Genomic DNA, 71169 nt, shown 5'->3' with positions numbered 1-71169 from the left:
TATCAGTAAAAATTACTCATTGAACAAGCCATCTCTTGAAAACAAAATATTAACCCTTAAAAATGACATTTTTCTCAAGACCTGTGCTGAGCAAGAATTGTTTTGGAAGCTAGTGCCTAGAGACAAATTTCCCAACTTGAGAAGATGCAGTGAAGCTGTACACTCCTGTTTCGGTTCAACTTATTTGTGTTAATCTGCGTTTTCCCATCTGAAAATGACAAAGAGTACACAACGTTCCAACATGACAGATGAACATCTCCAGGATTCCCTGAGTCTGGCCCTCATGCAATATTCACCCAACTTCAAAAAGCTGCTGGATGAAATGCAGGCTCAGACGTCTCACTAATGAGCAAGAGCGAAATATAAAGATTCTGCAAGATCAGCCTGGATCAATACTCAACCTAAATTTAACACAAATTACTTAATAAAAGTTAAAGAAAGTTATTAACACAGTTAAAGAAAGTTATTACTCAATAAAACTTTAAGAAAAAATGTACTTTCCATTTCCCCTTGCAGTTCTTACTGGATCTTCATCTCTCTGTTTTGTTTTTGCTTAATTTGCTTAACCGCTGATCACATCCAAGTAAATGACAGAAGGTTCATTAAAAATGGGGGGGATCCTCCAACTTCATTGGGTTAAAATTTAATTTGAAACTAATTTGAAACTTAATTTTCATGGTGGAAGATCACCGGCACTTTTGGCTGGAAAAAGTAGATCACGACCTGTTCGAAGATGGACATGCCTGTCATATACCATATACTTAGGCAGAGCCTAAAGATGTATTTGTTTAGATGAACCTTCTGAGTTCAAGGCTTTTTAATTTGGGATTTTATGCTGATGAGATCTATGGGCTTGCCCTTTTTCTTGCTTGTTGCTGGTTTCCTGTTTTTCCTTGTTCTCTGACTTTTAATGAGATTTGTCAGTAGTTCTCACTTTTTAGTACTGGGACCCACTTTTCAAAATGACACTCTATCGGGACCTACCTAGCTTTACAAGACTTTAATAAAGGAGATCTAGAAAGAAATGATATTTATTGATTTTATTTATTTACAATATTTTATTTATTTGCAAAAAAATTCGATCCATTTCCCATAATGAGGCAGCCCTAATGAATAGCCTCAAGGCTTGAGGGGCTTAGTTATGTGACTCAGACTTCACCTGTCCCCACTACCTGTCACTGAAGGATGTGGAAAAAAACACACCACACAAAAGATTCTCATAGACACTTATCGCCCTGTATTTATACCATCTTGCAAACTGCAAGAGCTCAGTTCTTTTTAGGGCAGTTAGCAGCTATCTGCTTTTTGAATAGCCTCGGGGCTTGAGGCAATTAGTTATCTGAGCATGTGCAGAGTATTTTTATTTTCACCTGACTGGAGGCAGCTTTCTTCCATACCTCTAGGGTTAGGAATGAGGGCTCCCCTGACCATTCTCATTTTACCAGGCTAATCTATTTTAAAGAATTGCGTGTTGTAGTTGTCTCCTATTCTGAACAGGAATGAATTTACAGCGTAAATAGGTCTGGTTGTGTTTCTATAACTGTTTGCTGGGATTAGAGATGCATCCTCTCTGGACTGGAACTCTTTGGGGCAATATGTTGAAATACTCACGTACTGCCTCTAGGTGCTGCTATAGTGTTATTTGCTTTCTAACAACACCTCAAGAAGCACGCTACAACTGGAAAAGGTGCGAAAGAGGGCAACCAAAATGAACAGAGATCTGGAGCACCTTTTGTGGGCTACAGTTTTTGGAGTGCTTTAGCTTGGAGAAAAGGCGAGGGAGGGCAAGATTGAGGCTTCTAAAATTATGCACAGTCTGGAGAGATGCTTTTTGCCCTCTCACAATACTCGAACCAGGGATCAGTGCAATGAAATGAAATGGCAGGAAACTTAGGACAGACAAAAGGACATACTTCACACTGCACATAATTAGCTTGCAGAATTTGTTGCCGCAAGCTGTGGTGATGGCCACTAGCTTGGATGGCTTTAAAAGGGGATTGGGCACATTTGGGGAGAACAGGTCAACTCATGGCTACTAGTCATTATGGCCATGCTCTATGAGTAACCAAAGGACAGATGTTACTGATGTTGTGGTCTGTTCCTAGTTATTGCATTTCTCCTTGCTGTTCCACAGGTGCAGCCTCTGGGAAGATCCCAAGGGAAGCCTACATCCTGCCTGAAGTGACCACTGAGAGCCCACCCAAGTGTTTAGCAATTCATGGCCCACCAGGTAAACCCACTACCCTGAACTTTTTGGAGAAAGACGTGGGATACAAATGTGATAAGTGGGCAAGTACATGGACTGGGATGCTTCAACTCCAGCAATAAGTACTGCTATGCTGTTTGATTTCAGGCATCCAAAGGGTCTCAGCTTTCACTATAGACATCAGTCTGTATGGGAGCAACAAAGAAAATCACCCAGAGAGAGAGAGAGGTATTGTCACAATGTTAAGTAGAGGGACATGCTGTAATAGCATGATGGCAACTGAGATTCCATCCATTTGAACAAAGATAAATATTTTGGTGGATTTATTCAGGAGAGGGACGAATGCTTTGTTCCCCTTCCCCCTTTGCCTATCTTCTCCTTATTTTGGCCATTTCTGTAGCCACCCAAAGACACTGATGTAGATGCAAGAGCCATTACCCTGGGAGGCTCCTTGTGGGTTCTTTGCTTGAAATGCCATCTCCCAATATGTTCAACACATGTAAAATGTGAATTGATCTTTCTTCATGTCCGCAGCCTAGACAGCCCTCCTGTTGAGGTTGGCATATGCCCACTGGTGGGGCATCTAAGCCCACCTATCTCAGTAAAGGGGTGGGATAGAATGGCCTGATATTTCTCCTCATACATGGTAACTTCAGTACCTCTTCAAATCGAGGTGATATTATCTCCTGCATGCAACTGGAGAGGTGTGTTTTGCCATATCTGCTGTGGAATCAGCTTGCTGGTTCACAGAAGGCATACCCACTTACTAACCAGTAAGTGCAGAAGACCAACAATCCTGAGACAAAAGAAATAGCTAGCAATAGGGACTGTTAGATGCATTTAGGAAATTAACAGTGCAATCCTATCTTGCGCTGGAACAGTCAGGCCGGGAGGCCTGTACTGTATCCAGTGCAAGATAGGGGCCAAAGTGGCTCAGCTGGAGGTAAGGGAAAACTTTTCCTCTTACCCCCAAGTAAGCCACCGCAGCCCCAATGGGTCTCCTTGGACTTGCACCATCTCAGGAGGTGGCAACAGTCTGAGGGGAGCAGAGTTCCCTGCCACTCCATGCTGCTCAGGGAATGGGGTTGGGATCCAGCAAAACTGCTGGGTCAAAGCCCCGCCTCCTGCTCCATGCCCGTCCCCCTCGGAACGCCTCCCTCCTGCCCACCCTTCCCAGACCCTTGCGTCAGCCAAGCTTGGCCAATGCAACCCTCCCTGCCAGAGTTGGCATGAGCCCAGCTGACTCTTGATGAGGCACAAATGTGCCTTACGGTACGTTTGCAATCTTCCTGGGGCAGTGCAAAGGACTTGCACTGGCCCAAGGCATACTCAGGATTGCACCCTAGTATTGTTTTGCTTGCTGGGTGCTTTTTTTCTTAAGTAAGCTGAGGCAGCCTCACCTACCTCACAGGGTTGTTTTGAGGACAAAAGGAGAGGGGAAGCTATGTATACCACCCTGAACTCCTTAGAGAAAGGGTGATATAAAATGTGAAAAACAAATTAAATAAATAAATACACAAACTCTTTGGCAATAGTTGCCAAATCCTTGAACCTGAGCAAGCAAGGCCTGGATATGGAGGATATCCATATCCTCCATATTGCTTGAATATTGCTTGGATAAACCAAGCAAGGCCTGGATATGGAGGTCAGGAAGCAGCCCCCAAAATGGGTCAAGGGGTGGAGCTTTTTTTTTTTTTTTTTTAATAGTGGATCCAGGGGCAGGACCCAGGGGGTTTAGATAGAGCCAGGGTGCAGAACCCAACAAGTACATTGTCTAAATTGAGCCAGTGGAAGCTTTTTTTCCCAGGGAAAACAACACTTGTTAACATTGTGGATTTGTTGCTGGAGAGGTCTAACTGGTTGAGCAACACAGTTGTTCTGGCTTGTCGGATATTCATTAAAGGGCAGTAAATGTACAGTTTTGCTCCTGCTCCTTTTCATCTTTATCTCTTCTGAGCTGTATATGCTTTTTGGAAGAGATGGTTGAATATAGGGGAAGTTGGGGAAAAGTGTTTTTATTTAGGAAGCAGGTAACAGATGTCATGATTGAGAGAGCTGGTTCAGCCTGGCTTTCGCAGAAAACCTGCAACATCATCGCACTGTACACTGCTTGAACAGTGAAGGAGTTTGGATGTGTAACAAGTTCCCAGAAAAGATTAATCCTGCAGTGAGTGTCATCTGAGTCAATATAACTATGCTTTGGATGTTGACTTTGGAATCTTTGGATTTTGGCTGCTTTTTCATTATACTCTGCCCACTTCCATTCCTCGGACATTCGCTGGCAAAACAGCTGACGTGGGTTCAAGGATAGTCATAATTGATCAGGTGGCAAGTATACAAGGTTTTTACTTACTTCTTGCTGGCCGTCTGATCGCCCCCACTCCCACCATAGCATACAGCGCATGTTCCATAAGTGTGGCTGCATGCTATGGAGTGGCAGGGGTTAGGATTGGGCAGTATTAATGGTTTGCTATAGTCATATGGCACTTTCTGCCAAAGCGCTCAAAGCAGTTTGGCTTTTGTAATAATGGCTTACCATTTAAGAGCAAGGATACAAAAGGAGTGGGAAGAGGAAAGTGAGATAAGCGTAAGCAGGCACCATTTTGTCTGTGTTCGCCCAGCCTTACCCTGCTTCAGTTGCTTCCTTGATGGGCATCCTGAACCTGCCTGGATCCGAACTGATGGTTTGTGCCATGCTGCAGCCCAAGAGCCATGGGTGAGTTCGCTCACTGGCACAAACACCGGGCCCCCTCTGCTTGGCCTTCAAGCTGCCATCCCTGCTTGGGCCCCCATAGCCCCAACACGGACACATTTCTTTCCTAATGTTATGTATGGAGTCATGTAATAGGTGTCTTCAGATGGTATCTATCTAGGGAAACTCATGAAGGGAACAACAGAAGGACGTAGGCGAAGCACAGGGCTCTCCGCACTGAAGTACTCTCCAGGTGCCTCCTTCATTCAGAGTTTGTCTGCAGAGAAAACCTCTAAACATGAGCAAGAACCAAATTGTGGGAGGATGGTTAAATGTTTGCCTCTGTGGAGAACTGCCAAATGTGGGGTGTGGCCTGGCCACATGTCAGTGTGGGGGAAGGCATAGCTAACTGGAGCACTCTTTTTTGTCCCCCTCATGCATTGGAATCCATGGGTAGCATAACTTCTGAACTGGGCTAATGGAATGGAATCATGGAATCTGGGGGAAATTAAGGGCGAAATCCAGAGGCGTAATTGGGCCGACGCAAGTCCCTTGCGCCGGCCCAGGAGGGTTGCAAACGTGCGTAAGGCACATTTGCACCTCCTCAAGAGGAAGCCGGGAAAGCACTCCAAGAAGTGCCAGCCTGTGGAGCGCTGATGCAAGCCTCCTTGCTGGCTTCCTCTTTGACGCAAGGACAAAAGGTAGGCGGGGGGAGGCGGAGAAGAGGTGGGAGGGAGGCATTCCTGGGTGGGGGGAGGGCAGGTGGTGGGCAGTCCCAGGGGTGGGTGGGTGGGAAGCGGGAGGTGGGGCTGGGATCTGGCAGTTATGCTGGATCCCAACCCCCATTCCTGGGGAGAATGGAGCGGCTCCGCTCTCCTCTGACTTGTGCCACCTCAAGAGGTGGCGCAAGTCCGAGGAGACCCATAGGGGCCAGCGGCCCTTACCCAAGGTTAAGGGGAAAAGTTTCCCCTTGCCTTAGGCTGAGCCGCTTAGGGCCACAATCCTGTGCTGGATACAGCGCAAACCTCTTGGCTTGCCTATTCCAGCGCAGGATAGGATTGTGCCCTAAAAGAGACAAGTGGCAGTTCTGGGAAGAGATGAGGCAACTTGTACCTGACCCCAAGTGAGTCAATGGAGGGAGCCTTGTTGTTTCACCTTTTCTTTAGTGATGGTCAGGTGGAATGCCTGCTTAGGGAAGGAAAGAGCCAACTCGATAGATGGTTCCTTGCCAGACTGATGGAGGCAATTTTAGGACTGATTTGGATCATACTGTCCATAAGATCTGCTCACCATGCACATCGCACCCACCCAATATGCTCCTTTGCTCTGAATATGCACAGAGGTGGATTCAATACTACATATTTAAAATATGAGGCTGTTCTGTCAGCCCACCCACTATGTGAGTACAGTAGGTGGGGCAGAGCTTTGTGCCAGAGGATGTGCTTCCCTTCACTATTTATTGCACAGTGAGCAGAGGTGGTTGTCAGTACCAGCCCTAATAGTCTCTAAATGGCATTGTAAAGTTGTAAAGATGTAAATGACTTCTGGTCTTTGAAGGCTATTATCATATTTAATCTAGAAGGATGAACTGTGAGCTACTTGCAGACAGAAATATTTGCATTTATGGAAAGCGCTATAAACGGACCAATGTGGTCCAGACCAAGGGTTTTGGAATTTAAATTGTTTGATTTCATCTTCTGTTACCTCTTGATTTTGAAGTTGCCAATGTTCCTCCTGCATGGTGTGAACTCCAATCCTGATTGGATAGGTATGAATTTTGCTGTTTGACAAGCAAGCAGTGGTGTAAAGTTTGTGCATGTGTTCAACTGTTCATTAATTTTGCTGGCGTTTCAGAATTGTTCACATTGGTCATTAGCAAAAACTGGGATTATGTTTAGACATTCTTCTTTTTTAAAAATGCAATTTGCTAGTAATTTGACTTTTTCTCCCCAAATACATAGCATGCCTGATTAAACTGATCACTGATTTATGATTTTTCTGAATATCTTGAGAGTCCAATTATTTCCTTTTTCTTGGAGGGGACTGTACATGTTGTTGCTGTGAATTAATTAATGGACAGCTTCCAATGTGCTTATTTCTACTGATAATGCTTTTGTGGTGGTTTTGTGTTACTTCTTATTAGCACCTGTTTCACTCATCATCATCCCTCAGGCTTTCATAGTATCCTTGCTGATGTTTTAGAATGAAATTTCTGTGCATATTCTGTCTCCATCCCTTCTTTAACTGTAGGTTATTCACTCCTCAAGTGGAAGGGATTGATTGTGTCTCATATTTGCAGGATGGCTAACACTGGAGAATAGTCTAAGATAATTAGCAAGCCAGTTTTAGAATCAGCAGCTGTCTGAGATCAGCTCACAGAGATGAAAATTAACAGCCCAATCCTTACCAACTTTCCCGTGTCAATGAGGCCACATTGCTTTCCCTTTCTGGAGGAGGCCTTCGTGACTATCCCCCACTACCACCACAGGATGTAGTGTGCAGTCTGTCAGCATGGCTGCATTGGCACTGAAAAGTTGGTTAGGACTGGGCTAAAAGTGTCCTCATTTTGGGGATTCTGGAGGAGGTGTTCAGCCTTTTCTGGATGGGGTTGCACTCCCCTGAAGCAACAAGTTTGCAGTTTAGGAATACTCCTGGATTGCACAGGTAGCAGCACTGGTCACCAACTCCATCTGTCCAACTGGACCTGGGAAGACAGATTGAGGCTGGGAAGGGGGGTGGGATATTGGCAGCACTGCTGCCTCTAATACCGTCTCCTTCCCAGTCTTGATCCATCCTCCTCCCTGCCCTAATTTCCACCCCTTCCTGCCCTTCCTTCCCCAATGCTTGCTTGCAATGGTGTGTCATGCTTTGGACAGCTGTAAAAGGCCTTACACTGCTGGCAGCCTGAGTCTTTAACAGGATTGAGCCGTAGATTAGCATTGCCCAGCAATAAGATCTTCACAGGTATGGAGCTCATCAGTTGAGACGACTGAGGAATGGATGTCCTTCCTGAATATCCCTTCGAGAGGCAGTTGTCCTTTGCCTTTCCAGAATGCATGTGAGATAGCGAAACCAATCAATCGGAATGAAATACGAGAGTCTCCTTGTTTCTTTTTTTCTTACAAGCAAAACAAAGTAACTTTCTTTTTTAACCACACCTTCATTACAATTTGGTAGGGACAAAAGGGCTAGATAAGTTGGGGGCTGTCCTTAGAAGAGAATAGGGCATATGGAGGGCGACATCAGGCATTTAACATCTTGTGCCCTCTCCCTTGAACTGGCACCAGCTGCGTCTTGTAACATCTGGCTGTGTCACACGGCAGCCCACTGGATGTGTTCAGTCCTTCCTTCTGCCTCCCAAACTGGCAGTTGTCTCAACATGTGCCTACCCTATATGTACACTCTGTTCATCTCCTATTGGAAAATTGAAATACTATCCACTAATCTAAATGTACACCTTGTGATTCTCACTGTTATTTATTCATTTTCTTTATTGCTTCCACCTCCTACATCTGGCTCTTTGCTTCTATTGATCTCTTATCTACTCTTTTCCCAGCCACTTCTTTTTTGACCCCCAATTTATGCCATTCTAACCTTCTGCTTCTCTCCCCAAGGCCTTCCTGATAAGTCCTGAAATAGGAGTTCTAGCTTTTCAAACAGTTCTGCATGTCTTATATAGCAGAAGTGTAACCCCTTCATTTCTGTGGCAGAAAAAGAGAACATCAGCCCAATCCTATCCAATTTTCCAGCACCGGTGTAGCCATGCCAACAGGCTGTATGCTGCATCCTGTGGTGGCTGGGCAATCATAGAGGCCTTCTGAAGATAAGGGAATTTTTGTTCCCATATCTCAGGCAGTGGTGGGATTCAGCAGGTTCTCACCTATTCTATAGAACCCCTACCTAATCCAGCTGTTGGTTCTAAGAACCGTTTGCTGGCCAGGGAGCTCGCGCCTTGAAATGTCAGGGCTAACCCTCCTGGGGGCAGCAGCCGTGAAGGGCCAACCCATCCTGGGGGAAAGGGGGTCGCTCCCAGCGGGTGCCGAGGCTGCTGGGGCTGAAGGGGCAAGCCAGACGCAGCCAACTGGAGTCTCGCGTGATGCGGCTGCCGCTCACCAGCCCTTGTGAGCTCGCTTTCGCAGCTCCTGAGAAAGGGCGTGAACGGCCAGCGCACCCGCAGATGCAGCCTGCTGACGAGGGCGAGAGAAGCAGCCCAGCTGCCCTCCCCACGCCTCCCCTCCCTGGCTGAGCTGGCCAACTGGTGAGTAGACTGCTCCTCCGCCTGGAGGCTCCTTGGGCTCAGCTCTCCTGGTGTGTCAGGGGCACAGGCGGGACAAAGAGGAGGGCGCCGGAGCAGCTCCTGCCCAAAGAGTTCAATTGGTCTTACTCCCAGGAAAGTGTGGATAGGATTGCAGCCTTTGACCAGAATCCTATGCATATCTACTCAGAAGTAAATCTCATTATAGCCAATGGGGCTTATTCCCAGGAAAGTGGAAGTAGGATTGCAGCCTTAGGGCACAATCCTATGCATGTCTACTCAGAAGTAAGTCCTATTGTGCTCATTGAGGCTTTCTTCTAGCACCTGTGCAGTCACAATGCAGCCCTGAGGTAAGGGAACAAATGTTCCCTGCCCCCCACCACAGGATGCAGTGCATGCACTATTGGTACAGCTGCACTGGCACTGGAAAATTGGATAGGACTGGGTCCTAAGTCCTCTTAACTGTAACTTTCCAGCACCAAGTCCTGGAGGTCTCCTTGTGACAAGGGAATGTTTGTTCCCTTACCTCGGGACTGCAATGTGGCTGCATTGGCTCTGGAAAGTTGGATAGCCCTTAGGCTGCAATCCTACTCACACCTGGGAAGCAAGCCCAATTGACTATATAATGTGATTTACTCCTGTGTAGGCTTGCATAGGATTGGGCTGCTATTCCCAGGTAAGTGTGCTGAGGATGGTACAGTTAGCATTGCTCCTTCTCTGGCAGAGAAGTTCCTTTAGGTTATTAAACCAGTGCAGCAAGTTGTTTTGTGCAGATGTGAAGGTGCTATGCTGCTGTGGTGTCTCCAGAGGTTGGTAACCTGGAGCCCTAGCAGTTCCCACCTCCTCTTCTTGGTGCCTTCCTGATTTCATTACACAACTGCCTTGAGAATTCAAGAAAAAATGTCCATTTGAAGTGTGCATTTCAGCAGCATTTGGGCTGCTATTCCCAGGTAAGTGTGCTGAGGATGGTACAGTTAGCATTGCTCCTTCTCTAGCAGAAAAGTTCCTTTAGGTTATTCTCTCCCCCCCCCCCCCATGGCAGGCTGACTAGAAATTGAAGATTTTTTGAACAAGTTTGCAAATTGGGTTTAGGTCTTATCACCTAATGAAGAAGAACTGGAGAAGCACTGGGAAGAACTTGTGATCAGGGTGAACCTCAAAACCTGCAAGGCTTGTTACATGTTCATTTTTAGGCTGGGTTGTGGGTGCTTGGGCACCTACACAGCTGCAACACTTTCGAAGGACCGTGGTGGGGAGGTTCTGCCTCACCTGCCTCCCCACTCACTGCAGGCCCCTGCTTTGCACTCCCTGGTCAGTAGCAGCCCTCAAACCTGTGGGAGACTCGCCACTAGAGTAGACCAAAGTGATGGGTATCTGCTGTTGCCTGTCGGAAAGCAACCTAGAAGAACAGTCCCCTCATAGTACTTTTTTGCTCATTAGTGAAACTGTCCTTCAAGGTTGCCATTCTCTCTCAAACCCTGGAAGTCAACAACTCCCCTTGAACTTGTTGGGCTTCTGACTAGACGTGCATTGGATTGCAGAGTTGGAAGTTGGAGGGGGAAGCTTTAGAGTTCACTGGAATTCTTTTTGGGGCTGGGTGGTAAAAGCAATAGAGCAGCATTTCTCAACCAGTAGTACTCATACCACCAGTGGTACTTGAGGTGGTGCCCAGTGGTAGTCATGGCAGGACCCCCCCCCCAGACCTCCACTGCCTGGCAATGAGACCAGCAGTACGATGCAACAAACAGTGGTAGGAGGCTCAGTTCTGCTTTTCTTGCACTCAAAAAAGCCCTCCCATCTACCCTGATAGCCCAATCCTATGTATGTCTACTCAGAAGTAAGTTGCATTATAGTCAATGGGACTTACTACCAGGAAAAAGTGGATAGGATTATAGCCTGAGCCTCTTACCGTGGTTTGTTGCATCATGTCTGGCCTCTTAGTATGGAAATAACTGGTGATAAAGTCATTCCAGTTACTTCCAGTTGTACTTCCCAGAGGTGGGCCATGCAAAATGGTACAGCGGGCGAGAGGCAGATGCTGAGGAATGCTGTAATAGAACAAAAAAGAAGGGGAGATGTAAAGATGTTACTATGCTGTTGTTGCTTTTGGTTGATGGTGAGGTGTCAGACTATGTGCTCAGTGCACTTTTGCTGACCAGATGTTCACCACTAAAAGTGAACCAGATCCTTGAGAGGATTGACTGCTCTGGTAAAAATCACCAAGTTCCCACTGAGAAGGAAGGTGGCCCAGCTCAAAGCCCAGTGCAGCAAGTTGGTTTGTGCAGATGTGAAGGTGCTATGCTGCTGTGGTGTCTCCAGAGGTTGGTAACCTGGAGCCCTGGCAGTTCCCATCTCCTCTTCTTGGTGCCTTCCTGATTTCATTATACAACTGCCTTGAGAATTCAAGAAAAAATGTCCATTTGAAGTGTGCATTTCAGCCGCATGTTTATCCTCCTTGGAAACTAGTGGCCAGAGGCCTGTAAGTATGACTATAGAGGACAGAATTGCAGCCTTGCAATTTGGATTTAAACATTGGGTTAAAGTTACAGTAACTTGGTTAAAGTTACAGTGCAAACCTATGACTGTCTACTCAGAAGTAAGTCCCATTATGTTCAATGGGACTTACTCCCAGGAAGGTGTGTACTGTACAGTATAGGAATGCAGCCATAGAATTTCAATTTCCTTTGTGGCAGATACCGCAAGAGAGAACTTTGCGGCAGATACCGCAAGAGAGATACCACAGAGAGAACTCTTTCTCTCGATACCGAGCTAAACAAACGCATCGGTAAAGCAGCTTTCTCTCGATACCGAGCTAAACAAACGCATCGGTAAAGCAGCTTTCTCTCGATACCGAGCTAAACAAACGCATCGGTAAAGCAGCTACCACGTTTTCCAGACTCACAAAGAGAGTCTGGTCCAACAAGAAGCTGACGGAACATACCAAGATCCAGGTCTACAGAGCTTGCATCCTGAGTACACTTCTGTAATGCAGCGAGTCATGGACTCTTCACTCACAACAGGAGAGGAAACTGAATGCTTTCCACATGCGCTGCCTCCGACGTATTCTCGGCATCACCTGGCAGGACAAAGTTCCAAACAACACAGTCCTGGAACGTGCTGGAATCCCTAGCATGTATGCACTACTGAAACAGAGACGCCTGCGTTGGCTCGGTCATGTTGTGAGAATGGATGATGGCCGGATCCCAAAGGTTCTCCCCTATGGAGAACTCGTGCAAGGTAAGCGCCCTACAGGTAGACCACAGCTGCGATACAAGGACATCTGCAAGAGGGATCTGAAGGCCTTAGGAGTGGACCTCAACAAGTGGGAAACCCTGGCCTCTGAGCGGCCCGCTTGGAGGCAGGCTGTGCAACATGGCCTTTCCCAGTTTGAAGAGACACTTGGCCAACAGTCTGAGGCTAAGAGGCAAAGAAGGAAGGCCCATAGCCAGGGAGACAGACCAGGGACAGACTGCACTTGCTCCCAGTGTGGAAGGGATTGTCACTCCCGAATCGGCCTTTTCAGCCACACTAGATGCTGTTCCAGAACCACCTTTCAGAGTGCGATACCATAGTCTTTCGAGACTGAAGGTTGCCAACTCTTGCGGCAGACAATTGAAGCTGAGTTGCTCATTGCTCATTAGGACATAGAACCTGTTGTTAATTTATTTGAATCCCACCACTGATCTCAGGGCTGCATTGCAGCTGTAATGGTGCTAGAAAGTTGGATAGGATTGGGCTCTATGCCTTGTGGGCCACTCTTGTGGAAAATCTAGCACATTAAAAAAAACAACTCAACCTTTCTTAGCAGCCTGTTTTAAGTCACCAGAAGTGCAAGGACTTGGAAATTTGGAATGTTTGAAAGTGGTAGTTCTTTGCATAAAACCTCTCAGCTTTTGTCATGAAGCCTTATTGTACAAAGATAGATGAAAAAGCAGTTTACATTGACATTGGTGTTTTGCTTAAACTACTAGGTCTAAGTAATGCGGTTCTGCTTTATACAGCAAAAGAACACTCTATTAATCCTTATTGATACTAACTTCCTTTTCTCCTTGCCTCTCATTCACAAACGTACCTTTATTTGGTATCTGATTCACTAAAGCTAGACATAAATGGGTGGTGGGAGTGGAGCAGAAATTAGAACAACATTTAGAGTTATTTGGCCAGGGATGCCTTATAGAAATAAAGAGGCTGTTTTGCTTTAATACTGGGGTGGCCCTTTAAAGGTGGGATGCTTTGGGCATGGGTCTCTCTGCAGCCTCCTGCTCTCTCTCTCTCTCTCTCTCTGCCTTGCTTTTCCCATTTGCCTCCAGCAGAGCTCTGTTCTCCTTTTGACATCAGTGCTGCCCTTCCCATGTCCTTTGGCTGTGGGAAGAGGAGCAGCACGATTCCTGCCTGGACACGCTGTTCTGAATGATAGGGAGAGCCAAGGGCAAAAGACAAGGCTGCACTGAGATGGAGACACAAGCCAACAGGGAATGGAGGAGGCAGTTGAAAAGAGAGAGTGTTAAAGGGGCAGAGTCATGGGATGGGACTGGGGCCAGCTTCCCAGAGCTGAGCAATACAAGCTTGCAACCCAGGGAAAATTTCTGAGTATACACTGTGGCACTTCTGCCAGGAAGGCCACTTGCATTTCTCTCTGCTCTCTCTGCCGTTACTGGGACAGCCCTTGTTTGTTATCTGATCCTGCAGAAGCACGAGGACACTGGTTTACTCTGCAGTGTCCTGTGCTCTGCAGAGAGATGGAGCCGTGGCAGGAGGAGATGCCGACAAAGAAGCTGCAATGGCCCCCAGAAAGAAAAGAGAAGGCAAAGCAGCCCCAGAGGGCAGATGCTGCTGCCAGCATAGATCAACTATGGGAAGCCTCTCCTTTGAGCCACGAAATGGCACAGACAAGGGAAAGTTGTTTCCATGATGAAGGTGAGAGTCCAGGGCATGGGGATGCAGATGCCAAACTACAGCTGCCAAATGGTTTCAGAAGAAAAAGTCCAGCTGAGGAGAAGGACACATCAAAAGGACAAGATGTAAGGCCCACCCTAGGTGATTCAGGTTTAGGCAGAGACGAAAGTCCCATGTCCCCGGGAGAAGAGACAAGCACTTTGAAAAGATCAGTAAAGGAGCCTCTGCAGCCAACTGAAGAGAAGAGGTCTGAGGAGTCTCTGATGGGGGAGCTGTCTGAGATGGTGCAGGCAGTGGTGAAGAGCAGCAGCTGGTGGGAGAGGCACGGCATTGATGACGCCATCATTGCTTTGAACTTTCTCACCCTACCAGTCGGTAAGGAGAATGCCTAGATGTTTGATAACCTTGTGGGGCTCGGAAACTGTCCCTTGGATGCCTGATGGGTTTCTCACTCAGTATTCGGCCTCTTCAGATTTATTAAGCCACTGTGTATTCAGTGTCTTAATCTCAGGTATTGCATTATGGTTGCAGAAAGCAAATATTTGCTGGCCGTGTCCTGCTGGCTCAGCATCTGACAGTTGTATGTTGCTGTGCTTATGCGTTTGGACATCTGCTTGATAACTGAGAGATGGACTAAATCAGTGTACTTCAGCCTGTGGGTCGTGACCCCAACGGGGTATCGAAGCCTCATTGGGAGGGGATTATGGGAGGGGATTGTGGCAACCTTTCAGAACCTGTGCAAGAGGGGGCTTAGAGTCAATATGTTCTTTTACATATTTTGTCCTTTTGGGACAGGGGAGCCATGAATTATTCTGATTTTTCTGTAAACCGCTTTGTGAACTTTTTGTTGAAAAGCAGTATGTACGAATACTGTTGTTAATAATAATAAGAAGAACAAGAACAAGAAGAAATGGGGACACTGCCTTGAACTCAGGGAAATGGCAGGGTGAAAATATGTCAGCAACAATGATGATACCTATAAAGATTGACAGAAATCCCCATCCCTGAGATACTTAAGGAGGCCACCTTGCTGATACTTCTTAGGTGATTGATTTAACCTTTGATGTGTGGGCAAGAGACTTGGTTCTTTCTATCTTATGCAGAGGTTACAGGACTGTACAGCCAAGTGCATTGCTTATAAAAATGGCAATATCATCAAGATCTGCTATGTGCACTTTATTGAAAGCCCCCTTGAGCACAATGGGACTTCCTTCTAAGTAGAAATGCACAAGACTGCACAATTCATCATCTCCAGCTTATGCAAGATGTGTTGCCTATAGCTTGTGAGTCACTGCATATACTTATTCATGGATTATCTCCACTATGTTAGACTGATACTACTTCATGTACCTTACGTTTGACACATAGACCAATGGCCATAAAAAAAAGGGAGAATGGTTGGCATATTGCCTTCTAACCTTGCATAAGAACAAAGGTGGCAGGAGACTGTGTTGCAAACACAGAGATCATATCATGTCTCTTTGCATCACAGACATTGGCTGTGCCTTGGCTGTGAGCAGGTTTGTCTCCAGAGGTGAGCTTGAGAGACAGAAGCATTGTGTGAACTTACTCCTCCTGATCTTAGTTTTATGTGCTGACAGCTCATGCTAAAACAGTCACATCATGTTTCCTAAGAGTTGGAGTCCATGTTTGGTGAAATATTGGCTTGTACATATTTAAATCCCCTTGCTTTGTCCAGGGGTGTCCAAAGTTTTTGGCAAGAGGGCCACATCTGCTCTCTGACATTGTGTCAGGGGCCGGGGGAAAAAAGAATTAATTTACATTTAAAATTGGAATAAATTTACATAAATGAATATATTAAAGACGAACTTATATGAATGAATGAAGGTCTTGCAGTAGCTCAAGGCCTATAAAAGGCCTTGCACAAAGCAAGGCTGGCCTTTCCTTTGCTGCCACTACGGCATCACAGAGTTGAAACAGCAAGAAGTGGAGGGAGCCCTCATCCCACAGCTCATGTGAGAGGTCAAACAGTCGCCCTCACGCTGCGAGCAGTTGAGTCGGGCCAGTGTGGGCTCCAACAAATCTCTGGAGGGCCAGAGGATCATTGGAGTCTGGGGGCTTCCTGAGGGCCGCATTGAGAGGCCACGAGGGCCGCATGTGGCCCCCGGGCTGGGGTTTGGGCACCCCTGCTTTGTTCCTTTGATTGCACTTAGCTATCTGGAAAATGGTCCCGATCGAAATGTTTCCTCTCTATTCTTAGGCTTTGTGCTTCTGCGCTCAGACAGCCTTTTCCCTTTCCTGCTGGGCATCATTGTCTTGGGCATTGCACATCACACGATAACTGTGAAGGGGAGTCACCAGGCCAGTCACAATTCTCTCACGGAGTCCAAGTCGTGGGGGAAATTATGGGCCATATTCTTTATTGAGGTGAGTATTCAGAGGCTCCTGTTGATGATTGTGGGCACTTCCCGGTGGGATGTTAATCTGGGAATGTCACACTTTGTTCACTATGGGGAGTTAATCCATATGTATGAAAAAATGTTCATACTTTTCTTGTGGTTATATTCATGCCATTAGTGGGCAACATCTTTCATAATGAAAACAGCAGCACAGCAGTGCAATGACTGCAGTGTGGACTGTTTGCGCTCCTTGTTTTGAGAGGTGCATGCCCAGATACAGCAGAGGACAGCAGAAACAGGAAGGGTTAAGGGGTAGGGTCAGTCTGCTTCTTCTACAGGGACACTGCAATTCTTTGTGTGCCTGGAAATGGAAAGGCCACTATAGTGGTTGCTATACAAATCAATCTACCAATGCCCAGAAAAAGCAACTGAGTCACAGTTTTGTTGTATGTGTGTATACATGCTTGCGTGCAAGAGTGTGTGCATCTGTGTGGGTTCAACCAGAATGCAGAAAATTCTGCTTATCCTCAAATCACGTAGGGCTGTTTACAGAGTGCCACAGCACAGGGTGATGCAGGGGTGCATTCTTATGTTCTTATGCACAAGAACTCCTCTTTGATCACCGAAACAGAAACATTTTGCAGAACACAGCATACGAATCAAAATTTCCTGAATTCTCCAGTGTAGTGAACTCTGACTTGTGAAAGTTAGATAACATTTATCTCTCTTCTTCGTAGAGGCTGGCAGACTTCCCAACCTGAATTCAGAAATCGTTCTGACAAACCCAGTTATCTGCTCAGACATCTGAACTAGGTCTGTACTAGTTTCAGGTGTCTGAAATAGACTTTTGAATGCCTGCCATATACAGTACCTGCCCTTGGCACCAGGACATGGAGCTCTCAAGCCCTACCACAGACTCCATGATATAAACTGGACTCTTCCTGCCCCTTGTCTCCCGGTTTTATTTACTGAGGATGGAAAGCTGCCCAGGAGAATCAAGAGTAATGTTATGCTGCCATGCCTGTGTAGAATATCCAGGAGAGTAGGGGGCAGAAGTGCTCCATGCATGCATGGGAGCAGCAAAGATTTCCATGAAGCCTGCAGCTTTCATTGTGTGCTCTGCCTTTACAGCTGTACCTCTTGTAAATAGCAGATAGTGGGGAAAGGCCCCAAAACGGGAAAGGCCGAAAGCGTACTGTCCAGATTCTAGTGGGGTCTGAGCTCTGGGAGCCCTGGTACTCAGTCAGGATACTATTTCCAGATGTCAGGGCTATCTCAACCAGTCTCTGATCTGCAGTTGGCCCTTTGCCAGATTTGTAGAGTTCAGCACAAAATCTAGTTGTGCAAAGTGCAAATTCAGCGTCAGTCCTCTGCTCATTTCTTCCTTCCTAGCGCATTGGCCAGCTGAAAGGGTAAGGAGGCTACCTTAGCAATTTAATGACGACGGCTACCAAAAAGTGATATGCTTCTCTCTCCCATCTGCCAAGTCCATTTGTGAGGTTACCTGCCGCACAGGGATGCGGCAGGTATAAGTGTGCATACCTGACTATTCGTGCTGTCAGGTTCTCATATGGAAACCGATCATTGGCTTAAAATGACCCATATTAGTCTGCTGGCTTTGGGTGGATCACACTAATGAAGTATCATGCTAAAGCTTAGATTATTAATAATTATAATTAAAAAAACAACCACAGAATACCTTCACAGACAGACAGGAGAGCAACAGATCAAAAAACTTCAGTGGATAGCCAGGCAGAACTCATTAGGATTCAGAAGATAATGTGTAATGGAAGAGATGGGTGGGTGAACAAATACATGAAGATGTGCACAGCTCCAGCAGTAGAGTAGTAGCAGTATGACTATGGCTAGAATGAGGAAGGATGTGAAAGAGCTCAGGGTCTCTCTCCAACAAGCAAAAGTCAAGTATTAACTTCCATGCTTAAAACCTGGAGTGCTAGTTAGGGCTGTGATGGGGATGAAGAGCAGACTACCTAATTGATATTTTCAGGTGCAAATCATACAAAGCCCAAACTGGTGTGAGGCACACATTTCCCAATCTTCCATGCACAGTGTGGGCAGGGAAGGGGTTTACAACACATTGGGAATTCCTGTTCCCAAATTGCAGTTTTCTGCCAGGATTCGTGCTCTAGCGGGGACACCCAGCTCAGTGATGCCCTCAGTCCAGGGCAATCCACGATCACTAGCAACAGTAAGTTGCAATAATGCCATATTGTTTTCACTGTTTGAGAGTAGTAATTAAATATGGTGTAATGGGTGGTAATAATTGTGTTAGGGCACAATCCTAACATGCGCTGAAACAGGAAAGCCAGGAGGCTTGCACTGTATCCAGCGCAGGACAGGGGCCAAAAGTGGCTCAGCCAGAGGCAAGGCAAAACTTTTCCCCTTACCCCTGCGAAAGGCTCCCTTTCGACGGTCGACGGTGAGGTAAACATGTTTGTATAGGGCACTGAGCCCCACACAAATGCGCCGGATCTGGTGGATCTCTGCCTCCCACCCTCCCTGCTTCCTCCCCCGGCACGCCTCCTGCTTGCCCTCTCCCTGCCTCCCGCCTCCCTGTCATGCCTCCTCCCCACCCTCTCCCCATTCTCCGCCCACCTCCCCCCTCCCCAATACGCCTCTTCCCTCCGCCCCTGCTTTCCTGGCCCTGCTGGCCAGCGCTGGGCTAGCACAGTGCTCGCCTGGCGTTAGGCCTCACAAACGTGCCTTACGGCATGTTTGTGACTGTGCACTCTGGCGATAAGCCACCGCATTGAGCCCAGGATTGGGCTCTTACCCAGGAGTAAGTCCCATTGATTATCATTGTTAAAAGAATATACGTAGTAGTTTGTTAAAAGTATAGGTCTGTAGTATTTCCCCAGATGCAGTCACATACCATGGTAGCATCAAGTCTAACATCTTAAAAACAGAATATTGAAAGAATGGGGACCCACCTGAAATTGGCTCCCGACCCGCAGTTTGAGAAACACTGTCCTAGAAAACAGAGCTTATGATACTTGTACAACAGTAACTGGAGAAGAGAGGAATGTAAAATGTGCACATTACAACCCTGGATGTATAGATTCATTTGGGAAACTCATCAGTTTTTACAGCTCTGGGGTACTTCTTGTATCAAATCTAGGAAAGATACATCAATCAATATTGGCTCCAAAAACTGCAGGAAAAATCTTTTGTGACTGTTGGCCCAATCCTATCCCTTCTCCTACAGGGTTTTAAATGCATATTTGCACAAACATGCAGATGAAATCCCATGGGAGAAAAGGTCATGTGAGAGCAGCCTGAAGCAAGGAAAGAGTTGGCAGCAAAAGTCTTATGCATCCCTCCCTGCCTGCTGCTTCTTTACTCCAGATTACCCCCTTTGGAAGGGTCCTTCCAATAGGGGCCATCAAGCTGCAATTGCACGTGTTTGCACAAGGTATAATTTATCCCTTGTGTAGTACAAATGGACAAACATATGCCTTGGCATGTGTTGGAAGCTTATAGGTGACAATTGTCCAAATACTCATTGCAACATGGTCCTATTTAAACTAGAGAGATGACTCTGAATAAGGTGTGAGGATTTATAGTCCAAAAGAGCTGAGGTTAGTTAACCTACGGATCACAGCTTTAGGCAAAATACAGTACTGTACTGTAATATTTTCATTTCTGTGGCTCCTGCGTACATTTGGAATGTGCATGTGCTATTAATGATTCTTTATTTACAATTTCTTTCTGTCCCAGGTTTGCTCTACATTCACAGCAGAACAAGCGACCTACAACCATGTGAAACTCCACCACGGTTACACAAATGTCATTGGTCTGGGAGATTCTAGTACTTGGAAGCTTCCGTTCCTGAACCGTTACATCTATATGTTCATTGCACCTTTAACTGTACCTATTATCACCCCTATAGTGGCCATTGGTATGCTCTTCTCTGAATCCTGTTATTCATTAACAGTTGTTTACTTAGCTAACATTTGGAGCGATCCTACCCTGCTCTGGAACAGGGGTTGGGATCCAGCATAACCACCTCCTCCCCACCCACCCCAGAGCCTTGTCTCGGCCCAGCTGGACTCAGCCTCCGTGTGCCAGTGCACCTCCGTGTGTTAGTTTGGCTTGCTCACGAGGAGACACAAATGTGCTTTATGGCACGTTGTGACCCTCCTGGGCCAGCGCAAGAGACTTCCGCTGGCCCAAGTTCTTCTCTGGATTGCGCCCATCAACTCCTATCAAGTAGTTTTTAAGCACCCAGTTAGAACAGGGCTATTAATTTCTTCATTCAATAAGGTATATTTTTTGTCTTAGAATAATAAGAAACTGTGTGGAGTATTTATTGGTTAACTCATGGAATAACAGAACTGGAAAGGATCAAAGACAATCCAGTTCAAATGTTTGGCAACCTTCAGTCTTGAAAGACCATGGTATAAGCCTATAGCACCTGGTATTCCTTGGCAGTCTCCCATCCAAGTACTAACCAGGCCTAACCCTGCTTAGCTTCCAAGATCAGGCAAGATCAGGCATATGCAGGGTCAATTTGCTATCAACTCACTGCCATTAGACAAGACAACCTGCCTGCCCATCACTCACCCCTAGATTCACCTTCCCAGTTCATATGCCTCATAGAAGCATGACTTCCCACAACAGCAGGATTTCCCATACTAACAACCTGCCTCTGCAGTAGCAGTTAAGAGACAAACATGACAGTTACTCCATTCACTGATGATTGTTTTCATAGGCTTGCTGAAAAAAGTTGAATGGCAAACAGCCATCCGAACTCTCTGCTGCATGTTTTTCGGCCTCTACTCACATTACTGGCTCCTGCTTAATATCTCAGGGTTCCAGTCTGTGTGGTCTGCTCTCAGCTGCATGATGGTCACTCGATCTCTCCTTGCCCATCCTTTCCTCCATGTTAATATCTTCCAGGTAAGATCTATATACTCTGTCTAGACTTTATTAAGGAATTTGATGATGTGTTCATTCATGGTCTTAGGTCAATGAATGGAATATGGTGCTCTTAAGGTACTTTGTACTGTGAGAGCCAATTATATATGCAAAGTTACTTGCATATATGCTGTTCGGTTGTTGGGAAGTGAAGAAAATTGAAAAGCGGGATTTTGCAGAGCCTGAAAAAGGAAACAGAACAATTAAAAAATGAAAAACAAGAACAGAAATGCCTCTTCAAAAGTGTGTGTTTAAAGTTATGATCCTCCATACACTTGGGATTAAGACCTGGCCTGAATAAAACAATAAAAAATAATTGTGCAGCATTCATATAGACTAGAGCATGTCTATCTGTAGAACTTGTCTGAACTCAGTGGGACTTCCTTGCAAGTAAACATGTATAGGATCGGGTTGCATGATATATGCGACTAGATATCTCTTTTGACCTTTGCGATAGGCAGTGAAACTGGGAGTATTGTTCTCAAAGGTTCTAGATCAGCGTTTCTCAAAGTGTGGGTCGGGACCCACTAGGTGGGTCACGAGCCAATTTCAGGTGGTTTGCCTTTCCTTTCAATATTTTATTTTTAAGATATTAAACTTGATGCTACCATGGTATGTGACTGCATTTGGGGAAATGTGACAGATCTGTCCTTTTAACTGGCTACTATGTATATGCTTTTAACAGTGATATTCAATGGGACTTACTCCTGGGTAAGTGTGGGTAGGATTGCAGTCTAGGATTGTTAAACATTTTCCTGCTTGATGATGTCACTACCAGTCATGGCATCACTTCCAGTGGGTTCTGACAGATTCTCATTCTAAAAAGTGGGTCCCAGTGATCAAAGTTTGAGAACCACTGTTCTAGACTCTTATTGTGATCCTCCCCCTCCAAGGAGTGCGATCCATACAGTTTAATTATTCCGTGGCTGCTTTCTGCAGCAAAGCTTGTCTGTCACCCTTTCTGGTTTTGTGACTTCCCAGTGAGGGATCAGAAGCAGTAACTGTGCGCTTCTTTTTTGTAGCACATTGGCCTTGCAATGTTTTCAGCGGATAAAAAACCAAAGCGAATTTATATGGTGAGCTGTGGGGTGCTGAACCTCCCTCGAAATCCTCTGTTGGACTGGTCCTTTGGGCACGGCCTCATCAGCTGTCATGTGGAGCATCATCTCTTCCCAACACTTTCTGACAACATGTGCCTGAAGGTGCGAGGTGGAGTTGAAGTGGGCTGTTTGGAATGGGGAAGGGGAAGATATTTATTTTTGTTGAATGTGTACAAGGAAGGAGAAGGGCGCATGCTTGGTTAACAAACAGGTGAGTGTATAAGATCCAGAGCATCACATCCTTTGAGATGAAAGGAAGCAACACCCTGGTAAGAAGCTGGTTTTGCTGCTTTGATAAGAAAGTGAGCCAAGCCCTCAAACCTCACCCAACCCCAGATGACTGGCTGCTAGTTAGGTTGCCACAGACACTGCAGCTTCATTCACACCCTTCTTTTCCCTCTGCAGTTGGCAAATGAGGATGCTGGGCTGGATTTGACATGGGGGCTGCTGCCCTAAACTGTGGTACATATTAGCAGTATCATGTTATGCTAATTTTGCCTTTCCCTTTTAGATCAAACCAGTTGTTTCCCAGTACTTGAAAGAGAAGAAATTGCCATATAACGAGGATACTTATCTGTCCCGCTTGAAGCTTTTCCTGCACAAATATGAGGAACTGATGGTTCATGCGCCACCTATTACTGAACTGGTTGGGATTCAGTGACGGCAACTTTGGAACACAAAGGCCACAAGGCAGGACTATTCTTTCTTAGGATCAAGAAATTTAGAACCCAAGTTAGGCTCAAGCTATCCAGGAGAAAGACAACATGTCTTTTATTGTCTTTCAGTTGGATAAGCAGAAATGGATAGAGAGACCAAGAAATTGGATAAAAAAAATACCAGTTCCCTGAAGCTGGGTCAAAGGAGAAATCTAGCGCCAACATGATATGATCAAAAAAGAAAGACACTTGAGCACCTTCTGTTCTCTCTTTTCTCCACTTCATTTTAAGTTCTGTACACTGACATCCTTGGTGCATCTTTTCTGTTCTGCTACTTTACACCCTGGGGAGGAAATTCTAGTGGGTCTTTCGTATGTTTTCCCCCCATAAAAATAACAAAGAATGTCCACATTGGAAAACATTTACGTGCTGCAACATGTATGAAGACAAAAGTTATGTGGGATTATTTTCCACCATGGGTGACTAGTTCACACAGGCAAGGGGAAGTCAAGCTGTGGCCGACCAATTTGTCAAGTCAGGCTGTGGGAAGACTTAGGACCCAGTCCTATTCAGTGCGCACCAGCTCACTGCCTGCGTGCACTGTTGCAAATGTGCCGTAAGGCACATTTGCATCCCTCAGCACTGGTAGAGCACTGGTGGTAGCCCAACACTGGGCTAGCACCAGTGCAGCACTGGAGCTCCATCACTCGGCAGTTACATGGACCACTGGATAGCAGAGAGGTAGGTGGGGGGAGTCGGGGAGGAGGTGTTCTGGTATGGGGGGAGGTGGGAGAGGGTAGGGAGGAGGTGTGCCAGGGGAGGGAGGGAGTGGGACCAGTGGAGCTTTGCTTCACCGGATCCTGAGTCTTCATGTCGGGCCACTCACCTGACATGGAGGCTTTTACTTTTACACCAACCCTTGGGTTGCCATAGAATTGAGTAGCCCCATTGCAGGGCTACTTGCCTTCTCCAGGGGAAGGAGATGAAAGTCCCTTTCTCCTGAGGAAGCAGTGGTGGCTGCCTGGGGCGTGCTGGATGCAGTGGCAGCCATTGTTGGTGCTGCTGCAGTCCCACACGCCTGGCAGGTCAGGATTGGGCTGTTAGACTATGCATAAATTTCCTTACATGAAATTTCCTTACATGAGGATTAACCGTGTGAAAATGAAGTAACATATGAAGCAGCCCCAGCTGAATCCTGCTTTAGGGTGCCAAAGATAACTCAGGACTTCATGGTAGAATAAGCAAGATCACTTTCTTAAGCTGAGCTTGCATTCTAGAATTGCTTTGAGGGATGGTTGGTAGGCTTCAGTCTTTTCCTTGTAGAAAATTTTCCTCTATTATCTATATGGAATAAAATACTTGAATCCATGCCTTGAGGACACTTAAGCATAAGAATCATATCTCTTAGGGAGTGCTTGAACCTGTAGCCTGGTTTTAGTTAAATGATCATGAGCCTCACATCTGCATTACACCAATATGCCAAATTCAGTTTGCTCTCAATATTCATTTCAATTCATGATGCTGATGTGAACTCACTCTTTGGTCTTAATGGAAGCTGAATGAGATATTCTTTGCAGATTAAACATCACTTGAACTACCTAGTACAAATTGACTGAATCTGAGTATCTTTCTGATATTGCTGAAGTATTCAATCTGTGCGTCCCGCCTCCCTAGGGAGGCATGGCTAGCTGACAGGGGCATCTTGAGGGATTTGGGGAGAGAGGTGGCTGTAGCTGTGCTGCTCTGCTCAGCTCAGCTGCATATCTGCCTGCTGACTTACTGCTTTTCCTCCGCTGTGAACAAGGTGGGTGGTGCAGCGTGAGGCTGAGAGGGCGTCTGAAACATGGTGGGGAGAGGTGGGAGAGAAGGCTGGCTGGGCAGCGGCAGAGGTGCTGCATCTCATCAGCTCAGGGCGCACTCCTGGCAGGCTTCAAACTGGGAGGGAAGCCTGACCTAGAGAAAGCAGCGCAGCACTTTCCTCCGATTGGGAAGGAAGGAGCCCAGCCTGCTCTTAGTGGGGGCGGGGGGTGTCCAAATGCCCCAGCCTGCATTCCTTTGTCTTGCCTGGGGGGAATGGGGTGGCATCTGCATGTTGGGTATATGTGTGTGAGCAGCCTCCATCTACTTTGGGGTGAGTTGTAATCTTGCAATCTTGTGGCTGCAATCCTTTCCACACTTTCCTGGGAGTAAGCCCCATTGACTCAAATGGGACTTACTTCTGAGTAGACATACATAGGCTTGGGCTATGTGTCAGCTTAACCAAGGATCCTCACCTTTCTCTTTTTCCTCCCCCTTCTAAAAAGAAAAAAAGCCACTCTTGATGGCTTTGTCTCCAAAAATTGATTAAAAATAAAAATACCTATTCCTTTTCAGCCATCCCCCCTTTTCCTCCTGCCTCCTTTTGGGGGGGGTGTACTCTGTTGGCTGCTATTGTAAGACAAAAGGCACAATCCTAGCTAGGTCTACTCAGAAGTAAGTCCTATTGTGTTCAATGGGACTTACTCCCAGGAAAGTGAGGTTAGGATTGCAGCAAAACAGTCTCTAAGTCTCATTTTGCATCAGTTTGCAATCAGCAGATATATACAAAACAAAGTCTTCCCCTCCCACAGCAAATTCATCACTTCTCCCCCCTCCCTTTCCAAAACTGTCCAGGTGAGCTGCTAACAAACTCAGGGCAAAATCCTAACCAGGTCTACTCAGAAGTAAGTCCTATTTTGTTCACTGGGACTTACTCTTATGTAAGTGTGGTTAGAATTGCAGCCTCAGAGTGCTGGCAGCTGTTTTTTTTTTGTTTTGTTTCTAGTGTATAACACCTTCATCCCCATTTTGGGGGTAACTGAGGTGAGATGCTGTAATGGGGAGCGGTGGCCAATGGCTACAAGGATCAGGGGAAGCGCAGGCCGGAAAAGTTCAAGAACCACTGTGATATTGTAAGATTACAATATCACAGTGGTTCAGGATATAGTGGTTCAGGATATACAGGACTGTATATCTTATATCTGATATAAGATAAAAACTTATAGGTTTTTATTAACAAATGAGCCATTAAAAATGGAATGAATGGCCAAAGAGTGGTCAGGACAACAATATAAATCCTGAATGACTGATATATTGCTTTAGACATCATGTCAAACCATGGTTAAAGAACCTAAACTATGGTCTGAAGCAATGGCTGAATCAGCAAGCCACAGCTACAGTCAGCATTCCACCTCCAGAGGCTGCTGCACCATTGGGCCAGGAGTGACTGTATGAAGCTGGGTATTGACAGAAAATAAAAGGAGAGAGGCAGCTTTAAACCATGGTTTATCTGTTTCACATTGGGAAGCTCAAACCATTTTCCAGCATGGTGTCTGATTTGAGTCAATGTGTGATGTATCACTCACTGAAATGAGAAATGAAATGAAAAATATTCACCAGGATGAGAAGTTCTCACGATAGAATACAAGCCTGAATATTCATATAAATTTTTGGAACCCTGTTATTCAGGGGCTTGAACAAGCACCTTTTCTTTCAACCTCAGTTTTAACTACCATCAACGGAAATTAAGGCTTTATTATTTCAGACCAGAATGTTGCATAGGGAATAACCAGAAACTGGTTGACATTTGTTGGTCATTTCCCATGCATCGCTCTCTATGTATTCTTTCATTAAAAATTTGATTAATTGTGATGATGAATTTCTTCTGTGATTTACAATGTCCACTCTGATTCCCAACAGAAAAGGTGGGGGGCGGGGTAGGATTTAACTAAGCCTTACATAGATACCATTTCTGATTGTGTGAAGAGGTTAATCCCAATGCCACATGCCGCTGACATAATTACAGCTCAGTTCAGAAACAAGCATGTTTGACAAGCTCTTATCCTATGTAGACTAGAAGCTTAACTACCCGGAACATACATACAGCGCTTGCTATTCCAGTAAAATAATACTGACAGCATACTAGTATATTTTTTATGCCCAGTTCGCATAATAGTATCACACCTATACTATTTCAATACCTATAGTAGGCACAATATCTATAGTAAGTACATACAGATTTAACCAATATCTGCTGGTTATAAGAGGTTGGCCCCATGGAGTTTAAAATTAGGGGTTTGCTTTCTCCACTAATTAATTGATAGTGTTGTACAAAATGATGAACAGTGTGGAGAAAGCAGCTAGAGAAGACATTTTTCCGCCTTCTTTTTCATATTAGAATTTAGGGGTCATCCAATGAAACTGACTGGCAATATATTCATGGATGACAGAAGAAAGTACTTCAAAATGCACAATGAACTTCTGAAATTTGACGGTACAAAATATGATGAAAACCGCTAGCTTAGAAGTCTTTCAAATAGAATTAAAGGCATTTATGAAGGACAGACCTATCAATGGCTTTAAAGCTATTATATTTCAGTAGACCCTTCGTGATCAGAAACTGTATACCTATGAATATCTGGTGCTGGGAACAAGCTGGGAAGGATATTATCTTCATGCTCTGCTTGTGAGCACCCAGAGGAGTTCTGCTGGAAAAAGAACGTTGGGCTAGATGGATGGTGGCCTGATCCAAGAAGGCAATGCTTATGTTCTAACATACGCCAAGTCAAAGCTGATTCAAAATACAGCACCCCTCCTTCAATTTAAGGCCAGACCAGAACGAGTGCTAAAACTCATTCTAACATATCCAGAATGAGTGCTAAAAACTTACCACAAAGACTGTTGTTTTGATTCTACTTCACATGGCTAACTTGCAAGCTAATCCAAATTTGCTATATTATGATAGAATTATCAAATGGGATTGAATGGTAGTGCAGTAAATGTAGGTTGAGTTGTGCCATAATGCCATATCTTAGGACCACTTCATGAAGCACCAGATTTCAGCATGGATTCACTCAACCCATATTCTTAACATGTTAGTTTGAATCTTGACATACTTGAAAGACCACCTCCTCCCCATCCTGCATCCACCAGGACGGCGGAAGGAGAGAAAATTTATTTCCATGAGAAAGCAAAACATAGGAGGCGTTGTGCATGAAAGGATGGCTATAAAAGGGCGAAATTACGGTAAATAAGAGCGGAGGCCTTTGAATGTTACAGTTGCAACAAGGACATGTTAAAATGCCATGTTACATACCTTCTAAAACAATAACCTTTGAAGAGCAAACACACCATTGTTTACTTAGCACTTTGCAGATGTATGTTGGGGAAGGGGAGAGAGAGAGAGAGAGAGAGAGCCACAATTAGCTCTGTCTACCCAACATATTTTTCTGTAGTGTTTACTAGGTGGCAAATAAATATACATTGCTGTTCAAAGGTGACAGTTTACTGTTTTTTTTTACATAATATGGATCTGTAATGTTTGCCCACTAAAACCTAATGTGAGTTTATAATTAATATCTATTGAAATAATTATGTATGAAATTAAAAAATTAAAATAATTATGTGTGAGTGTAGCTATGAGGAAAGGTGGAATGAATCTGGTATGCAGATGAGCAACATCAAGGGGATGTATGATGGTATCAAGCAGGCCCTAGGTCCAACACAGAAGAAAATTGCCCCTCTGAAGTCTGCCACAGGCGAGGTCATCCAGGATCGGGCGCAGCAGATGGAACGCTGGGTGCAGCACTACTCTGAGCTATATTCCAGAGAAAATGTAGTCACCGAAGAAGCACTGAACAACATTGAGTGCCTGCCTGTGCTGGAAGAGCTTGACAGTGAACCAACCCTAGAAGAACTTCACGTGGCCCTGGACTCCCTTGCCTTTGGCAAGGCACCTGGAAAAGACAGCATCCCTGCTGAAGTCCTAAAATGCTGCAAAGAGATCATCGTCACTGAGCTGCATGAAATCCTCTGTCTCTGCTGGAGAGAAGGTGGAGTACCTCAAGACATGAGGGATGCAAACATCATCACGCTGTACAAGAACAAAGGTGACAGGGGTGACTGCAACAACTACCGCGGCATCTCTCTCCTTAGCGTTGTAGGAAAGCTGTTTGCCCGAGTTGTACTAAAGAGGCTCCAGGTACTTGCAGAGAGCGTCTATCCAGAATCGCAGTGTGGATTCCGAGCCAACAGGTCCACCACTGATATGGTATTCTCCCTTAGACAACTGCAGGAGAAATGCAGGGAACAACGACAGCCACTCTTTATAGCCTTCATAGATCTCACAAAGGCTTTCGACCTGGTCAGCAGAGACGGCCTCTTCAAGATTCTCCCCAAGATTGGATGTCCACCCAGGCTCCTCAGCATCATCAGATCTTTCCACAAAGACATGAAGGGCACTGTTGTCTTTGATGGCTCCACATCAGACCCTTTTGACATCCGAAGCGGAGTGAAGCAGGGCTGTGTTCTTGTACCAACCTTGTTTGGGATTTTCTTCGCTGTCCTGCTGAAGCAGGCCTTTGGAACTGCAACAGAAGGCATCTATCTCCGGACCAGATCAGACGGAAAGCTCTTCAACCTCTCCAGACTGAGAGCAAAATCCAAAGTCCAGCTGAAATGTCTGCGTGACTTCCTCTTTGCCGATGATGCAGCTGTCACTACCCACTCTGCCAAAGATCTCCAGCAGCTCATGGATCGTTTTAGCAAGGCCTGCCAAGATTTTGGACTGACAATCAGCCTGAAGAAAACACAGGTCATGGTTCAGGATGTGGACTCACCTCCCTGCATTACAATCTCTGAGCATGAACTGGAGGTTGTCCATGACTTTGTGTACCTTGGCTCAACGATCTCCGACACTCATTCTCTCGATACCGAGCTAAACAAGCGCATCGGTAAAGCAGCTACCACGTTTTCCAGACTCACAAAGAGAGTCTGGTCCAACAAGAAGCTGACGGAACATACCAAGATCCAGGTCTACAGAGCTTGCGTCCTAAGTACACTTCTGTACTGCAGCGAGTCATGGACTCTTCGCTCACAACAGGAGAGGAAACTGAGCGCTTTCCACATGCGCTGCCTCCGACGCATCCTCGGCATCACCTGGCAGGACAAAGTTCCAAACAACACAGTCCTGGAACGTGCTGGAATCCCTAGCATGTATTCACTGCTGAAACAGAGACGCCTGCGTTGGCTTGGTCATGTCGTGAGAATGGATGATGGCCGGATCCCAAAGGATCTCCTCTATGGAGAACTCGTGCAAGGAAAGCGCCCTACAGGTAGACCACAGCTGCGATACAAGGACATCTGCAAGAGGGATCTGAAGGCCTTAGGGATGGACCTCAACAAGTGGGAAACCCTGGCCTCTGAGCGGCCCGCTTGGAGGCAGGCTGTGCAGCATGGCCTTTCCCAGTTTGAAGAGACACTTTGCCAACAGTCTGAGGCTAAGAGGCAAAGAAGGAAGGCCCATAGCCAGGGAGACAGACCAGGGACAGACTGCACTTGCTCCCGGTGTGGAAGGGATTGTCACTCCCGGATTGGCCTTTTCAGCCACACTAGACGCTGTGCCAGAACCACCTTTCAGAGCGCGATACCATAGTCTTTCGAGACTGAAGGTTGCCAATATAAAACCTAATGTGAGTTTATAATTAATATCTATTGAAATAATTATGTATGAAATTAAAAAATTAAAATAATTATGTGTGAGTGTAGCTATGAGGAAAGGTGGAATGAATCTGGTATGCAGATGAGGTATGATCTCAAGATCTAGACCGTAGCTCAGTAAACTAGCACTTTTCTGAGGCTGCAATCCCTATTATAGGGAGACAATTCTGAACAACCCAAATACATGAACAGAATAAAGTCCTTCTATCAAACTTTGCATGTGTTGTAATTGGCATCTGTCGTTTGCTCATCCTGTTTGGTGAGGAACTCACGACAGCAGGTCATTCTGCCCTGCCTTTTTAAAATGTCTGTCCATGACTACAACATGGCGACTCTAGTATCAAGACAAGTGCAGGATGGCAAAGTTGTGAATCATCACCATGAAAGGGGCAAGTTCCATGGAGGAAAGTCTTATTGCAAAACATGCAACAGACGCAGCATGCTATTTAGAGCTGCCATGTTCGTGTTCATGAAGCTCTCAGGAGCATACCATTGTGTAATAATTGTTTATTACACAAGTGTTTGTGTAACAAGCAATTATCTGTTACATCAGTTTATTGAGAAATTAAACACATCTTTAAAACACCTTTCATCTTAAACTGCTATTAAAGTTTTGTGGCATAACTGGCTTGTGAGTTGCAACATAAGGAACCTGACTTTGAAATAAAATTGGCCCAAATCCCAACCCACTTTCCAGCACTGGCATAGCTGTGCCAATGGGATGTGTGCTGCATCCTGCAGTTGGGTGGCACTCATGCAGGCCTCCTCAAAGTAAGGGAATGCTCGTTCCCTTACCTTGGAGCTGCATTGCCCTTATGTCAGTGCTGGAAAGTGGCTTAGGATTGTGCCCTAGTTTTTTCACATGTTTCTGTAAAAATGCAAACCAACAGTGTCATGATCCATTGGGCTGGGGTATATTTTCCATGAGGAATGCTGGCAAATATCCACCACAGAAGGTAGAAGGACAGAGATGTTATATTCTCAAAAGATAAGCTTTTCTGGCCTTGTTTTAATCTTTCCATGAGTGGCTTTTATCTAGCTGATATTTAGGAAGTCTATATTCTTGGCCTCAAGGTCTTTAAGATAAAACAATATAAAAATAGCCTTCTGAAGGCAGGGGTCTGGAAAACAGAAGAAGAAAGTGCAGGAAGTGAACAGTTTGCCCATCCTTCAATGGGTTCATGACAGCAGAAAAATTAATGGCTACTTAACAAGCCAAATTTAGGGGTAGAACAATAAGAAGCTAAGCCACCTTGAACATACACATTACCCAATCAAAGTGCTGAGGCAAGACAGAAATGCCACAACCTAAGTAAACTTGCCTAAAGGTAAAGCTACCATCCAGGGCATAAGAGCAAGGAAGTTTTATCTAGAGTTTGGAGGCAGAGTACCTTGAAAAGTTCCAAGATGAACATCCTTTTCCTGTGTTTGTTCCAAGACTAGACTGTTGTATTAAATGTTTTCTTTTTCCTCAAGGCACTGTTTCTCCATATTTCCCATCAACAAACTCCCCCTGGTCTGCTCTAAATGTGCACAACACAACACCAGAGAGATGTCACTCTATGCTGCATGCCATTAGAGTTATGGGCTCTCAATCAGGGGAAAAAAGAAATGCTCAATTTTGCTTGTGACTGATGTCTACATAATAATGGTCACTGCCTGCACTTCTTTCGTCTCACCTGGTGCACCTCTCTCTTTCTCGATTACATTTTCTGCATCTGATAAAGTGGTCTGTAGTTCTTGGTTAGTTAAGGTGATAAAATGATCAGTTTACAATCCTACATTACTGCACCCAATGTAATTTAATTGAAATTTCATACACTAGTTAAGCACAAGAGGTCTAATTTGTTACTAGCAGGTGGAATCATGAACAGGCCCTTTGTGCTGAGGTAGAAGTGGCACTGCTGAAAGGGTGGCTTGCACAATAATTGGCCTCTCCCAGCACCTTGGCAGCATTTCCTTCTCTCAGCCCCACTTAGTCTGCCTCTTATCTCTTAGAGTTCCTTGCCTTCTGAGGCCTCCTTCCATCTCTTCCTCCCAGAGCACTGGCAGAAGCAGCACAACTGGGGGTTAGGGTGGGGTTACAGTCCAGCAACTCCACCCTCTTAATAGCCCTGCATAAGATGCAACACAATAGTTCCTTGGGTAAACAGGAGATCATGCAAATGACTATTAATAATATCAGAATCAGGCCAAAGGCCCATCTAGCCTAGCATCCTATTTTCCACAATGGTCCACCAGCTGCCTCTAGGAAGCCTACAAGCAGAACAGGAAGGTATTCTTCTCTCCCACCATTGCTCTCCTGCGACGTATTCAGAGGCATACTGCTGCTGGAACTGGAGGCAATGCATAGCCATCATGACTAGTAGCCATTGATAAATCTGTCCTTCATGAATTTATCCAATTTCCTTTTAAAGCCATCAATACTTGTGACCATCGCCACATCTTGTTGCAATCAATTCCGCATGCTAACTATGCACTGTGCAAAGAGGGACTTCCTTTTATCCATGCTAAATCTGTCAATCAGTTTCTCTGGATGACCCCTGGCAGCACAATACCTAGCATAGCTGACCAATTTTTAACATCACCCTCTTCCATCATACTCAAATGTGTCTTCTTCCCTGCCCACCTCCATTTCTTCTTAATACACAGCCTGAAGAGCAGCACTGGAGAACCTGCGGTATTTAATATGTTAATTTCATCAGCCTGAAAACTAGCAGCTAATCCTAAAACATTGATTTTTCAATAACTGCAGAGGTGAGGCATCATCACCACCCTTTTTATTGTTCCCAGTTAACAATTCATTTCATGCATTTGGTGCTCTGTGATTTAAGACCTCTTGAGGTAGTCAACAACAACCAGACAAAACATTAGAAACAGCAGTAAAACATATCAGCTAAAACCAGGAATTAAAAGCTTTATGGAGCAGAAGGTTTTTGTACTACAAACAAAATCAGAAAGAAGTTTAAGGAATAACAACAGGAAGGGAATTCCAAAGATGAGGCACCACCACCAAAAAGCCCTGTTCTTGTGTCAAACAAGAGTCCAAGATTACGCCACTTTAAGCTGAAGGCAAAGTGAGGATAGGCTTATGTGGGCAAAAGCAGTCATAAGAGCCCAAGCCTAACCATGCCTCTCTTCAGAAGTCCCAATGTGTTCCATGGGGCTTACTCCCAGGAAAATCTGTACAGGATTGCAGTCTGAGGGCCCAATCCTATTCAACTTTCCAACTCCGCAATGCAACCTCATAGTAAGGGAACACACGTTCCCATATCTTGAGAAGGTCCCAGTGACTGCCTCTCCACCACAGGATGCAGCATACACCCCACTGGCACAACTACAGCAGTGCTGCAAAATTGGATAGGACTGGGCCCTAACTGTGCAATGCTAGGCATGTTTCCTCAAAAGTTAGTTCCACTGTGTTCAATGGGACCTACTCCCAGGAAAGTGTGTACAGGATTGGGCCCTAGTTATCCACTTGTGTGGGGGGGCATTGATGTCAAAGAGCCCTTTTAGCTCTTGCAGACTTCTAGAAAAACAAAACTTCAGAAGAGGAAAGAAGAGCAGAAAGGAATTTCAGCAGGTGCAGCTCTTCTCACCCAGGCTCCCCTTTCTCTTTGCCCACCCTCATTAACCTTCCAGGCCCCTTTTCTGCCCCCCCCCCCAATAAGTTTATCATCCACTCTGGCCTCCCTCAAGCACCCAGTTCCTGGTGCCTTCTCTCCCACTCCTGCTGTCCTCCTCTCCTGCAGTCCTTCTGCCCCCCCCCCTTGCAGGGCTGTTGAGAGCTGGCCTTGGGGCAGGGGGCAAGATGCCTGACTGGAGACCCCCTTCCTAAATTTTCCTACTAGACCACATGGTACTACATCCTTGAGACAAGTTTTTGATTGACAGTTCTAACAACATAAACAAGGCTGAGACCAAATGCAGGCATAGATGTCTATCAGCATGTATTTATTTTGCAGTCAATGTGTTGGGGGGGCATGACTCTTCTCCTGCCTTTCCTACATGCTTTCCTGCCAGTGCATGGAGGATATACCATAGAGTTTGAAAACACTCCCGGCTGCGAACGCTGAGGTCCCTTCTGTCACACGCTTTCTCTATGATCACAGCCTGGACTTCCGGGCTGGGCTACAGAACGCTGTGTGAAGGGCCCCTGAGCTCTTCGCGGCTTAAGGATGGGAATGGGAGATAGTCGACGGCATGTGGGCGGGGATATGCTAATGAGGGCGGCTCTGCGCCCTGTGATTGGCCATGTCGCGTTCTGGGGGAGAAGCACAGCCGAGTGGCGGGGTAGCGGCGGCAGCGTTTGACGCGGCTGCCTCGCTGCTCCCAGGATGAGCCGCAGTGGGGGGATCGTTTGCTGGAAGCGGGTGGCCGCGCTCCGCTTCCTGCTGCCCAAGGGGTCCCCCGCGGGTAAGCCGCCACCTCCGCTCTGGAGCTGTACGGAGCTGCTAGGCAGGTCGGGTCCTGGAAGGGAAGCCGAGAGGCAGGCGTGGTGCTTTGCCCTGTGGGGAGATGGGGCGCTGGAAATGGAGGAGGGACCGCTGTGGGGCTGGAGAAAGGGGTGAAGGAAGGCCAGGGGGCTAGTAAAGCTGAGACTGATGTGAAGGGAGTGGGAGAGAGAGGTCCATTTGAGTAGGGCAGCAGTTCCCAAACTGTGGACCTGGGACCCACCAAGTAGGTCATGACTCAATTTTGGGTGGGTCGTGAAACTGACACAACAGATTATACTATGTGCAAGAAGGGTTAAATCACCCACTGCTTGGGGGGAGCACTGCTGCCTAATCACCATTATAGCCACAGAGGCTTGAGCAGTTGGTGAAGTGAAACTTTTTTTAAGGTGGGTCCTGGTGCTAAAAATTTGGGAACGACTGGATGCCTGTGAAGGCGAGTCATAAGATCATGCAGGGAGGCAAACTCTTTGGAGCAGTGTTTTTCAAACTGTGGGTTGGGACCCACTAGGTGGGTTGCGAGCCAGTTTCAGGTGGGTCCTCATTCATTTCAATATTTTATTTTTAATATATTAGACTTGATGCTACCATGGTATGTGACTGCATTTGGGAAAATGTGACAGATCTGTACTTTGAGCAGGCTACTCTGTGTATGCTTTGAACAATGATAGTCAATGGGACTTACTCCTGGGTAAGTGTGGGTAGGATTACAGCCTAGGATTGTTAAAATTTTTCCTGCTTGGTGATGTCACTTCTGGTCATGACATCACTTCCAATGGGTCCTGACAGATTCTCATTCTAAAAAGTGGGTTTTGGTGCTAAAAGTGTGAGAACCACTACCTTGGAGGGATGAGTTGGAAGAGGTCTATATTATAGGGGAGAATGCAAAAAGGCAGATTACTGAATGAAGAGTTGGGGGGTTGGACTCCTTGGGGAATGATTGGGAGAGAAGAGTGGGTGACACCCAACTTTTTGGAGAAAGTGGCAGGAGTTGAAAAGACTTTTAACAACAGTGCTCTCTTTTTGGTGTCACAGTGGGATGATTTCAAGAATGTCAGACAAGTGAACTCGGGAATGTCTGAACTGAGTGTTTTAGAGGACTGTGTGCCTGCATTGTGCATATCTGGCTCTGCCGTTTGAATGAGTTTCAGTCTGTGTTGATCTTGCCTTTCCATGCTATAGGGAAAGGAGGTACCAATATGCAGGGCCCATGGGGGGGGGGGTAAAATTTGTGCCCAGGCCCAGGGTCAAAAAGGGGGGCCAGGAGCCAAAGAAAGGGTCCCAGAAATTCCCTGGGATCTTATTTTCCTATCTCACCTGGACTAGTTGCCCGCATGGGATACTGGATGCACAGGTGCTGCTGCTGCTGAAAGCCATATGTTCTGGGCCAGGGAATGCATACATGACACTCCTTTACACAGTGTCAAATCTAGGCAGAAACTGGCCTGCTATAGTAGCTCTTTGGTGTGTAGATGCACTTGCCATGAAGGAGTGTTTAGGTGCTCAGGGACACACAGCTGCAGGGTTATAGCTGGTGCAGAAGTATGTTTTGGTGCAAAAAGAACACTTTCCATTCTAGTGCGAGTCTAAATAAGATGATGCTGATTTACTGAAATGATTTTCTAAATTTAAAAGATTTTAGTGAGACTTAGGAGTGCGTTTGGTTTTCCATGTTACTGTATCGAGCTGCCAGTGCTGCATGGGCAGGTAGACCCTGGCTCTGCATTGGGAAGCCCAGTAGACCTGGCTCCAAAGACTTTTCTGGCTGTTGCCATGCTCCTCTTGTCCTGGTTTGCCCCATCTCCACCCTTGTTCTGCCCATCCTTGTCACCACCCTCCTCTCTCTATTTCATCCCCCCCCCCCCCGTTTGGGAAGGGGCCCAAAAGAGGCTTTGTACTCCCTGATAAAATTCCTCTTGGAGGCCCTGCCAATATGGGACTGTTCAGACTGCCCAAAGGGGTTTCTTGTCAGTATGGGAGGGAAAGCTACCAAACAATTACTCATCCTTTTGGATTTGCATTAAAAGGCTGAATCCAATGTGTGGGAAGTTGCTATGCAGATGTTCCTTTATAGATTTTCTTTGTTCTTGTGCCTTTCTGCAACTTGGTGCCTATACAGGATGCACACTAATGTTCACAGAAACTATCTGCATCCTTCCCAAAATGTCTACACTGTAGCCCCAGGGTTAGGCATATTGTTACCATAGTGGGGATGAACAGTCCTAATGATAGAGTGGAAAGTTCCTCATGCTGGCTTCTGGACCACAGTCATCAAGTTTAACTGTTCCTAGGAAGAGCTAAACTTGATGGTTGTGGTGCAGAAGCCTTCAGGAAGAGCTTTTCACTCTATGATTATTCTGGCCACAAAAGCCTTGGTTCCTATAATAGTCCGAATGTCCCCTGCCCTCTTCTGCTTGTTCAGATCATGCAGTTTTTTGTGCTGCGGTTGCACCTCATGGGAATAAGTGAAGCAGACATGCCCATTGACTTGGGGAGAAGGAGGAGTCCAGGACTGAGAGAGCATATGATGTGATAAGTCAAGATGTAATTGAGCAAGGGCATTGAATGGCTATGGCAATGCTTTGTTTCCTTTCAAGTGGCCAAGTGAATAGGTTAAATTTCTGAATGGCTATTAGAAGGCATTAAGGCAGTACTTTTCACAGTATGGCAGGTGATATTTGGCCCCACTGTCATGGTGATTGTGTGGCACTACCAACCTAGCCTGACCCTACTGGGAGGTGGCTGGGGTGGCGGCTCATCAGTGGGCAAAATGTGACTGTGCAGCAGCCTGGCCCTTCTAAAGGAGCCCCAGTTATGGGGCAACCTGCCCACTCCTGTGCACAGCTGCTGTCTCTGGTGGCCGTGGTGGTGCTTGCAAAAGCAGTCCCTTCAAGAGTGGTACTTGTAGGTGGAGAGAGTTAAAAAACGCTGCATTAAACCAAGACTGATTGGTCACAGGATGGAACAGTGGCCAAACAGAAGAGTATTCAATTTCTGGATGGCTGTTGTGATACATAAGTTGAATCCTGTTATGTTGCCTGTGAACTTTGGTGTCTTCATTTAAATTAACTGTCACACAAACCAACTTGGTGAGGGGCTGTACCTCAGTAGTTAAGCGTATGCTTTGCTTGCAGAAGGTCCTGGGTTCAATACCTGGTATGTCCAGATTGAGCTGAGAAATATTCCTATTTCAGACTGTGGAGATGGGCCAGTGGTCTGACTTTACAGCTTCTTATACACTACCCAGTGACCATTGTAGTGCGTGAAAGTGATTTTGGACTTTTCTGTGGAGATGGGGGGGCCTGTAAGTATGCTATGAGCTTGGGGGGGGGGCTTCCTATCTATGTCCATGACTCATTGCAGGGCTCCTGAAGTTTCATAAAAATCACTGTTCAGTCTTCACCAAATATCTCTGTGCATTTCAATAGCCACTGTAGGCCCATGCTTTTCCCTTTTGGACATTTCAGAACCCTATTCAACATTTGGGGCTGTCCCAAAAGCACTGGTGTAGCTAAGGGAGACAAGGGGGGAGTACATTGCCCTTGGTACCAGGCCTTGAGCGGGTGTCAAGGGAGCTTAAAACTAGTGGCCAAAATTGTGGAAACCTTGGTATTTATGAATAATACCATCATGTTATATATCATTTGTTTCATTGAATTCTGCATAAAATTACCTGTCAAACTGTACTGAATTATCTGTATTCTCTCAAACGGTATAACCAAATAACCAGAAAAGGAAAACTGCCTTATGTAACAAAAAGTGGATTTCCTTAACTCGGAACAATCAGTCTCATTGGTCAGTTTTGAGAGTCAGTTAGGTGTTTTGATACAGTATGAAACAAATAAGGTGTTAGTATGAGTCAGTTTTCATTTCCATGTATCATAATCCAGTTACACCTGCTCACTAGGCAGAGAGGCACTTTTTCAAGTGTTGCTCCTCTTATATTTAGTAGGGGGAGAATAACTGTCCCTCTTTATAAAAGAGCATAGTGTCTCTTCTAATGGCTGTTTGCTGGTGCTCTTTTGCATCGTCTTTGTGAGCTCTTTTGGGACAGGGCGCCATTTAGTTAATTGATCTTTGTCTATAAACAGCTTTGTGAACTTTTTTGTTGTAAAGTGCTACATAAATATTCTTAATAATAATTGGAGCTAATTCTAAAGCTAATCCAGTTATGTGAATGTCATTAAGGGCACAATTCTATCCTGCGGTGGAACAGGCAAGCCAAGAGGCTTGCACTGTGTCCAGTGCAGGATAGGGGCCCAAAGTAGCTCAGCCAGAGGTAAGAGGAAACTTTTCCCCTTACCTCTGGGTAAGGCACCCTGGCCCCTATGGGTCTCCTTGGACTTGTGCCACCTCTGGAACCACAAGTTTGAGGAGAGCGGAGCGACTTGAAGCAACTCTGAACTCCCCGGGAATGGGGGTTGGGATCCGGCATAACTGCCAGGTCCTAGCCAGCCTCCCACTCCCCATCCACCTGCCCTGGGGCCTCCCAGCCCAGAACGCCTCCCTTCCACCTCCTCCCCACCCACCCCAGAGTCTTGCATTGGCCAAGCTTGGCTGATACAAGACTTGGAGCTTCCATCGGCGTGTGGACTTTTGTCAGCCTCCGCAGGCTGATGCGCCTCTGCTGACTCACAAGGGGGCACAAACTTGCATTTATTTTCCTCTTATCCAGATTAGCTGCTCCTTCCCATTTACCTGTGTTAGTTAAAAGAGGGGAACTGATCAGGGGTGAACTCTGCCAGAGCCTTCGTTGCTATTTGCATTGGGGGTGGGGGTGGTGTTAGGGCTTTGGCTTTTTTGATTTGGAGAAAGTGACTGAGGTGCATAATGAAATGGAGAAGATCCTTGGGATCAGGATCAATGCCAAACTGCTGCAGCCTGGGTTGGACTCAAGGAGCTCATCTTGAATATCTAGAGCAGGGGTGTCAGACTCGGTTCAAATGGCATTATTTGAGCCCAATAGCATTAATGATGCCTGCTGAGGACCAGAAGGGTTGTCATTCAGCAGGAAGTGACGTCATTCAGCAGGTCATGACCAGAAATAAGCACTCTGTCCTCACTTAGGAATTCATTAGCTGCAAATGACAGAAGAGAAAATACACAAATCTCGATCGTATTTTCAAGATATGGAAGAGCCCAATCATTATGCGGGCTGACCTTTCAGTAGTGGCACCTCAACACAACTCAGAAGTTGAGAGAAGCTGAAGATCATGCTTGGAGAGCCTGGTAAAGCATTTCCATGGGCTGCATCTGGCCGCAGGGCCTTATGTTTGAAACCCCTGATCTAGAGGCTTTTTCATACAGTGTATAGTTTGTGTACTGAGGCAAGTTGCTGCCATCCTCGGTTCGGTTTGCTACCAAACAGGATTAGACAAATGTCTGGAATCTAATAGTTGATAAAAGAAAAAAAAATTACCCTTCCTGTTTTCACAGCATCACTAACTTCTTAATGCCCAGAGTGATGGGGAAATGGATTCTTCCATTACTTTGCTCTGCCCATTCTTTAAGGCATCTATTACTGTATTGGTTCCTGGTAGAAATCAGATACTAGGCTAAATGGGCCATCAATCTAACCCATCAAGTAGTTCTGATACATCTGTTGTAGAACCCAAATAGGTGAAAATATCAGGGATGGTTTAACAAAATGCTGGTCATTTAACATTTAAGGCTTGTTCCCCAGCATGCCACTATCTTTGTGCTTTGCAGTACAAACATTTTCTGTGACTGCCAAGGTCTTGCTGGATGGAAAATGGTCTATCGCTGCTAGGCCTTCATGTCTCTGATTAACTTGAGCATGTTAACCGAGATTATCAATGATCTCTGGCCTCTGGATTGTATTTCTGTCATGAATGAAAGATTTCAGACTAGCATTGCTGCTAAGGTCAAAGTTTAACAAATGGGAATGAGGTTATGGATGTGGTTATTGGCATAGATAGCAAGTAGTCAAGGACGTGCATCTATGATTAATATAGCATGCTGCAGTGATAGCTCCACAATGCAAAGCCATACACAAAAATGACTCTTTCCAGCCCTGATTCAGGCAGAGTCTCTGAAACAAATATTAGGTGGTAGTTGTTATTCAAAGAGCAAGTGCTTAAGGACAAACTAATTTCATACTTATTCTGGCTGGGGGTGGATGGAGGTGGGGTCCTCCCCCAATCCTCCATTCTGTGGATCTTCTAAATTCAAAGGTGTTGGCTCAAAGCTGTGCCCTATAATTGTGAACTGGAAGATTGGCACTAATGGTATTGCTTATAAGATCACTAATAAGATGAAGGGTGCATGGTAATGAGGACAAGTCAACTAACTACTTTATCTATCTGATAGAGCAGGGGTGCCCAAACCCCAACCCAGGGGCCATTTGTGGCCCTTGGGGACCCCTAATCTGGCCCGTGGAGAGCTCCCAGTCTCCAATGAGCCTCTGGTCCTCCAGAGACATGCTAGAGCCTGTGATGGGCTGACGCAACTGCTTTCAATGTGAGAGTGACTGTTCAACCTCTCATATGAGCTGCGGTCTGAGGGCTTCCTCCACTGTTTGCTGTTTTACTCTGTAATGGAGCAGCGGCAGTGAAGGAAATGCCAGTCTTGCTTTGTGCAAGGCCTTTTATAGCCATTGAGCTATCGTAAGGCCATTCATTCAAAAAACTTCCATCTCTAATATATTCATTTAAGTAAATTTATTCAAATTTGAATGTAAATTAATTCTTTTTTCCCAGCCCCCAACACAGTGTCAGAGAGATGATGTGGCCCTCCTGCCAAAACGTTTGAATACCCCTGTGATAGAGCTTAAAAAAATTCATAGGCATCAGAAACCAATTTTAAGGAGCCAAACCTATGCAGAGATTGGGGGTGGACCATCAACCATTTTCACACCTGTGTCAGTTTTGTTTACCAGGCATTCTTTAAGATCTTAGCTCAGTAATTTACAGTTAGCTTTACTTCTGCTAAAAAAAAAAACACCAATCTACCATATCCATCCAGGGTTATGGGAGGAATACTTCCGAGACTTATATAAAGACGCAGATGCAGCCCAGTTGAGATGGAATAGCACACTTGAAGATGTTCCACCATGGCCACCGGTGTCAACTTCCGAAATTCATAGTTTAATAGTCCAGATGAAAATGGGAAAAGCTCCTGGAGAAGATTTGATACCGCCAGAGGCGGTCAAAAATAATTTAGAATTCTGGGCTCCAGTCTTAGCATCGTTATTTACGTATATTGATACAACTGGTAGAATTCCAGAAAACTGGGGATTTGCTATCATAGTCCCCATACTTAAGAAGGGAAATAGAGATGATCCTGCAAACTACCGGCCCATTAGTTTACTTAATATTATTTCTAAACTATATACAGTACCAGGCATTTGTATGAGAAATTTAAAGATTGGCTGGAGGAGGATAAGATACTTGCAGAAGAGCAGGCAGGCTTTAGAGAGGGACGTTCTACCATTGACCATTGTTTGATATTACAATTCCATGTTGAAAAATATGCCTCTGACAAAGCAACTTCACTACATGTAGCTTTTATAGATCTTAAATCAGCCTTTGACTCAATATCAAGGGTCAAATTATGGAGGAAATTAGAGGCTTCTAGTATTGATAGACAGCTCCTTTATCTTATTCAGGCTCTCTATAGAAATACCTCACTTAAGGTAAGATGCAGTGTTCGTGGCCATCTTACAAAAGCCATTCCAACTCAAAAAGGAGTCAGTCTTCTGGCTCCACTTCTGTTTAATTTTTTTATTGACTCTATGGTGGACCAGTTAAAAGATATTAACTTTCATCCTCCAAAAATTGCAGGAAGACATATAACAACACTATTGTATGCTGATGACGCAGCGATCATCTCTAGGACTCCAATTGGGCTTAGAAGAGCATTGCAAAGGTTGTTTCTATACTGTGAGCAAGAAGATCTGACAATTAACTTTCAAAAAACCAAAATCATGTCATTTGCTAAAAGGCCAATAATGCGAACATGGTTGATTAATCAGCATAGAATTGATCAGATCCATCAATTTAAATATTTAGGGGTTGTCTTTCAATCAAATGGCTCTAGGAAAGCGCATGGCGATTATGTTGCTCTAAATGCCCAGAGAAGTTCTGCTGCAGTATTACAATTTATGAGAACGGGGGTGGGGGGGGCATTATATCCCTTCAGCCATAAAACTGTTTCATGCAAAAGCAATAGTTCAATTAATGTATGGCTCCCAATTGGGCCCCTTTCCTAATACTGCAACTCTAGAACGTGTTCAATCAAAGTTCCTGAGAGTAATATTGGGAGTTCCCAGAGATGTTGCCAACGTAAAACTAAGATTAGAAACCGGCCAAATTAAAATCGAGGCCAGGATATGGATTGTAATTCTCATGTACTGGCTAAGAATGCTCTACCTTCCCACTGGTCTTGTACCATTCTGCAATTCTGCATTCTGCAAGATACTTTTAAGTCAAAATGGGCCCAGTTAATTGAGCAAAAAATTGCTTCTTTGGGTCTCTCTAGATCGATTTTGTTAACCATGGGAATGGAACAGGCAAAGAAAATTATTAAGCAGCGTATTGAGGATAATGAGAGACAATATGACTTAAGTAGTGCCCCAGAATTTTTTCTTAGCGAGGATAGATTATATAAGGTTTGACTGGCCGACTTTTCAGATGCACAGAGCAACAATGTATGTATGTATTGTTATCTGATTCCAATCCTATGTTTACATATAGTGTCGCTAAATTTTTTACCGCTGCAGTGGGCATTAGGAAATGGATTTTAAATATGGATGAACCTTTGTAGTTAGAGTATAGTCTGCTAGATATAATGGAACTGTTTTAGGGGAGATGGCTGGAAGTTGCTGCTGGGTATTACAGAACTGTTTTAAATATAATTATAAACTGTTTTATTGTTTTAAATTTAATCATAATATATTGCATATTTTTGTATATCTATATATATGCTTATATATTTTGATATTTTATATGTGACTGGTCTTATGACCGTAATAAAGATTTACTACTACACCAATCTACAGGATTGATCTGCCTGATTCTAGGCTTCTAGTACTTTTTCGTACATTGGGTTATCTTAAATATGAAAGTGGAAACAAATCTTCTTTCAAACATGCGCTTGTATGCAAGATAGATCAGGGAGGGCTATGCAAACCTGGTAGCTTGTTAGTAATTTGTACAGGCAGGTTGTCCTCATAGTTGTCCTCATTTGATAAGTTCAGGACACTGAGAGTGGTGATCAGCAGACTAGTAGATCTGAGATAGTGAGCTATAGGACCTCCCTGTTCAGGAATGTGTCCCATATGTGATTGGTTTTTCTCTCTCTGTTCTGTTTTTGTTTCCTGAGCGGCTACTGGGAAAGCTACCAAGTTAGAACTGGAGGGCAATGGTGTGTGTCTATCACTTTGGCAGACTAGCTGTAGCCCTCTACAGCTAAAGTTAGCTTGAGGACCTCGAGCTGTGGAATCACTGGTTTCGATGATTTAGTGAAGTGATGGTACCGCTTCTCTAAGGTGTCTGTTTTTGTTGCATTTCTGTATCCAGGCACCAAGAAGCTTCTTTCCACAGCTGATGTTGTACCTCAGATATGTATTGTGGGCAGTGGACCTGCTGGATTTTACACAGCACAGCACCTCCTGAAGGTAACTGACATATTTATAAATACAAAAATGTGGGTTCTGATCTCTGCTGTGGTCTCTTATGCTGCATTCCCTGGGTATAACCCCTACTGAATTCAATGGGCTTGATTTTGGAGTAGTCTAGTACTTATTTTGGAGTAGTTCTAGTCTAGTACCTGGAGTAAGCCTAGGATTGCCATGTCAGAGGGTGGAGATGGTATCTTTGATGGACCAGCTTGTTGTTGAATTTGACAAGACAAAGCAAGTTTTGAAGCTTCACATAGCTCTTCTTCAAGCAAGGGCAGTTAGAACAAAACGGGTGGAAATGAGTTGCAGGCGTTTGCATATAGCCGGGTCAGGTAGGTTAATTAGCACATCAGAGGCTCTTGGAGGAATGGAAATCCAGCAAATCTAGCAAAGAGCTGTATGGAAATCTAGCAAAGAGCTGAATGACTGACAAAGCTCAGAAGAGAATGTAATTGGGAATAAAATGGTCTACTGCTTGCATTTGCTAAAAGGATGTGATGCTGTTAAATTAGCATCCTTTTTTTCCTGATCTGTTTTGAGCTTCTGAGCTGTGTCTTGGTTGTCAGTGGTGGGAAATGATATTACTGTCACTACTGCTTGGCAACAAAACTTAACTGTGAAGGATAATCCTGAAAGCCACGGCACACTGATGCAAGGGAAGGAAATGGATGATTTTGCTCTTCTACAAGTTGTTCAAGGATATCGCTCTCTGCTTAGGGCAAGTACTTGATGTCTGGCCAGTGCAGGTGAAATTACAGGTCTATGTGATGGCACATGTTAACCTTCTCAAAGCTGTTTGGTTCAATTTGCCAGTGTTGGAGTCTCCGTTCTGGTAGCATTGGTAAGGGCATGCAAAAGTAATCTTTGGCCTCATACCCTGCAATTGTAGTCTATGATATCCACACACACATGGGTGTTGGGTTCTGCTTTGTCAGAGCTTCACGTCAAGTGGCTGAATTAATCTTGGGAATTCCAGCATTACATCAATGCTGATTTTAAATTTTGCTACCATACCGGTTTCATGGACCCAATTCTGATGCAATAGTGGCCCAGCGAAGGATCCATTTTGAAGTAATTTTGCAGAAGTAACCCATCCAGAATAACTCACCCAAAATTCATATGTAGACGTTCCTGCATGGTGTTCACCGACACCACTGAACAACTGAACCTCCCATTTTCCTTTTCGGAGTTGTCAAACAGTTTACTATCTGTTGTTGTCTGTCTTTTCAACAACTGTGAAACAGTCTCCGTCAATACCACTTCAACCTCGGTTTTTTCTCTTATCTGTTACGCTTGCTAATGAATCAGAACTTCTTTTCCAGCACCACAAGCGGACTCGGGTAGATATTTATGAGAAGTTGCCTGTTCCCTTTGGCCTGGTTCGTTTTGGAGTGGCTCCCGACCATCCAGAAGTCAAGGTTACTACTGGCTTTCCGTGCTGTCTTGGCAGTAAAGAATGGGGGAAGGGCACGGGAGGAAGAGCAGACAGTGGACTCTGGTCTTTGGGTTCTTAGAATGGTGGTGTGTAGCCATTGGGCTCCTTGAGAAATTATTATGGTTTTATTTATATCCTGCACTTCCCCTCTCACTTGGAAGGTGCTCAGAGTGACTAACAAGAGAATTTTAAAAAAAGCAAGAGAACTATGAACAGCAGAATAAAATAGGCAGTACCAGCACACAGTAGGGGACAGCAGTAAATATACTGAGAAGCAACACATGTAAAATAACATATGGTTTGAAGCTTAATTACTTAGGTTTTGGCAGGATAAACCTGATGCCTGCACAAGGTCATCACTATGCTGCCCTCCTGTGGATAAGTGTTCCCAAGTAGAATGGGTGTGATATTTCACTGTTTACCTGGGTGGTAAATAACAACATTGCAAAGCAGGTTAAATGCCCACCACTGGTGACAGAACAAGCAGTTTCTCCCTCATCCTCTAGTTATACACTGAATAGAAACATTTATACAGTATTATTTTAGTAGAGCTAACTGGTCTTGTGGCAAGCCTCTGATAACGGATTTTTACGGACATCTTAAACTGAGATCAGTTCATCAGTTGACAGGTAGTGTCTCAGAAGAAGGTCATTGAGGCCCCTCCCATTGTCCTCTGACCTGCTTTGGTTGCTGTGGGAGGAGCAGAAAGGCTTTTTTACATGAGACTTCTTTTGACCTCTCTCAACAGAACGTGATCAACACATTCACTCAGACAGCACACTCCGATCGCTGTTCCTATTACGGAAACGTGACAGTGGGGAAGGATGTGACTGTAGAGGAGCTACAGAAAGCCTATCATGCAGTGGTTTTGGTGAGTTTGCTTATGACTTATTATAGGGAAGAGAAGGGATAAGAATAGGAGGTGGGAAAATGACAGGTCAGATCCAATACGGTTTATACTCCTCAGAGGAGTTATGAAAGTCAGATTTGTTGAATTGCACATACCGTAGGCTAGGAATGCCAACATCTCAATATTTAGTTATTGAAAGATTTCTGTATGACTGTCTTCAATGCTCAAAGTGGTGTACAACAATAAAATTATATATCCAGGGCTGTTTTCATTTTTTGTTTGGAGAATTGGACCCATGGATACTGCACTGCTCTTTGGTGGTGGGTCCAATTAAAATAAACAGCATCACCAAGTATGCTTTGCTTTTGCCACCCTCTAACTGTTAGGGACTAGAAAGCCCCAAAATTAAATATGTGAAGATGTCTCTGAATCAGGAAATGGACACAGAAGCGCACAGTGCTCTGTACACCTATTTCAGTTGCCTACATATGAGAGTAAAATCTACAACACAGGTCTCTGTAACCTGCTAAACCGAATGGTAGAATAATCTGTCCTTTATTTATCATCTTTACAGGTACATTTAGTTAGCCAGGTAAGGCTGCAATCCTAACCACACTTTCCTGAGAGTAAGTCCCATTGAACAAAATAGGACTTACTTCTAAGCAGACCTGGTTAGGATTGTGCCCTAAATGACTGGGTAATTGCAGATCCATGCAGATTAATTGTTTTGTTTTTTTTTCCTAAACCCTCTCTGTATTTTATGCAAGTCTTTGGTAAACTGTATTGGAATTCCTGTGAGTGAAAATGCCAGTCTTCCTTCACTAAAAGTTCTGGCACTTGGTTGATCTTTCTTGATCTCTTCTCATGGCTGGCAGTTGCTTTTAAGAAGAGTTGTCTGGTTCAGTTGAACCGCAAGGCTTGTCCTGCCATACTATAGGCCCTGAACAGTCACTTTGTAACTTCTTTTCAGTGGTTAGCCTTTTTTGTTTTCTACTGTCCCCTCTTAGCCTGACTTCCTATAGTGATCTTTGCTGATTCCACATATGCTGACACGAATGCTGAAACAGCATTGTACCTGTTATACCTGCCCAGTGACAGAACAAAGACAGTACAAAGTCAGGGAAAAGGAAGAACACTAGTGTATTCTCCATCCAGAGAAGAAACCCCTGTAAATGCAACATCTGCAAAACCCCGCAGATGTTGATTCTCATACCCAAGTAAGAAATTGTAGGAAGATTGTGACAAAGACCTCAGCAGGGAATTAGCAGGGCTGTAAACCCATCAACCCTCACTAAGCCTGACTGGCTTCTGTTTACTTTCCAAATTGCTCTCAACACCAGGAACTCAGACCAGACAACAGGTTAGTTTGCAGCGCCCAAAATAGTCCTTCTCCCAGCCTGAGTCTCCGCTCAGCCTTATAGAGAGAGCAAGACACCAAACTTAACAGAGCAAATTTGGTAGGTCAGAACTGAGTCACTGGATTCAGATTCAAACAGTTCCCCTCTAGTTTACCCAATAATCCACACAGCTGTAAATAGGTAGAGATTATTGTAGGATTGAAGTAAATTAGACAACTAAAGGACAGAGACCTCAAAAATCTTAAATTTAGGAATTTAGAGAGCATACAGCACCCCACAACTTAAAATAATAAAAACGAACTCCTGGCACTAACACTTTCACCAAGTCTTACATCCATAAATCTCAGTTCATCTGCCAGCCCTGCTGCAGTCGGGGTGGTGCATTCTGAAACAGAGTGATCAAAGCTCAGGTCCACAGACCAGAGAAGAATGAAGACAAAGGAACTTTCTTAAAGGTGAGTCTTATACCAAATTTGGACTTGGCAGCCAATCAGAAATAGGAACCAGCCAACCTTTCTAGAAGGCTATGTACTTTCTAACTTCTCACTCATGGTGGAATACCCCCCTCCCAACATGAAACACACAGCTGGAGGGAATCATGCAATCAAGGTGTCCTTGGTCAATTAGCCACTTTCCGGGAACTCACTATCTTTAAAGATGAGGGCTGGCTGCTCCCCCTATCTCCTCGACGCAGGTTCCTCTGGTATACACGAATAAGCAAATTTCTCACACTCCCAGCTGCACCCAGCCAACAACCAACATGGCTTCAGGCAGAGGCCTGCAGTTTGCTTTTTACCCCCTTAGCTTATTCTGTCACACACATTTATTGTATACATTGATTGTATAAACTCAATTGAATGCTTTTTATTATTCCATCTGCACTGTTCTGATGTCATGTGGAGCCACAGTTTATTGAATATAATTATAGTTTGTTTGATCGTCTTAACTGGAACATTCAACTTACTGCAGTTTATTTTAGGTGAACAAACCACAGATTGAACGTGATCTGAACCTGTGGTTTGAAGTTGGTTTGTTATCTAGAGTTTGCCTTAACTATGGTTCCTTCTTATATGTAAACAGAACATTTTACTTAATCCTGGCTTGTTTCATTGGCTCCAACCTAACAGCACTATAGAGGTATTAACTTAGATCAGCAGTAAAACAAGGTGCTCTAGTTTGGGCTCAGAGCTTCTTCCTCTGCCCTCTTTGTCTGCCTAGTAACAACTTTACTCACAGTTTCTCTATTTAAATATATAGGCAGACACTCTTGCTGCATATCCACCCCCCTCTCAAAACAAACTGAAGAGATCATCGGCATCTCTTCAAGAGCCTTATATTTTCAAACAAACACAAATTCAGAAGTGATAAGCAAGTACAACTTGTAAATAAAGTTGTTTAAGAACTCCAGAAAGTCTTCCTTTTAACATTAACATTGGTGCAGTTGTAATGTTTTCATCGTGGGGAATGGCAAAGAAAGGGGGATGCTTTGTACTTCTCTTTCAGTTGTATTGAGAATAGGCAGAAGTGTCCCAAGAAGGCTTAGGATGATCTTTCTTCTCCTAACCAGTGGCAAGCATGCAGGTGATAAGGTGACACCTTGCCAACAGCTGGGAGGAAATGCTGAGTTTGGGATTTTAGCCAGGGACTTCAGGATTTTAGCCAAGATCAGTGGAGGGACATTGCCAAAACAAATGAGGACAGAACAAGCCAGGACTTGGTGATCATCACCAGTACCTTTCCTGGCCCCTTTGTTATGCTGAACTAAAGCTCCACATTATGTCTTAACTGAGCCTCGGTAACTACAGGTTGAGCATACCTATCCATGGATTTTATATCCATGGATCTGGCTCAATGCAGTTCCCCTGGAGCTGCATTGAGCCAGATTTGGCCCAACCTGAAGCCTCTGATGGCAACCAGAGCTGTGCTCCCGTCACCTCCGGAAGCTCCTCTGAGGCCCATGGAGGCCGTGTGCAGCCTCTACAGGTCTCGGAATGACCTCCAGAGGTCCTAGAAGAGCACTTCTGGGTTGTTGTTTTTGTTTGTTTGTTTGTTTGTTTTTTGGCCAAAAACTGGAAGTGCCCTTCTAGGACCTCTGAAGGCCATTCTGAGGCCCATAGACGTAGGTTGCACATGGCTTCTACAGGCCTCTGACCGGCTCCGGACATGACTGGAGCAAGGCTCCAGCTGTGTTTGGAACCCCTGTGAGCTGGAAAACAGTGGATTTCATTATCCCTGGTTTTTACTATCCAAGGGGGTGGTGGTCTGGGAATGGATCCCCCATGGATACAGAAACACCACCTGTATAATGAATTCAGGAAAGGAATTGCACATTACTTACTTCAACAAGTGTTGAAATGAAATGAGGTGAATTTCCAATCTGGTTTAGGAGAGGGAATGTCAAATGCAGTGGTGTTTTTTCCCTAGTTTTGTCATATAAAAGGAATCCTGCTCTAGATATACCATTCAACCTAAAACAGTTTTATATTTTTATGATTTGCTGTCATGCTACGTATCAGACAGTGCGCCTACATTGCTAAGCATTTTCATTGGCAGGGCAAAGTGGACATGAAGTGGGAGAACTATGATTGGATCTCTGCCATTTTTAAAAAAATTAAAAGCAGCTTCAGGGGAGTGATCTGGACTGGAGCTGTGATGCATGTGGAGTGTTAACCCTTTCCCCTCATCATTTCCCTGATGTAGATTGCTCCTCTTCTCTGAAAGTTGCAATTAGCTGCAAAGGAGGAAAAGGGCAGGTTCGCATTTGGGATCTGTCTCCTTCCATAGTCCCATTGTGGCTAATCCAGCCCTGAATCTCTCACTTCATATCTAGATTGGATCCTATATACCAAATACAGATTAGAAAATCAACTCAGAACACTTCTTTTTTCAAAGGTATTTGTACTTATTAGGGATGTTCCATATGTTTGTCTGTGATGGTTTTTCTGCGCTGTTTGCCTGATTTTTGCTCCCACAAATATGTTGCTTTTGGACTCTGAAAAAAAACACTTTTCAGCATGTATTCTCCTGCATGCATTTTTCTGCAGAAGATGCAACTGTTACCCTGCACATGCCTAATCTCGTCTGATCTTGGAAGCTAAGCAGGGTCAGGCCTGGTTAGTACTTGGATGGGAGACTGCCTGGGAATACTGGGTGCTGTAGGCTTATACCATAGTCTTTCGAGACTGAAGGTTGCCAACCATTTTTTTTGTCATGTCAGAAGGATTGGCCGGGCATATATCTGTGTGAGAGACTCTCACCTTGGAAGTATGTGTTTTTTCTGTTTCTCTGCAGAGCTATGGCGCTGAGGACAATCGGACCCTTGGCATTCCAGGGGAGAACCTTGCAGGAGTCTACACAGCCCGAGCATTCGTGGGTTGGTACAATGGTCTGCCTGAGAACAGAGACGTAAGTTCTCTTCCCACCACCAGGCTTTCCACATGTTCAAAGGCAGCCATCCAGCTTCAGATTAGTGGCTGGTTGAAAGGTCTGCAATTGGAAAAGATTAACAGATGTCAAATTAAATCCTCCTCAGATTTACAAATGTGAACAATTTGCACATCCGTAACAGAGGATTAGCTGGCTCCCTCTCTTGGAGGTGCTGTGAGGAAAGCTCGAGGGGAGGCTTCTGCCTTTGGGTTGGGGGAATGGCAAGGCCACTTGAGTCCAGAAGTTCTGCTAAGGCATGTGTAAGGAATAAAAAGTGATGCTGTCATGTGAAAGATCTGTCCAGCAGCTTCCAGACATGTGTACATACCACAAAAGAGAGGCCAGCCTGATTTCTGCATACAGTTTTTTTCTTCCCTTTATTAGTTAAAATTCCACATTTGAGGTAGTACAAAATAAGTATTTATATAGCGATGTAGTGTGTTCACAGAACTTCATGGACCTCAGCATGTTAATTCTTAGAACAATCCTCTGAAGTAGATTGGAATTATCTTTTTAATATTGGGCGTAGGTAGATTGCTGAAATTGGAAATGGTGACTTACCTAAAACCACTTAATATAGGGGAGAATTGAAGTAGCCTTCAGCTGGCCTGTCAATGGGGCAAGTAGTGGTAGGAGGCAGGGAAAGTTCTGAAAGATGTGGGGCCATTTCCAACCATGTTTTCGTCCATCTTCACTGATAAGATAAGAATAAGGGTGTCCATTTTCTGCCCTCTCACTCAGCCCCGTATTCTGCTTTGTATACTCACACGGTGATGGTGGTGGAATATCTGAACTGCCTTTGCTCATATGGTTTAAATGCTGCTTTGAGCAATATAGCTTGATCTTCCTTGACTTTTTGTGGTGCTATAAATAGCTGTAGGGTGGACTTTCTATGTTGTAGAAAGCTTTCTGTGTTATAGAAAGTATTTGTACTGCATTTGCAACGGCTCCAAAATTTGATCTTTTTAGGTGGGCCACAAATCTATGTGCAGTGGATATTGCAGGGGAGGGCTGTGTGAATGATTAAAGGATGCTTCACAATTTCTACATGGAAGTAACTACATTGTAGGAAAATTCATCATAATTGTCAATCGGCAATAATCATCATAATCATGTTATTTAGAATATGTACATATGACTTTTCAGCAAAAGTTCACAGTTTATATAGTAAGATAAGTGAAAGTGTGTTTCCCTGTCTTGAAGGGGTTCCAATCTAAAAACAAGAACCAAGAGAGACACTACTCAACAGCCACTGGGAGACACATTAGGATCAAGAGGGACTGTTGCTCTCCCCTTGCTAAGAGAACCATCACTTAACCCAGGGCTTTTCAAACTGGGGAGTCACGACACCCCAGCCTGAGGGCCCTGGCTTCTGCCCCCTTAAGGGGCGGGGGCAGGGAGGAGGCAGTGATGCAATCCCCAGGATTGTGTCCCTCAGGGGGCTGCAGGGGCTTGGCTGGACTTACCAGAGCCTCCTGCAGCCTCCTGGGGTGCAGGGAGCCCTGCGTGAGCATCTGCAGGACTCCCCAAAGCTTAAGAAGTGAAAGTGGAGTGATCATGCTCCACTTCTGGTTTTGCAGAGGCAGGGTAGGATCGCTCCACTTTCACTTCTTAAGCTTCAGGGAGCCTTGCAGTCTGTAGCGCAGGGCTCCCCGCACCCCTGGGAGGCTGCAGGAGGCTCTGGTAAGTACAGTCAAGCCCCTGCAGCCCCCGAGTGACGCAATCCTGGGAATCGCATCGTTGCCTGTCCCTGCAAGAGAGTGGCTCAAACTCTCCCAGAGTATTTGAAAATCGCTGACTTAACCTATTTTTGCCAGGCCCACCAGTGTACACATTTGGTCCCTGTTGCGTATATGTGATGTTGGGCAGAAATGGCTTAACACCTCTTTACCCAGTTATCAAAGTCAGTGTGCTTTGCAAATGTGTTACATAGGTGCCTATTTCAGGGTGTAAATGTGCAGCAAAACAGAGGTGTGTGCATTTCTCACATTCAGTGAACTATATGCATTTTTCCAATGTGGGAGTGACATTCTCGTTTGTAGAAAATTGTCTGACAGGACCCTGAGTGTTGCCATAACTTTTTACTGCTCCTCCTAGAAGGGATCTCCTGATTTAGGAATGCTTTCCCACTGCTCTGACTGCCTTTACAGAGTCCTGTGTGGTTTAACTGTCTCAACAGAATGTTGCCAAGTCACCTGCCTAAACTGTACAGGCAGGTCCCAAGTCTTTGGAGTCTTGCTAGTAGGCTGCCTTGGTAAAAAGCTTGGGCAGCAAACTGAACATCATTGTTGATATGATAGATAGATGTCTTTCCCTTCATAGCTGAAACCAGACCTGAGCAATGAGACCGCCGTGGTCCTAGGACACGGGAATGTGGCACTGGACGTTGCACGAATTCTCTTATCGCCTCTTGAAGTTCTTCGGGTGAGTTGAGAACAAACTACAGTGTGTTGTCAAGTGCAAGGTAGTAAGGGTTTATGTAAAACTCCCAGAAATCCCCTTTGGATTAATGAAGGGCTCTTGCAGAGAGCTAGAGCTGGACAGAATCTCTAATTAAAAGCAGCTACATGACTGCAGCCAGCTTGTTGGATTCTCGCCTCGCAGATCAGAGCTGTCCTTCTGCTTAGCTCTGTGGGGAAGTTGTAATCCTGCATATGCCACCAGAGGGGTTTGGGGAGGGGGGGAAATAATTGAGGAGTGTGTGTCACTGGGTATGCACAAGATGGGTGACTGCTCTAGAGAGGAGGTGATAAGAAAAGCAATGCCAGCAAATCCACTCTCATATTTCCTTAAGGTGCCAGCTAGGTGTGGAGCATTCTCCTTGATTCCACCAGGACCTGGCCTGACACACTCACTGACAAAATGGAGCATTTTTGCTTTGCATTCTACTGCTTTTTAAATACTAGACTTTGTTTCTTGCCTTATCCACCAGCAGCCCATTAATGTAGGAAGGAATTTTGGCTACTTTCCTCAGCTACTTTCTCTTGAAGTTTTAAGAGGGAAACAAAGTCTGTGTTTGTGGCACTATTGTCTTGTTTTCCTCTCATCTGCCCCCAGTTAGGAATCCTGTCAGCTACAAACAGCTCTTTGCTGTAGAGGCTACCACTATTAACTTCCCTCCTGTAGGAACTGAAGGGAGACCCATTTAAAACCAAAGCAGTAACTGAGAATACATTTCATGAAATGATGTGTATGGTGGCAGGAAGAGCTTTGCTGTCCCACCCTCTAGAGGACTTGTGGTTGTTTGGGAAATGGGAGCAAATCTTGATGTGTTTTTTGGAACCATATTCCATACCTAAACTAAGCACAAGAGGGCGGTATCGGTTTTCTTTCACATGCAGGGGCCAGGAAAGGAACTTCGGAGTTTTTATCTTCTCATCGCACAAGCAGCAGTCTTGCCATCTGCCTTGGCTAAATCTAGCTAGTAGGCCCTGGCAAAATAGGGCCTGCCATGGGTGAGGGGCACCCATGTAACTCTGTTACATCTGGAAAACAATGGTGAGCTCTGTCGGGCTTCTCATAGCAACTGACTTGCAGAGCAGGCAAAGAAGAGACACCATCTTGAGCTAACATGAATTGGGAGTGCTAGAGATGTTCCCTGTTGAGGTTTCTTTTTTTCTTTTCTTTCCCCTGTATCAAATTGTGCTTCTAGCTACGTGCTGACCTTTCATCATGTGTCTGTTTACAAAGCAGATTTCTATTCGAATCTGGCCAAGGCGCATCAGAATGCCTGAGAAGGTCTCTCTTATAAACAGTGCAGCTGTTACTCTGCTCTGAGGAACAGAATAAGTTGTGTGGAATAAGGAATTTACTTGCTATGTTAGTCAGTTCTAACTAGAGTTTTTGGCTTGGACAATGCAGGGGTCAAGGAAGGCCAACAAGGGTGGGTTTTGTGGAGAAGTGAGGAGGGAAAGGGGCAAGAGAGTGATATGAAGCACAAACACTTCAGAGCCTGGAAGAATCTACTTCCTTTCAGTGAATGCACTATTAAAGCGCTTTGTACCACAAGAAGTAGGGTTAGTCACGTGAGCAGGTGGCTGACCTGCTTGGAATGTTACCTGTCCATATCACTGAGCTCTTATTGTTGTTCTTCCCCCAGAAAACTGACATCACTGAAGAGTCCCTGACAGTCTTGGCGCGCAGCAAGGTGAAGCGAGTGTGTCTTATAGGGAGGAGGGGCCCCCTCCAGGTGGCTTTCACCATAAAGGTAAAAAAAAAAAAAAAAAAAGCCCCACAATGTATTGAGTTCCTTGTAGATATAAATATTCCCTTCAACCCAGTGGTACTCAAACTTTTCCGGCCAGTGGCTCCCTTGACCCCCCAGTGGCTGTTGGCCATGACTCCCCATCATGTTCCTGAGGGTTGGAAGTGACATCATTAAACAGGAAGTGGCCAGAAATATTAATTATATTAATATTAATTATATTAATCATATCATTAATTAAATGCAGATCTTAAAAATATACATGCTTTATAAATGATCAGCTGCTGATCACTGTTGGAGACAGGATGCTGGAGTAGGTAGATTTTCTCTGGTCCAGGAAGACTCATTCTTTTAACTTTCTAAGCATACCAATAGAATTGTTTTATCAAATGAACTTTGTGAACAACCAGTCTGACCAACATTACACACACCCACCCCTGTGGACCCCAATCCAACTCATCATTTCTCCCATTCTTGGATAGGATTGAACCCTTTATTAATTAAATTAAATTTTTCCAGCAGCTGATGGGGAAAACAAAAACAGACCATGAAAAAAGATCAGAGCTGATAAGGGTTTGGTTAGGAAGCTGACTTGTTTCCTATACTAGGAGATGCATAGCCCAATCCTCTGCATGCCTACTCAGAAGTAAGTCCCATTAGAGTCAATGGGGCTTACTCCCAGGAAACTGGAAGGATTGGGCTGGCAATCACTTCATCAATGGCTGATAAGTATTCCCTTCAAAGAGCAAGATTCATCACTTTAAAAATACAGCCTCTCCTCTTCAGTTAAACAACAAGATTAATAAATCACTTTAAAAACAATACCCTTTTTCTGCTGGCCAAGTAAAGTGTGTGCTTCTCTCTCTCCCCCCCTTTTGCCAACTGCATGGAAACAACTTTAAGACCCCTGGTGACTGGTAAAATAGGAAGCATTTTATTTGGGGAGGGGGAGGAAAGCGGGAAGGTTTGGAGTGGAAGAGGGAGGGGGTTGAAAAGAGAGGTTTCACTTTGATGAGAAGCAATCCCAGACTGGGAACTAGGAACCAACCAGACAAGGATCAAGGAGGGTTTCTTTCTGACGGTTGGCAAGGACAAGGACTGCAAAATGAGCATGCATGGTACTTGCCAGATGGGGGTTGGAATCAAAGAGCTTTGGAAACAACATGCAGCGAACACAGAAGACGGCAGCCTCGGAGTGGAGGGAGAAGAGGGCGGGGTGGCGGCAGCCACTCTTGCAGTCCCTCTGGAGGGAGCAACTGAGCAACTCCCATTTCTTCTGCTTTAAAAAAAAGTGCAGAAGACGGGCAGAAGGCAGGCTCGTATTCTGCTGCGAGAGGACATCCCATGCCTCCCCTTTGAGTTCCTGGCGCCTCCCTAAGGAGCCGCACCTCACAGTTTGAATAACACTGCCTTCAACCCTTTCACCTGCAGGGCTCCTGTACTGCATTTTGCTGTAAGTTGCTGAAGTCGCAGAGGCTGGAAATGCACATTTTTTAAATAATCTGGTTATTATGCACTATATGAAAAACAGTTGAGCCAACACTTTTGCCTATTATGAGGGTACATACATGTGGCAGTTCTGAAAGGTGAAAGATTGCTGGTGTTGCATGTCCATTCATTAGTTCATCCCTTGTCCAATCTTATATTAACCCCTGCTAAATGGGTAAGAGGCACTTTTTCAAGTGAGTGCTCCTCTTTTTAGCAGGGGGAGAGTAACTGACCCACCTCACCTCAGCAGTGTCTTTTCTAGTAGCTGCCTGCTGGTGTTCTTTTGCATCTTTTTAGGTTGTGAGCCCTTTTGGGACAGGGAGCCATTAGTTATTTGATTTTTCTCTGTAAACCGCTTTGTGAAACTTCTAGTTGAAAAGCGGAATATAAATACTGTTAATAATAATAATAATAATATAATACTGCAGGTAACCCTGTCTGTGAGGCGAGTCTGCACTGTAGAAATAATACACTGAGCCGGTGGCAAATGAACTCCTGTGACTGAAAAGTCCATTCCCAGTTTGCTTGCTGCACTTCTGGTTTAGTGGGCAAGAGTTCCTCTGAGAGTGTCTGAAGTGTGACACCTGGGAGCACCATAGTCTTCAGTGTGTGTGTGTGTGTGTGTGTGCGCGCGTGCGCGCGCGCAGGGGGTGGGGGAAGGGAGGTAGATTTCTCTGATTTTGTTCTTATGTAGACCTGAACCTGAATTCTCCAAGCTGAAACTTTCACACTTGCGCCACATTAGCTTTTCAAATCACAGCCATCTTGCACCTGTTAGTCATATGCATGTACCAAGTAGTGAAGCATTATGTTTTCCTGTCTGAAAACCTCAGGAATTGCGGGAGATGATCAACCTGCCTGGTGTGAGACCTTTCTTAGATCCAGCTGACTTCAAAGGAATTGGAGATGCTATTAAAGGTGAGGATCAGCCAGTGGCTTGTCTCTAAAATGAGGGGTGCCAGGGTTCTGGACTTCTTTGAAGCCATGTCCTAAAAGCATGTCTCCCTAATCCCAGTTGTATAATCCCAGTTGGATGAAGTTACTGAGTCAGGGGGGAAATGCACTTGAAGTACATGTTCCAGGGTCAAAAGTTCATAGATATATAGGTGTGAGTGTTGAGGCTCTAGTGCTAATTGAAACTGGGCTCTCGTATTTGGAGACAAACTTCCCATCCATTGAGTTCATTAATTGAGGAACCAGATGAGGGGTAGCTACCTGAGAAATTGATATTGACACTGAATGGACGGCTGATGGCATTAGTGTTTAGGCTGTTAGTATTTTAGTGGCATTAGTGTTTATGCTGCAAGAAAAAGCAACATTTGACAAGCAACCAAACAATCGGGTTGATGGTAGTGCTGGAGCAGGAGATAGACCAAGCTCTGTATTCCTATGAGGAATATTACAAGCTCTGAAGAGTGTGAGGGTCCGAAGTTCTTTGTGGCTATAAATATGTCCTTGGGCCAATTCATATGTGGGTTACAGTTGGTGTAAGCTTCTGGTGTCACTGGCAGCAGAGGCATATACGTGGTATTGGATGCCCTGCTTATCATGTGAAAGTTAAATACAGGACATGAGGCAATGATGTGAGCATGCAGCAAGCTGTACGGTGTCCCTTTGGTGGTTCTTTCTGATTTTTGCCTCACCTCTATGTCCTGAATGGGCCCATGGGAGTCTGGGGTATGTCACCCATTTAGTTGGCAGAGTATTGTTGATATTTTAATTTTGTTCAGCAGATCAGAGATGTGTAACTTAAGAATGATACCCGATGGCTCAGACCAAATGCCCATCTAATCCTGTTCAGCATTCTGTTTCCCACAGCAGCCCATCAGCTGCCTTGGGGAAGCCAAAGGCATACTTCTCTCCTGCTGTTGCGTCCATGTAACTGGTATGCAGAGTCATACCAGAGTCTCTTGTTGTGTGTTCCCTGAGGCTTCTGGTGGGCCACTGTGAGATACTGGAAGTTGGGCCTTTGGCCTGATCCAGCAGGGCTCTTCTTATGTTCATACTCCTCATGACTAGTAGCCATATTGACAGAGCTGTCTTTCATGAATTTGTCCAGTCTCCTTTTAAAGCTGTCTGAGCTAGTGGCCATCAGCACATCCTGTGAACATAAGAACAGCCCCACTGGATCAGGCCATAGGCCCATCTAGTCCAGCTTCCTGTATCTCACAGCGGCCCACCAAATGCCCCAGGGAGCACACCAGATAACAAGAGACCTCATCCTGGTGCTCTCCCCTACATCTGGCATTCTGACTTAACCCATTCCTAAAATCAGGAGGTTGCGCATACACATCATGGCTTGTACCCCATAATGGATTTTTCCTCCAGAAACTCGTCCAATCCCCTTTTAAAGGCGTCTAGGCTAGACGCCAGCACCACATCCTGTGGCAAGGAGTTCCACAGACCGACCACGCGCTGAGTAAAGAAATATTTTCTTTTGTCTGTCCTAACCCGCCCAACACTCAATTTTAGTGGATGTCCCCTGGTTCTGGTATTATGTGAGAGTGTAAAGAGCATCTCCCTATCCACTCTGTCCATCCCCTGCATAATTTTGTATGTCTCAATCATGTCCCCCCTCAAGCGTCTCTTTTCTAGGCTGAAGAGGCCCAAACGCCGTAGCCTTTCCTCATAAGGAAGGTGCCCCAGCCCCGTAATCATCTTAGTCGCTCTCTTTTGCACCTTTTCCATTTCCACTATGTCTTTTTTGAGATGCGGCGACCAGAACTGGACACAATACTCCAGGTGTGGCCTTACCATCGATTTGTACAACGGCATTATAATACTAACCGTTTTGTTCTCAATACCCTTCCTAATGATCCCAAGCATAGAATTGGCCTTCTTCACTGCTGCTGCACATTGGGTCGACACTTTCATCGACCTGTCCACCACCACCCCAAGATCTCTCTCCTGATCTGTCACAGACAGCTCAGAACCCATCAGCCTATCTCTAAAGTTTTGATTTTTTGCCCCAATGTGCATGACTTTACACTTACTGACATTGAAGCGCATCTGCCATTTTGCTGCCCATTCTGCCAGTCTGGAGAGATCCTTCTGGAGCTCCTCACAATCACTTCTGGTCTTTACCACTCGGAAAAGTTTGGTGTCATCTGCAAACTTAGCCACTTCACTGCTCAACCCTGTCTCCAGGTCATTTATGAAGAGGTTGAAAAGCACCAGTCCCAGGACAGATCCTTGGTGCACACCGCTTTTCACCTCTCTCCATTGTGAAAATTGCCCATTGACACCCACTCTCTGCTTCCTGGCCTCCAACCAGTTCTCAATCCACGAGAGGACCTGTCCTCTAATTCCCTGACTGTGGAGTTTTTTCAGTAGCCTTTGGTGAGGGACCATGTCAAACGCCTTCTGAAAGTCCAGATATATAATGTCCACGGGTTCTCCCGCATCCACATGCCTGTTGACCTTTTCAAAGAATTCTATAAGGTTTGTGAGGCAAGACTTACCCTTACAGAAGCCATGCTGACTCTCCCTCAGCAAGGCCTGTTTGTCTATGTGTTTTGAGATCCTATCTTTGATGAGGCATTCCACCATCTTACCCGGTATAGATGTTAGGCTGACCGGCCTATAGTTTCCCGGGTCCCCCCTCTTTCCCTTTTTAAAAATAGGCGTGACATTTGCTATCCTCCAATCTTCTGGTACCGTGGCCGTTTTGAGGGACAAGTTGCATACCTTAGTCAAGAGATCTGCAACTTCATTCTTCAATTCCTTAATAACCCTTGGGTGTATGCCATCAGGGCCCGGTGACTTATTGATCTTTAATTTATCAATGAGGTCTGAAACATCTTCTCTTTTAACCTCTATCTGACTTAACTCCTCGGTTAGGAGGGGCCGTTCGGGCAGCGGTATCTGCCCGAGGTCTTCTGCCGTGAAGACAGATGCAAAGAACTCATTTAATTTCTCTGCCATCTCTAAGTCTCCTTTTATCTCCCCTTTCCCTCCCTCACCATCCAGAGGGCCAACCGCTTCTCTGGCGGGTTTCCTGCTTCTAACATATTTGAAGAAGCTTTTATTATTCCCCTTAATGTTGCTCCTGTGGCGACCAACTCCACAGACTCAGTGCATGCTTTGTGAAGAAGTACATCCTTTTGTTGTCCTAAATCTCCCACCAGTCCATTTCATTGAATGACCCCTGTTCTAGTGTTATGAGAAAACGAGAAAAACTGACCGAAGTTAGCATATCTTAGTGCATCTAAGGGCGCAATCCTAATCTTGTGTTAGGCTGGCGCAAGTCTCTTAACAAATAAACCAGTTAACAAACTGGTTAAATGAAAGCAGATTTTGACCATTTGAGTCAATTCCCCAAGAATTGCCATAATGGTGAAACCAGTGTATAATTCAGATGTACCTAGATTGGAAGTGATGTGGTTTACTGTGCTGTTAAGAAGCTGAGATGTCTCATACTTTGCCTTTTGCTTCCTGTAGAGAATATCTTACAATAATAAAACTGACTGGCGTGTGTGCTCTGTTGGAATGAACAGCAGTGCTCCACAGGGCAATGAGCTGCAACAACAGCTGTCTAACCTTGAGATGGCTGGGGGCCAGGGACTTGCAGAGGTTCCTTTGTGCAGAAGCTCTAGGGAGTGTGTAGGCGCTTCTTCCTAAGGACTGCTTCTGCATACCCTGATCACACAGTACTGAAGCAACATCACAAAAAAAGAAGAGCAAAGGGGTGTAGGAAGATGGAGCAGCCGTGCTCAGAGGTTGACATGAAGTGCGAAGACTCTGGTGTTACTGATTCAGTAGTGAAAAGAAACACTGCGTTTAGGCAGCCATTTTGCCATGCTATCCTAAACTGTTTTCTTCTAAAGCAGTGTTTCTCAAACTGTGGGTTGGGACCCACTAGGTGGGTTGCAAGCCATTTTCAGGTGGGTCCCCATTCATTTCAATATTTTATTTTTAATCTACTAGACTTGATGCTACCATGGTATATGCATTTGGGGAAATGTGACAGATCTGTACTTTGAACAGGCTACTGTGTATATGCTTTGAACAGTGATAGTCAATTGGGCTTACTCCTGGGTAAGTAGGGGTAGAATTGCAGCATAGGGTGTTAAAAATTTTCTCTGCTTGATGATGTGACTTCTGGTCATTGCATCACTTCTGGTGGGTCCTGATAGATTCTCATTCTAAAAAGTGGGTGCTGGTGCTAAACATTTGAGAACCACTGTTCTAAATCATTAATATTATTGTGTAACATTTTTTGCCTAACTTCAGATTCAAGAAGTGAAATTTAAAGAGGATCCTCTGAAGGCCACATGGTATTATCTTAACTACTTCAACATAAATACTTAAATCCAAGTTTTCCTCTCTTCCTGAAATTGCAAAGAACACAGACCAACACACATTTTGCTGTCTTCGACTTATTCCTGGGTGCTGATTCCAAAAATGGCATCGGTTTTGCCCTATCCTGTCTAGTTTTGGAGATACGGCATAGCCTCGTTCATGTATGGTTCAGGCAGCTTGCTCATGAGGAAGCCTATGCCATGCATGGCGTCCTCATAAGGAAACTGCTTGAACCTTTCACTAACAAGGCTATGTGGTGTCTCCAAAACTAGACATCATAGGGGTAAACTGATACCATTTGTGGAATCAGCATCCCAACTTCTTATAAAACCATAAATTTTGGGGAAAAAAGTTTTTCTGATCCTCAATTTTGCAGGCCTGTATAATTTACCAAATCATAATTTTTCTTCTGTATACTCTCCATCCCAACAAGATGTTGATGTCTAGTCTTGATGGGCCTCTTGCGCTTCTGTTCTTGTCATTTCCAGATGCTCCAAGGCCAAGGAAACGGTTGACTGAGCTGATGGCCAAAACTGCCTTAGAAGACCCTGGAGAGGAGTTGGCTGGCCGTTGGGCTTCAGCGTCCAAAGAATGGAGCCTTAAGTTCTTGCGCAGCCCACTGGAAGTCTTGCCTGGCACTGATGGGAAACGGGTTCGAGCAATCCGAATGGCTGTCACCAGGTTGGAAGTACGAGCTCAGTCATTCTCCCTATGCCAATCTCTTTCCCCCCTCCTTCCATTTGCCCTTCTGTCTGGCTCTCTCAAGCCTACTGCAGTCATTCAGTTTTGGAGATTCCCCCAGGAGCTCTTTAGCATTACACTAAAGGCAGCTTTCTTCTCCCAGTCTAATTAGAGCCACCAGTATAATTGCCTGCTATCTGCAAGCTGAAGTGGCAGATTCTCAGCAAGCTGGCACAATATCTCCCCAAGGATCCATTTTCTACTCAGTGGTATGAAAAGAGTTCTTTTCTATTGGTATTGATAGCCCTGATGGGCAGGTACCCTAAGAACATGGCAAATTAGTACACCCTGCATTTGGGGTTGAGGTTGCTTTTGAGTTGGAGGGGTATGGGACCAAGGTGATGCTGCTTCTTCTGCTGCGGTGATCTAGAACTGGATCTTTCTTGCTTTTCTTTAAGTAAATGCAAGGCAGTTTGCATGGAGCTCCTGGTGGGGGGAGGGTCTCCAATCCCCTTGATTCTACAGTGCTATGGCATAAGGTGACCCCTGACCATTCACTGGCTAAGAAGCTTGTTGACTGTGCTGGCACTGCAGGATATCCTCACTAAGCCCCTGTCCTCCTTGTCTTGTTTCTGTCCTGGATTTCACAGGGCTCTGGAGAGACAGCCAAGGCCGTTCCCACCGGAGAAGTTGAGGAGCTGATGTGTGGGTTGATTCTCAGCAGCATTGGCTACAAGAGCCTCCAGATTGACCCTTCGGTACCCTTTGACTCCAAGCATGGGATTATCCCCAACAGTTTGGGCAGAGTGAGTGGGGCACCAGGTCTGTATAACTACAGCCATACATGTAATAGAGATTAGCACTTGGAGGGGTGGAGGAGGCTAGGCTTCAACAAAATGGCTGATCAATGGCTTGAGGAGAGAGTGGAACTGCAAGTAAATGATCGTGCTAGTTACATCTCTGCTAAGAGGCAGAGCTGTTTGGGAACAACTATATAATGCCTGCCTGTATTGACCTTGGTTGACCACAGCATTTGCCCTCGAGTGATCGTTTGCTGGGATTAGCAGCAGACACTCCAGGGATTATAAGGAGAACTACCAGTTCAATTGCCTTTGCTTGGGTCCAAGGTGAAGAATTGTGTTATGGACATTAGTGGATTTCCTTCTTGCAGCATGATTGGGATTGGATTGGTCAGACTGCCTGATTTGTGTACATCTGCAGGACTCTACTGCAGTGGCTGGGTAAAGCGGGGGCCCACAGGTGTGATCATCACCACTATGAATGATAGCTTTGACACAGCCCAGTCTGTGCTGGAGGACCTGCAGTCTGGAGCATTGGACCTTTCAGACACCAAGAAAGGTGGCGACTTTGTGATGAGCATCCTTCAGTCTCGGGGTGAGTATGTTTGTCTGTATGTCTATAACATTACATCCTACTAGATTACATTGGTTGACTTGTGAGTTTTAAGTACCATTAGTGGAGTTTGACTTCTTGGCAATTGTGACTGATGCCCTCTTGCTTAACAATTCTTGTAGTACCCAAGTATTGTCTGTCTTGGGTGCCTTAAACCAACCATGTCCCAGGCCTCCCAAATCTTGAGTGAGGTTTGGAAACTGAGATTTGTTTTTTAAACTACATGTTATTAGATTGCCAGTCACTAGCAAGGAGTTTGTTCTGATTTGCACAGCACCCAGTGCGATATGAGGCATATGCTTAGCTTGTAGCATGCCAGTGTTATGTGTGTAGAAAATCATTCATAGTTGAAGCCATCCAAATCAGGAGTCCCAGCACGTAAAGCTGTGGGAATGGTGATTTTACAGCTGCTGCTTTTCACAGATTTAAAACTGCAGAAGATCTTACCCAAGGAGAAACCTGGAGTGGGTAGTTTTTCTTAGTGATGTGTGTAATCTGGAAAAGGACTGCATGGATTGGTGCTGTTTTTGTGTAAAGTATTATTGTCGGAATGTGGAGATGATTGAATCTGAATCATCTTTTTAGCGATCCTTCTGCAGTGCACTTGGAAATGCATTAGAAAGCCCAACTGGGTCCATTACTGTCGTTATATTTAAATGCTTTCAATTAGCTTATGCACACATGTTTCCTGCTAAACCAATTCAGGATTTTTAAGTGAACCAAAGGCATTGCATCCCCTAAGATAGAGCTGTGCTATTGTAAGAGCCTTCCAAGTTATACCTAATCTCATTTGACCTGCACTCTCAAGTCTGTTTGATAATTGTTGGGCAAATCAGGCTTTTAATTCCACATTTGATTGTGAAGAGACCTGTGCGTGGAAGGTGTATGGGCTTCTATAGCTTGCATGCACATTTAATTGAGAGCCCATCGATTTGACCTATGCTTTTTCCCATCTGTGATGATTAACAGGGATCCATCCAGTTTTGTTTTCAGATTGGGAGAAGATTGATGCTGCTGAAGTGGCTAGAGGCAAGCTGTCTGGAAGACCTCGGGAGAAGATAGTGGATCCATGGGAAATGCTCAGATTGGTCCAGCCCCTAGATCAGCCCTGAAATGGCCACTTGCACTGTGAGAACTGGCGAGAGGTTATCCATGCTGTGGCCCCACTTCTCTCAAAGCTCTGTTCTCCACAGACTGTCCAGCTGTTGTGCATCAGTCTGCTGATGTTCTGAAGATGGAGAATGTGCCGTGCTGTAGTGAGACATTTTTGATGCTGGATTTCTAAATACAAGCAGTGGTGCATTTGGCCAGTGATCTGTCTCTGGCCTCTTCCGAACTTATCCAGAGTTTGCTCCTGGTTAGAAACGGCAGCCAGAGAGGCAATGGCTCACTTCTCTCATTTCTGAAATTTTGCAGAGAAAGGAGGCCTGTGACTCATTAAGCCATTTCTGCCCAATGTTGCATATATGCAATAGGGATCAAGTGTGTACACCTGTGAGCTGGGCAGAAATGGGTTAAAGCAAGCAAAGATGATTAATTTCTATGCGTTTGTGGACAGGACTAAGTGCCGTACAGGTTCTTACTGTGTCTTTTAGGGCCTTGTGCTTTTGATTTGATTTGATTGAGGGAGGCTGGGGTAGGTGCCCAGTTCACATCTCCACATGCCCCTTTTGGGTATGAACTCCTGTAACTTCGGACAAGCAAGGTGTTTAAAAAACACCCTGCTAACTTTTTGTCATCAGCTGTTCTGACATAACAAAAGCCTTCACCGAGCAACTGCAGTAAAATGTACTAAGCATTTCATTTGAAACCTGTTTCAAACACATTGGACATGGGCATAGAGTCAAGTTTAAAGAACTTCAGAGAAAGGAACTAAACTTGGATGAATAATCATGAGGATGAGCCAGATAAGAAAGGGAGCATTGGGTCACCTTTTCCCTTCAGTCTCCAACTTTGATGTCTTCCCTTCAAATCTGACATTTGTATAATCATTTTAAAATAAAACTCTTTCTGAAACAGAAGGTAAGCCTGGGTCAGTGGCTTAGACTTGGCTTCTTACGTGATGTGTGTTCTTAGCCTTTCATGCAAGCTGGTTCACCTATTGTCGCAATAGTCTGAAAGAGCTGGGCAGTGCAGGACAGCTCTTCACAAACTTAACTGATCCTTGTCAATTCCTAGCACACTTTCACTTTCAATAAATCATGGGAGATGGTTATCTTTCCTTGCCGGAAACTCAAACAGAAGCTGGATTACTGCTGCAGATCAAGTAAAGCACACACACGTGCTTAATTAGCTGGCTTCTGAGGCTTGTCATAATAGAAAGGCCTGAGGGGCATCATCTTTGGCTTTGTGGGTTGTGTATTTTAGAATCCTCTGGGTTCATGAAGCCCTGCTAATAGATGAATCTACTGTATTAAAAAGAAGGTAGCTTTGTTACACTTGATCTCATCCTGCAGGAGTCACGGGCGCTTGGTAATAACACAGCAAAACGTTGAGTAACAGGTGGATGCCCTCAAAACCTGTATACATATTGGGAAGCAATGACTTAATTAGAGCTTCCACGCTAATGTACACAGGTATTGAATGGCATTCATTTATTAGAAGGATTTATTTATATCCTGCCTTGCCATTATAAAATGTCCAGGGTGGCTCACATCACACAGTAAGAACAACACACAAGGCTGTCATTCATGTTTTATATGTTTGTTTCAGGAATTCTGATTCTGTATTGCATTTCTGTAGCTGCAGCAAACATGATTGCCAAGTGGGGGGAAGATGTTTTGGTTTCGTCTGTACCTCTAACTTAACCTTCCTTGTCTACTCTTGGCTGGTGGTTCTCAGATGGAGGAAGCCTTCCAGCATCCTGTCTGCTTCAACATTCCTTGAATCTTTTCCCCCCATCTATGTTTATTTCATAACAAGAGAAGCCTGGGGCAAAACTACATGTGATGGCAGCAGTCTTGTCTGTTTAAACATGAAACTTTGCCAATCAAATGGAAAGAGGGGACAATCTCTTTTTAAAGGCAAAAGACCTGGGTGCGGAAGGAGTACAAAGCCCTCTTTGCACTTGTAGCTTCCCTACTGACAAGTTCTTGCTCTGGGCATTTTTTCCCCAGCAGGGGCTCTGATTTGCAGAGACTCAGGCTGAGAGAAAAGGTTTGGAGGAGAGCTTCAGGGGAAGCTAACCTATGAGAGTTCCTCTTCTTGCATCCATTTTGCTTTTAAGGTCAACTGTCTTCCTCCCCCCTTCTGTTTAACTGGAATAGTTCCACATTAAAAGTAATTCTTGCTGTTGAGCTTACTTTGGCTCTTGGGCAGTTCTCAATTCCGGCTAACTGAGCCAAATGCTGGGGCCGAGCGTGTTTCTTGCTCCCATCCCCATTACTCCAGGCCTTTTCTCTCTTGCCACACACAGAGAACGTGTTGCAAAAGGTAATGTAGGCATAGCTGGCAAGAAGTATGCTACCTCAAGGCATGTCTGGAATGGACTACTCCTGTTTGTGTCTCCCTCCTATTGTGACTGCAGTGGGCTTTCTGTGGATGCCTGCTATTCTCTGATACTTTGTATGGTGTCATTCTTCAGCTAAGGGATGATTTTAGGACCATTCCAAGGCTGTGTGTATTTCACTGTTCAAGCAACCACAGAAGGGCAGCATTGTGTGGTAATGGCTGAAGCATTTTGTGTCTTGAGAATCTCTATTTGAAATTTGTTTGTTTCACAAATATTCTAGGATAGGGGGGAGTCAAACATAAGGCTCTTTAAGAAAAATGGCATGTTTCATCTAGCCAGCAGGACCCATGGTGGGGCAGGGGGTACATTCTGCTGAGTTGCTGTGAGCGAGAGACAGAAGGAGGCCAGGAACGGTAAACGGGAAAGGGCAGACCAAGAGGGGTGAGAAAGGGAGAAGCTGCCAAAGTGCTGGGAGAATCTAATTATCTCAGGCTACCCTTTCAGAAGCACTGCTTCTGCCAAGGTGTCCCTTTGCAGAGAACCTCTCAGCACCTGAGTTACAAAGTGATGCCTCAGCAGAAGCAGCACAGCTGAAAGGGTGGCCCATGTGATAATTGAGTTCTTCCATATCTTGAAAATATCTTGAAAACAAGATTTGCATATTTTGCCTATTTTCTCTTCTGTCATTTGCAGCTGAGTTCCTAAGTAAGAAAAAAGTGCTTAATTCTGGTCCTCACCTTCTTCCTGCTTAATGACGTCACTGCCAGCCCTCAGCAGGCCCTGTGAATGCTGTTCAGCGTGCTGTACAAAACCAATTCGACTCCCCTGTTCTAGACTTTCACAGCTGCAAAGAGAGCTTTTTCACTATAATCCTGAATGTTTTTACTAGGGAGTAAACCTTATTGACCACAATGGAAATAAGTCAACACATGCATAGGATTTATTTTTATCCCATTTTTCATCCCTCACGGAACCCCACATGACGTACACGGGTTCTCAGATGGTCTCACATCCAGGCACTGACCAGTTCCAGACCTCCTTAGCTTTAGGAAAGTGGCTTCAAAATTTATCTTCTGACAACGCCCAGCTATTGCACTGGAAGCTGTGCCTGATGAAATCCCCAACGTGGAAGCTAACTAGGTTGGCAGAAGTGGGGCTTCAGAGTCCTGCATAGTTCTTGCAACTTGCTGAGCCACATGAATGACGAAAGCACCTACAACTGTGCTTAGTTTTAGACAAGCTGACCGCATAAATTTTTGGTAGTTTTTCTTTGAAATGCAGAGTTGTGGAAGCCCTTCAGGGGAAGCTTAGCCAGGGCTGTTGTTGGCAACCTTCAGTCTCAAAAGACTATGGTATCACCAGGGCTGTATCTCTGTATTAAAACTGGCAAGCCCATCACGGAATGTTCCTGGTGGCCTGTGGCCCTTGTCAGCTCAGAAGGTTTTGGTTTGCATTGGCAAATTCAGTACTTTGGGTCCTGTTTCTAGACTAGGAAATTCACAGATGCACACAAACCCTGGAATCTCATTTGCAGCCTCTCATTAGGAAATGGGGGGAAATGCAAGGACTGCTGGAGAGTCAGATGCAAACATGCAATAAAGCCTGCTGAACAGCTGCTTGTGTGATACAGCCCCTTACGGTGCTTGGATGATGCATTTATGGTGTTACTCGCTCTGATCTGGGGATTACATCAACTCTGGATTTAGGAAAGTGATTAAGCTGGTTTTGGCAGCATGCTCTAAGATGTGTTGGAACCTATCTACGTCCCCTGCTCTGGGAGGCTTCAGGGTCCCAGGATAAGCAGGCCCCAGCAATAGTTACCCCTTGAGGCTCCCAAAGTTTCCCTTTTGGTAAGGGTTGCTTCCCCCATCCCAAAAGCCTTTCTACATCCCAGTAGAAGGCCATCTTGTACCCTGAAGCATCTCTACCTCCTTTGGGGACTGCATTGGCCATGTGTGTGTTCTGCACACAAGTGCCCTGGTTAAAAGAAGTGGATTATCTGGACATCACATTTAACCTTGCTGTTTCTGGATGGCTCTCATACTTCCAGCAGCAGCGCTACCCTAAGGTGAGGCAATTCACAGATTTTTGGTATTGTTAGTGCTGGCGAACCAAGAAGAGCCACGGGACTCCACCCATTGGGACATTTTCCTGCATAAACAGCATTGAAAGGGATTAAGATCATGCTTTTGTACTGCTCCTGTTCTCAATGAGTTGTGCAGAAGCATTTCCAAGGAGATAATGCACCATCTTAATAGGGACTTCATTTGGATATGCTGGCTTAGGCACCAAAACAACTGAAGGCAGATTTGCCCACTTCCTGCCATCCAGAAGCTCTTGGCTTGGCTTGGACTCTCCTCCTGCGCAGATGGTAATAGAAGAGTGCGGGAAGCATGAGTTGGTGGTTGGCTCTTTTCAGCCCTTTCAACTGTGCAACAAGTGCCGACTGTCTCTGGTCTCTTTAGAATGAAAGAAAGAAGGGCTTGAGGAGATATCATGTCACGGCTGCTCCCACCATTTCCTAAAAGACTAGCGTTGTTAACAGAACAATGATAAAGCTGCAGCCCGAAGATATTAAGGAAGCTGACTGAGTGTGACTTGGCTGCACTTGCAGAAGCTGGGCTGTTGAATTAGCTTTTGCATTTTCAACTGTGTAAGAATAGGGCTGCCAGGGCCACCTAGGAGCCTGCCTTCTGTTGAAGCAAGCCCTTGGGACATCTAGTATTGTCTAGACCAGCTCACCAGAATGACACTTTCAGATAGGGGCCTTTCCCAGCTAGGGATTGAAGCTGTGACCTTCTGAATGCAAGGTGCATGCTCTAGCACTGTGTTAGGGCTCCTCCTATAGTC

General features: G+C 45.1%; 2 protein-coding genes across 3 annotated transcripts; both read left to right on the top strand.

Moving 5' to 3' along the window:
* The first annotated feature begins 14033 nt into the window (after positions 1 to 14033).
* On the top strand, positions 14034 to 23108 carry FADS6 (fatty acid desaturase 6). Its single transcript, XM_066612876.1, has 6 exons — positions 14034 to 14424; positions 16271 to 16437; positions 20148 to 20328; positions 21142 to 21329; positions 22370 to 22549; positions 22959 to 23108. Exons 1-6 carry the CDS (start codon positions 14034 to 14036, stop codon positions 23106 to 23108), a joined length of 1257 nt encoding a protein of 418 aa, XP_066468973.1.
* An 11639-nt stretch (positions 23109 to 34747) lies between these two features.
* Positions 34748 to 66889, top strand: FDXR (ferredoxin reductase). Of its 2 annotated transcripts, none has more exons than XM_066614428.1 (12): positions 34748 to 35034; positions 44612 to 44709; positions 46035 to 46130; positions 46896 to 47018; positions 51647 to 51760; positions 54104 to 54205; positions 55881 to 55988; positions 58307 to 58391; positions 63263 to 63462; positions 64106 to 64277; positions 64677 to 64850; positions 65850 to 66889. In XM_066614428.1, exons 1-12 carry the CDS (start codon positions 34956 to 34958, stop codon positions 65978 to 65980), a joined length of 1482 nt encoding a protein of 493 aa, XP_066470525.1. In that variant the 5' UTR covers positions 34748 to 34955; the 3' UTR covers positions 65981 to 66889. The 2 variants fall into 2 exon arrangements, with proteins under 2 accessions (XP_066470525.1, XP_066470524.1); XM_066614427.1 differs by having other exon boundaries at positions 65838 to 66889.
* The last annotated feature ends 4280 nt before the right edge of the window (positions 66890 to 71169 follow it).

The sequence above is a fragment of the Tiliqua scincoides genome, chromosome 2 (assembly GCF_035046505.1).
Source record: "Tiliqua scincoides isolate rTilSci1 chromosome 2, rTilSci1.hap2, whole genome shotgun sequence".
Lineage (NCBI taxonomy): Eukaryota > Metazoa > Chordata > Lepidosauria > Squamata > Scincidae > Tiliqua > Tiliqua scincoides.
This window is presented reverse-complemented; position numbering and strand designations above follow the sequence as displayed.

What these genes read in the sequence shown, in the direction of transcription:
- FADS6 (XM_066612876.1), top strand. Translation starts at nt 14,034, where the DNA reads ATGGCACAGACAAGGGAAAGTTGTTTCCATGATGAAGGTGAGAGTCCA. An exon ending in CTTTCTCACCCTACCAGTCG is followed by an intron (nt 14,425 to 16,270) that starts GTAAGGAGAATG and finishes CTCTATTCTTAG; the next exon opens with GCTTTGTGCTTCTGCGCTCA. An exon ending in CTGACAACATGTGCCTGAAG is followed by an intron (nt 22,550 to 22,958) that starts GTGCGAGGTGGA and finishes TTTCCCTTTTAG; the next exon opens with ATCAAACCAGTTGTTTCCCA.
- FDXR (XM_066614427.1), top strand. Translation starts at nt 34,956, where the DNA reads ATGAGCCGCAGTGGGGGGATCGTTTGCTGGAAGCGGGTGGCCGCGCTC. An exon ending in CAGCACAGCACCTCCTGAAG is followed by an intron (nt 44,710 to 46,034) that starts GTAACTGACATA and finishes CTTCTTTTCCAG; the next exon opens with CACCACAAGCGGACTCGGGT. An exon ending in TGGCTGTCACCAGGTTGGAA is followed by an intron (nt 63,463 to 64,105) that starts GTACGAGCTCAG and finishes TGGATTTCACAG; the next exon opens with GGCTCTGGAGAGACAGCCAA.